Source organism: Apaloderma vittatum, unplaced genomic scaffold (assembly GCF_000703405.1).
Source record: "Apaloderma vittatum isolate BGI_N311 unplaced genomic scaffold, ASM70340v1 scaffold2222, whole genome shotgun sequence".
In the NCBI taxonomy this organism is placed as follows: domain Eukaryota; kingdom Metazoa; phylum Chordata; class Aves; order Trogoniformes; family Trogonidae; genus Apaloderma; species Apaloderma vittatum.
Window position 1 is genome coordinate 3,214 of NW_009702852.1, and position 58,429 is coordinate 61,642.

The 58,429-nt window shown below is 45.2% G+C and overlaps 1 protein-coding gene across 1 annotated transcript; it reads right to left on the bottom strand.

The window, feature by feature from the left end:
* Positions 1-16,046: 16,046 nt before the first annotated feature.
* Positions 16,047-32,701, bottom strand: PELI1 (pellino E3 ubiquitin protein ligase 1). The gene is made up of 7 exons (XM_009864367.1): positions 32,561-32,701; positions 23,121-23,265; positions 22,214-22,343; positions 20,541-20,642; positions 18,340-18,537; positions 18,041-18,229; positions 16,047-17,024 (listed from the first exon to the last, which is right to left on the bottom strand). Exons 2-7 carry the CDS (start codon positions 23,189-23,191, stop codon positions 16,458-16,460), a joined length of 1,257 nt encoding a protein of 418 aa, XP_009862669.1. The 5' UTR covers positions 23,192-23,265; positions 32,561-32,701; the 3' UTR covers positions 16,047-16,457.
* Positions 32,702-58,429: the final 25,728 nt, after the last annotated feature.

Sequence of the window (58,429 nt, forward strand, 5' to 3'; positions counted from 1 at the left end):
GCTGCCAGCTGGCTGGGGCTGTCCCCACGGCTCCTGCAAACACTCCCAAGTGAGACTGGAAAATCTGGGTTTGCCCAAATCGTGTCCGTTGTTTGTTTTCAGTAGTCTGACCTTCTGGAAAGGGACCTGGGAGTATCTACAAAACCACTTTCCACTGGCAAAGAGACAGATGAGAGGGGATGGGAAGGGAGGGGAAAGGCAAGAAGAAAGGTGATCCCCAGCGGAGAAGCAGCTGTGTGTGCTTATTAACCACAGCTGCTGGTTGGGAAGGGAAAGCCCCTCCCACAGCCTCGGTGGTAAACCAAGTTCCCCCTTGCCTGCCCCCTGAGTCAGCCTGAGGCTGAAGGTGAGGGCTGCGATGTGGATTCTGGTTTTTATGCCTCTCTCGGATGACTCACGGGCTGATAACTCACCACTGCAATATGTCCAGTCCTGGTGCACAAAGAGCCGAGAGCCGGAGCCACCTCTGGCTGGGCAGGACTGAGCTCAGTGCTCTGCTTGTGAGGTTCACAACTCCAATCCTGAAGCATCTTCACCCAAGTCAGGGAGACATCCTGCCAGGTTAATCTCAGACGATCTCCCAGACCGGTTTTAAAAAGTAATTTTGCATCACTTGCTTAGCATGAAATGACCTTTAAGTAGAGCTAGACTTGCCCCTCAGTTGACATTTGCCCAGGAAGTACTGATCTGGCTGAAAACCTCAGGTCTGTGTTTTTCTTTCACGGAAGAGGTGCATTCAAATCCACAATATGTAATTGTGGCAGAGACACAGGGGAAAGCCATACCCTCAAAGTGACCTTTTAGCTGTGCGTCCTCCCATGGCCTTTAATATTTTTCAATTGCAGTCAGGAAAGTCTTGTTATCTGCTCACACAGGGAAAATAATAAATTGTTTGATTTTCTACCTTAATTGTTTGATTTTCTACCTTATGCTTCATTGACGTTATCCCCAGGTTAAATGTTGTCACTGTTGTTCTGCTGTATTTTGTATTGACAGCAAAGCCCTCTGTTCCCCTTGGGAACTGTAAACTAATGCTACATAATGTTTTTTGGACCAGAAGGAAAGGGTGACAGACACGCAGTTACCTCTTGCTGCTTGCTTTTCCTGACTGTCGTCCTTTGGCTAAATGCCGCGGTGGCAGTAACACCACCGGTCCAGCCTGAGGTATCCCTTTCCCCCCGAACTGTAGGATGCTCAGGGGGTGCCTTCTAGTGCCTTTCAGAAGAAGGGCTGGTGCAAACCACAACAAACGTCCCCAGGGCCCGCGGCGTGGCTGGTGCCGTGGATTCCTGTGTTCACAGCCCCAGCGTGCTGAGGGCTGTCTGCCGAGAAGAGCGGCCGTCGCTCTACCAGCAGAGTTTGGTGAGGAAACTGTGAGTCAGTCAACCATAGCTCACTTGCTGTGTTGCCTGTCTACCTCTTCGAGTACAACACACAAGTGTGTATTCATGGTAAGTCACCTGGCTGTAGCATTTTGCATATCTCTGCTTCCCACTGATTGCCAAGGGCCACGTCGGCTTCGCAGGAGAGTGTGACTCAGCACTGCCCGTGTGATATAAAATGACAAACATCCTTATTCCTGTGCACGTGGGACACAGTCCTACAGAGAGGCTCTTAGGTAAACAAGTCCAGTAGTTTCAGCCAGGAACATTTTTCTCCTGCTACTTTTTCAGACACGTAAGTAAAACCCAACGGAAATACGACAGGTTTTTTTCCACACTCACTCTGGTTCACGAGACTTCTGTGGAGTCTTCCTGGAAAAGAAACAGGGGAAACCATGGGGTTTGTGACACAGAAAATAAACAGTAAAAAGAACAAAGCAGCTTGACATTTTCCCAGATACAAGAGAATGCAAGAGACAATAAAAAGTAAGGAAATGCGTATTACTGTTGGGTGGCAGAACCAGTAGCCAACTGTTGTAAAAGCTACCACTAGCAATGCCTGGGCTCCTTTCTTGGGATGCTGTGGTGTTGTAGAAAGCCCTTGCTTGCAGGGCCCCGGTACCACCAGCTTTCAGAAACTTTCACGCAGAGCTTTTGCTCAGCTTGTACTACAAGCAAAAAAACCGAACAAGGTATTGTGTTCCATGAGGAATATGAGGGGAAATAATGATTGAGTGTAGTTAGCGGGGCAGGTCCCCCAGGAACCCTGAGTGTAGTGAGTAATCTTGTCTCTAAAAGAGCAGCGTGAAACATGATAGGAAAAGTCCTCCTTGGAGAAAGCAAGGGATATAAAAGAAGTGTGTAAAATAACGAACACTGCAGAGAAAGCAGATGGAGAGTTTCTTCTCTTCTTGTTTGCAGGGATCTGAAGGGATATTAAGACTGAATTTTTCATGCCAATAGTGGGGGAAACATTCCTATGCCTTGGGTAAGTGGAGCGTGGTGCTCATTGTCACAAGAAACCCTTCAAGACGGGAGCTTAGAAAGATGCAGAATGGGGTAGCAGTTTTATAGGGCAACACTGGCAGCCTTCAGAACTAAGCATATGACAATTTTGAAGGTTACTTTTAGCACGGGAACCAAATGCTGTCAGAGCTTGGAATCAGACTCAGGCAGAGAAAAGGGACGACTGGCCCACCTCTGTGCTCGCAGGCTGCCACCCGGTGTGCTGCCCCCCGGGGCAGGAGGGGTGCCTGGTCTGACCCTGGAGGACAAGACCCACATTTTCCTTCCGAGATGAGAATGAGCTGGGCACTGCTGCACGTCAGTGCACGCAGAGAGGCCCTCAGGAAGGGAAAGTGGCTGTCTCAGAGTGGTGGGGTCAGCGGCTCTGCCTATGGCAGCTTCTTTATAGGCTCCATCAAGACACCGTCACAACATAAGGGCAGCCTATAAAACAGGGATGTCAACTCTCTCCCGCTGCTCCTCAGCGATACAGCATTTACTCATCCACGTCTGCAATGGCAGCGTGCTGCACATGTGTCTACAGTTAACCCAGTTTCTTCTCGGCACTGTCAGTCTCCAGGAAAGAGGCTGCGTAAAATTAAAAGCTCTTGCTTCTGTAATCTGGAGTGAGCACATTTTATCAGATAGCAGCTTATTCTGATGAAGTAGAGGACATTAATACCTGAGTCATCAGGGGCTCTGGTTTTTTAATGTCAGCTTTCCAGGCTAGCTTTGTTACGAGCAGCGTTCCCTTTGAATTCGGCCACTGCCACCCCGACATTACAAAAGGAGGGATTCTAGTGGGATGCTTTTAGGGAAGTGTAATGGGAAACGGTCTGGTCTGAGCAGCAGCTCCAGTATCGTCAACCATGGACTCAAACAGGGCCTCACGTTTAAATTAAATGGTGACACAGGAGGTTCTTCTGTTTGGCAACAAGGAATCACTGTGTACAGACCAGGTGTGTCTGATGCATATGGAACTCACCGACAGCGTTTACTTAAATCATCCACGGGGATTAAGATACCTTATCAAATCCTCCAGCTTTGCTGGGTCTGTGTAAGACTCCTCCTTTTGCAGCCTGTAGACTTTTTCTCTAATTCTGCTGCTCTTTGAGATACTTCTCAAGAAGTTTCTCTCTCTCTTTCTCACTTCTTTTTTCTGTCTACATCACATACTGGGTGTTTTCACCAGTATGACCTGCACCTTTGTACAACTGACAAATATTTATCTCTCTTTTATTGGCCTCTCTCTCTCTCTCTGTCCACTTTCACCGTTTAGGCCTGAGTGCCTCTCAGCTCGAGCTGACCATCTCTTCAGCAGTGTTTGATGTTAGACCTCCTGACCACTGCGACACAACACAGCCAAAATGCAATTATTTTCCTTCCCAGATCTCACTGTTTCCAACCATCCGGGAACCCCAGAAGCAGCAAAACATCTTGACTTTAATGTATGGGGCACCGTCTGGCAGAGGGATGCACACACGCCTGCAAGGAGGGAGGCAACACACAGCCCAAATGTTTTACAAACTACATCTCCGAAGCACATCCTTTTGCGTGAGAGGAAGCGTTTGATCCTTAAAGAACTCCAGGAACGTGTGCCTGCCTGAGCTGCCACCCCGTAGCCATGCAGTAACTGTCTTTTTACAAAATGAGCCGGGTATCAGGAGCTCCTGTCCTTTATTCCCACCTTTTCCTGTGCTAACTTGTTTATCTGGAACAATGCTTTCTGATCTCTAAGCCTGTCTTTACTCAGGCAAACCAAAAGCTCTTGTTTCTGAGATTACATTACCAAATGTGCCATTTCAAAGCGTGACATGGAGCGATAAAAAGCAAAAAAGCGCAGAAAAAGCAGACCAAGCTGGTGATGTCTGAGGAAGGTACAGAGCCAGCCGGGCTGGGATCTTAGGGGCTTTCAGAGATACGAAGTTGATTCTAGTTTTACCACAGGGTTCGGTACAGATTTTATTTTAAAGATCAGAGATAAAGGCCCTAAAATACAGATGGGTTTAGACTTTGCTCTCCTCTAGGTTGCAAAGTCAATCAGCTGAGGGTTGTAACCCTCGCAGGAGACCCAACCAAGTAGTGCAGAAGCAGCCAAGCTACGTCGTTGCCATCTTAGGTATCGCGCACACATCACCGAGAAGGAAACCACACGCCTTTTTACCCTTTAAAACTCTACAGCTGAGAGGCTGCAGGAGTGCCTGGGTGCCTAGATTAAACTCAGGAAGCAGCACACCGTGCCCTCAGAGCAGCTCCCTCAGCCAGCAGCTTTCTGAGCAGCGCCGCAGTCCCTGCCTGCCCATCCCGGACCCGGACTGGAAATCCCAGGGACTAGAGCAGGTGGGGACCCCGAGGATGATTCTTTCCCTCTAAGGGCATGATTCTGTCAGGACAGGTAACAGCTGTTATTAGGAGAGTGATCTGAGTGGAAAACATCAACACGCCTTTAAGCACCGTTTGTCTTCGCTTGTCTCAACTTTGCTTCTCCCTTAAAAGTTCCTAACAGCTACACCGTGACTACGATGATCTGATTTAGGTCAGATTAATTTCCAGCAACCGCTTGGTGTTACAGCAGATGGCAGCCTTACCCCAGAGTTCCAGAAATGAACAGTAGCCGAATTTCAGACAATACCTGCCTTTTCTTGTCTCCTGTGTCTGCTCACCACCAGCAGAAGCCTCGGTAGGAACTGAGCAGTGGCACAGAGGCAGCTAGAGACAGAAAGGAGACTGAAATCAGCTCCTTGCACTTTGGGGCTTGGCTCCTCACCAGAGTTCTCACCAGCTGTTGCATCACCTCTTTATTCATCTAGAGTGGTGTTTCTCTTCCAAATTATACCAGAGTTCAGGATCAAGGTAATTAAAAATCCACGCTAATTCATTTCTTTACCTTGACATGACAGAAACCACACCATACTTTGTGGGTAGGATGTCAAAATCAAAGTGGCAGTTTTCAGCGCTTGACTTAATAAGATATTTGTGCTGTGTTAAAAAGCACCTCTGTTCAGAGACTTACAACAGCTGGCTGAATAAACTGTGCTCTGGGCGAGGCCTCGAATTACTTCATCTGCTGGTGACTCTTCAAAAGAGCCTCAGATACGCTCTGTGGATTCACCCAGCCCTGAAAACGAGGAGAAAAAAAAAGCGATCGGCACTCTTCTGCCGTGCCCCTTTTTATTCCCTGCTCATAGAGCCAGAAAAACAACGCTGACTGGGACAGGGTTTGTTTTTTGAGATGACCAGAGGGGCACCAAGCTCATTCTAACACTCCCTGGATCCTGCGGAAGCATTTCCTATTACCGCAAGGCAGCTCCTGGCTACGTCCTGTGATATCATGGTACCCGACTGGCATTAATCAGTCCTAGCGATCTGTTTCACAAGCATGAGAAAGGTGCAAAGGCAGCTTCCTCTGGAACACCGCTCCCCATTAAAGCAAAAAACGCAGATTTACTTCCCGTGCAGGCCCTGCCTTCAGTTTCTACTTTTCCTCCTGCTTCTGTTCTCACAAAATACGGTGATGGCATCCAGATGCTTATTAACACCCAGAGACAGGAAATACAGGCCAGATGAGGAAGAGAACAGCTTAAACAATAGTTAAGAGAGAAGAGAGGAATTCAGAGTCAGCAGGGCAAGTAAATTTTACTCTGGAGCCTTTGTGAAACGAATCAGATGGTTGTCAGCGAGCGACTATAGACTCTGGGGTAAAGGAGAAGTCCCACAGGACCAGAGAACCTATTATCGATATCCAGGGGGACATCCAAGGGCAGCATTAATTAATATTAAAAAGCCACGTGATCCTAAAGCAATTGCTACCGGCTTACAAAACCAAGCCGTGCCTTACCGACCCCGTCTCTCTCTCTGATAAGGCAGCCGGCCTGGCAGCTAGGAAAGGGAAATCACAGACGTGCTGCATCTTCACTCCCATCCCGCTGGCTCAGGCGGCCACCAAAGGAAACAGTCTAGACAACGTTACTGAGGTGAGGAGGAAACGCGAGTCGTTGACGCTCAAGGTGTCACATTCATCACATCCTCCACTCCGTGTGTCCCTGACAGCCACCGCCATGGGAACATCGGCTCCCAAAACCTGGCCCCAGAGGCAGGAGGCAGTATTTCAGTGCATATACGTGGGGTGGGAGCGTTCATTTCACGCAGGAAGTCAGCATCAGCAAGGAAATGACCCCAATTCCCTGTGGTATATTCAAGGTCTTGGTATTCATGAAAGTCTCCTCCTTACAAGACCAACACACCACCCACTCCCCGTCCAGTTTTTAACGAAAGAAACCCTTAAAACACTCTTCCATCAACCTACCCAGCCCGCAGGCTGCTGCTTACATCTGTCCCTCAGAGAAGCCTTTTCATCCCTTTGAAAGCTGCCCTCTTCTCCCCCAGCTCTGCTGAGAAATCTGGCTAACTAGAAATCCCGAGGCCATTACTCCACCGTTCTCCCATCTTCCTGGCATTCGTTCGTTATTAATAGCTCATCATTAAATGTTAATGAATTGAATAGCAGAGGTTTAAGGCTTGGTAGGCACCTTTCTTCCCTTTTTTAATTCGGGCCCATTCAGGGTTATGCAGCGGAAGCTGTCGATGAGTAACAAAGTTGTAACATCCTTTATTTCCAAACTCTGCAGAAGTGCTTGAAATACAAAAGCTGTTGCTTTGAGTTGTTTGGGGTTTTTTAAGAATGCAAACAAAAAAACTAAGTCTTTGGTGTCTATTTGCTCTTCAGTTCACTGAGTTCTTCTCAGTTTACTCAAGTTTACGTTATTAGAGGGCCTTTGATGAGTTGTGGCTTTGTTCGTTCACGAGGTGCTTTCACAGGTAAGATGGGAGAGGCTTGGCTGGGTAAGACAGCTGGTCTGCGTCGGGCTGATCCCCGGGCAGGACCTGTCCCCAGCCGAGCAGTGCACTGGGGGTGCTCCAGAAGCACAGAAGCCTGTGGTAGAGGGAGCCTCCCTACCAGGTTTTTCAGGGTGGAACTTGCTGTGCCCCCATCCCAGGGGTGGCCCAGTCCCACCTTGCCACCCTGCCGGCAGCACGGATATTTGCTCGCGGAGGGTTGTTTTGGTGTGGATCATCCCCCTGCCCCGGCGGTTAAAACCTGACAGGAGAAGGGGGTAGAAGATCCAAATTGCTCAGCGTTCGGGGCTCAGGCACCCAAAATTCAAACGCTTCTCAACAGGCAGAGCTGTACCGAGACAAAGCAGCAGGAACGCCGGCAGTCTGACAAACACAACTGAGGAGGAACGATCAAAAGGGCTGCCTCAGCGTAGAGAAGAAATGGCTGAGAAGGGACATTCTCACACCCTTCAACTATGTAAAAGGCTGCTAGAAGGAGGAGAAAAAACTATTGCCTCCACGTCCTCTGTAATGTGCTAAAGCTTTCCTTCTGGGGGGCTTTAGGTTCAAGAGGAGGAGCAATTTTTCACTAGGAGGATGGCACAGGCGACCTGGAAAGGTTCTGGAGACTCCTTCACTGCAGATTTTGAGAGGGTGAGATGCTCACAAGCAGTACTTGGGTGGAACCAACTGCCACGGGGCGTGACAACACAGGAGAGGATTTTCCAGAGATCTGTGATGACATTAAGAACAACACATTTTTCAATCAGCTGATGCAAAGAAGCTTGCTGCATCTAAAACTTGTGAAAAAACTGACGCAATCTGGGAACTCTTTTTTTTTTTTTTTCCCCCCCTTCTCCTTTGAAGCAGTAGGGAAATTCCAAAGAAACTAAGATCTGGTACTCAACTCTTATTTTAGACTAGCTCATCCGACATCCATACTCAGCAAAACAAAAAGCTGATCCGAGCTCACATAAATAAAGGACGATAACCCCACATGGGGTTTGGGGGGGAAAGAAAAACTCCTGCCTGGCAAACGCGCTTTCCTCCTTTGAGGTAACACGTCTGGCAGACAAAGGGCATTCCTAATGGAGTTTTGTAAGACGTTTGACTCACTACGGAGTGACATGATGATTAGAGATTAGCAGTCTCCTCTGTCAGAGAAGCCCACAGGGAACAGCTTTGCTGGCAGCTCACCAGTGGCGGCTCTGCCACGGATGGGACAGAGTCACGCCGGAAGCACCCGGACCTGACACGGCTTCACGCTGCCACTCAGGTTCGAGGAGCACACGTAAGGTGATTGCTGACAGTAAGAGATGCGCACGAGATGTGAGGATCAGCCAGGGGACAAGCTGGACTCAGGGAAGTCATTTAGAAACTGCTGCCACACTGAATATGCTGGATGCGTTGCTATTTTTTTTGAGTACCAAGAGGAAAGGTGGGTTAAATACCTCCACACGGTGGACTCTTCTTTTCCTCCGCTCTGTCCTGGGAAACCAACTTCTGAAACCCAACCTTCATCCTTCTGTAGCGCCAACTAGCCCCTAAATTACAGTCTGAAAGACTGTTTGGGGCCAGCAGAGCCTCTTGCATGATAGCATTCGACGTATTTTTCGCTGCAGAAACAAACACCGCCTGGCTTTGTTAACCATTAGCCTAGAAAGATAAAAATATAACGAAATGCAGACACGCATGGTCTATAAATATACGTATTCTTTCATGAGGAACACTAATTCCAGGCCACCGCAGCATAAACCCCACTCAGTTGCATGAACACTGTGCGTTTGGCAATATTGTTTCAGGGACAGAGCAGGCTGGGGAGTTTTCTCCTTTAGGGCCGGCACGATCTCTAGTGAAGCCCCCCTTTCGCAAAGGCACTCGCCCCAGCTCCGCTGACGGCTCTCGCCTTGGCAGGCAGTGGCCAGGAGCTGCCAAGGAGGACAACGTGAGCACTGATTCATCGACGCCCAAAGGCGCTTCCACACACACCTTCTGCTCCTCCTGCTCGAGAACAGGTGGAGTGAGATTTCCAAGCGATAAAGAGTGACGCTGGCAGAAATGCTGAGTAATACTGAAAACACCCGGGGCCGTGGCGGAGCCGAGAGCTGGCTCCGGCATTGCTTGCCCTGCCTCTCAGCAAAGCTGCTCTGAATCCACGTTTAATGCTCGTAAGCCAAAAAGCGTTAAATATCCACGCTCCGTGCTGTCACGCAGCATTTAAAAGATCATCTTCCAACGGACTTTGCTCCCTTTCAGGAGCGAAGCAAAGTTACTAAATGACCCGCGGCCCTGGCAGCTTTGCCCTGCAGAGCCCAGGACTGGCTTTGCCCAGCCGGCTGCTGCGACCACGGGGGCAGCAGATGGGAGAGGTGCCTGCACCCCGGTGACACACCTTGGATAAGGTTTATCCTCCAGCAACGGTGGAGGGTGTCACCGCAGGTTCATCCCGTGGTGGGACCCACGGACACGACCCCAGCCACAGGGCAAGCTGGGCAGGGAGAGCCCAACATCTCAGCCCACGGCCGTTTGGAGCCTTTCAGCCCCTTTAAAGTCACGTTTTAGGTGACTGTCCAGACAAAACAAAGACAGGCCCACCTGCACCTCTAGTCCCATGGAAGCTATTGAAAATGTCAGCGACTGTGCCAACTGAGAGAAAAAAAATTCAAAAATAAAGAGGCCAGTTAAAAAGCCAGGTTGTGTCCCTGTTGCTCAGGGCTAACAGAGCAGATGATGGCATCACTGGAAGCTATGTTTGCTTTTAATTTTCCTTGTTCCACTGAATAACTAATTCTCCTCCCACATGACAGGGGAAAAAAAAAAAAAAAAGGCGTTTTTGTAAAGGATGAGTTGACTCAATTCCTTTCCTACAGCGCATGACAGCAAGCTGCAGTTTTTAGCTTTGCATCCAGGCAAGTTTAGAATATTGCTGCATGCGTTTGGTTTGTTTCAAGTCTTCTGGGATCAGCTAAAAATATTATTTTGGAGAGAAGAGGATATGGAAGCACTAAAGGCTTAGTGTTCATTCAGCTTCTAAAGTGCAGCCGGCCAAAGGCAACAGCAGTGGTAGGTCCCGTTGCTAAGGTGGTTGTATGAAAATTTATTTTACAAGTGTCAGAGGGCTGGGATGTGCTGGGGATCTCGGCACGATCCAGAGGAAGAAGTGGATCCCCTTAGGCCAGAGATGAAATGCTGGGGCTTACCACAAGCCTGATCGTTCACGTGGCTGTTTCCCAGGAGCCAGGGAAAGCCATCGCTCTTCCCTTATCCTTGACAAGCTCACATTTCCTAGGAGAGACTGAAGAGAAACCTCACCTGGGCTGATGGCCACGAAAAACCCAAAACACCTTTTGCGGGGCCTGAGTTCAGCCAACAAGGTTCAAGTCACATATTTCAATACAAACACTTAAAAAATAATCATAACCACAGCGAACGTGACAGAAACTGTCAGATAAAACAACTGCAGAGAAAAGAGAATCTGATTTAGGTTTGTTTTTCTGGAGGTTGAATCAGAAACAAATACAAGGACGAAGCTATAAATAAACAGACAGGATGATCTTGGGAGTTATTTGTAAAGAATACGCACAGGGAAGCTTCCCCTCCTGCCCCTTGAGCGATTTAACTGTGCACTCATTTGTCTACGCTGTTGGAAAACGTGAATTATCGTTTCCTACCGACCATCTCCACGCCGTCCACGTACTCACAGGGAATCCTTGGGAGTCTGTCTTGTGCTGCGCTGGGAAGTCTCTTAACGAGACCTTTCCACTAGGGAGAGTCCCAACAGACGATCCTCGTGTGAGTTACAACTCTACTCACACCGTACCTCTGCAAGGCAGCAGATCTCGCTACGGAGCTGTTATGACGTACATGGGGTAAGAGGAAAGAAACCAGATTTGTAATTTCCTCCTGCCTCAAAGTACTCGGTGACACTGGATCAGCAAAAGCTTTCCAAATAAGAACATCCCGGTATCGCGGCATTGCCGCATTACAAAGGAGTCGCCTCTGCCAGCGGGAAAGTGCTTTTCTAGTTGATCTGCACGGTCACTTGCACTCACGCAGGGGTTGTGAGATGGCTCAGTCCCCTGCGGGGGCCCTCAACAGGGATGGCAAAACGAGAGTATTTCCTGGTGCCTTCACTGCTGCCACAAACACACCCTCGCCAGCAGAGCCAGGCAAACATCACGGGCCAGGAAACAGGGCAACGCTGGTCCTCATCCCCTCCTGCCCGCGCTGCAAGAGGGGCAGTAGGACACGGATGGAGAGCTGGGCGCGCCAACAGCAAATTCGAGAGTGGCAGGGAGTGGGCAGGTTGCTCCTGACTGCCAGAGCTGGCACTTTGCCTCTGGTTACTCACTCCTCTTCCCCCGAGCCCAGCCCCAGCCGATGCCTACCCGGATCCCACACAAGCTGGTGCCGGGCGAGGCGAACAGCGCCTGCTTCTGCGAGTCACCTGCTTGCCGCGGCTCTGGAGAGCACTGCACCGGCCAGGGCCGCAGGGAGGAGGACGGGCAGCAGCTCGCAGGGAGATCAAGGCAGGAACACAAGGATTCAGGCACTGGGGCTTACGGCTAACGCTGTTCCCTAACGCTGCGCTGACGCAGAGCCTCAGGTCAGTCTGAAGCCACCGTCCTGCAGGCTTTGCATTCCCCCAGGCTGAGTTTGGGACACCGCTCTCACAGCGACAGCTGAGGCTGAGGGAATAAAAGCACTTCTTCCTCTGCTCTTTCAATCTGCCACTCTTCTGCTTTCAGGAGGAGACAGGACCAGACCAACCACCGGCAGAGCTGAGGCAGCGGCTGATTCTTGTGCAACAGCCACGCATTGGGGGTTCTCCCCTTCAGATTCGGTCACTGGGTGCGTTACCATGGGATACCACATCCAAACAGCAGTTGGACACAGCGCTCTTCTCGGCAAGAAAACAGGGTCCCCAGCTCTTGCTGCACCTGGGAAGGGGCAGGCTTGCTGCCACCCCTGCAGAGGCCACGCTTGCACAAGCCGCAGGAGCCATCACAGCTCCCGCAGAGATGCTTTGCCGGTCCTTTTTCACAGGATGCGCAACAGCGCGTGTACAAGCGACCTCCTACCCAAAGAGCCTTCGAAGCTGCGCTTCCAGGACAATGACCACAGCCCTTCCATTAAAGCAGAGCACTACGATTAAAAAAATCCAGATGAGCTTTGCCAATGCTTTCACAGAAAAGGAAGCGAGGACTGCACAAGCCAAGACCAGGACTAGGAAAGCTGCTGAATTCAACAGCAACCAGGCCTAATCAAGGCTGAAAGACAGGGCGCAGAGAGGCAGCTCTAGCCAGCATGACAGATTTATACCGCAAAACTGGAAATGTATTTTTAGAATCAGGCTGGAAAGTGTCTCTTCAGAAGGAGCTCAAGCATGCCACAGCAAGGTCATTATGGGATTTGCACGGCACCTTCAAGTACACGAGGACTGCTGGGGTGACTTCATCGCGTCATTAAACCTTTCCGGATACCAGCCTCATTCTTGCAGGTCTAACAAGCCTGGCGCAGATGGGATTATAAAACCTCATCCCCAGCCTGCACCGTGCGTCTCCGGGTCACGCCTCACGCTCGTGGTATTGCCTGAACCCAACAGCTGAGTCAGCAAAGGGAAGAGAACGCCCTGTCGGTGCTGGGCTACCCCCTGCTCTGCCAGGGAAAGCCCCCAGCAGGCTCCCTGTCAACACACTCCTGTCCGAGTCAACACACTGAGCTGCCCCACTTCTGCTTTGGGGGTGAACAAACGAAAACAAACCCAAACCAGCGTCATTAGCCCCCTGCTGGGCCAAGCTGCTGCCTTTCACTAGTGTTAAATCCATGCCACTTCCTACAGCTGAAAAGCTCGTTCAGTCACCTGCACCCCCCATCACACAAGGAACCGCACAGAAGAGAGCCGCCACGCACAAACCAGCTGCAGACAGCTGGCTGCTCAGTTCCAGATCCACTTCTGCAGATCTGGGCAAAACGTGGCAGCTGGAAGAGAGCCCACACTCACCTCATTTCCACACGCGCTCCCTTATCAGTTCCACGTACCTGCAGCGATTCCTCAGGGAACAGTCCTGTCCCGTCTCCTGGGTGCACCATCGAGGCCTCTTCTCATTCCAACAAACCTTCCAAAGCAGGTTAAGGCCACAGATCTCATTTGGGGCTCGTTTGGGCAGGTACAAGGGGCTGATTTAGGCTGGACACAAGCAGAGCTGTGATCATCTCAAAGCCAGCACAGTGCAACCTTCTCCCAGCTCCCAAATTTGCTGAGAAGCAAAGGCCTAAAAGTTCAGAGTGCTTCAGCCAGCTGGCTGAATCAAAAGGATCACTTTACCTTTAATGTGACCTTCACTTCACAGAGTACAAAACCTTCTATTTAATTGTTTATTACAGAACAGAAGCACGGTGTGGGCAGAACTCAAACAGGGAACCACAGTTAAAGGTACTGCTTTCAGTTATCTTGCATGTTGTATGGGAATATTTCCTCAAAGTACACGACCGACGCCATCCTGCTTTTGACAGTGGGATTTCTGTGTCTCAGGCATTTGAATGCCCACATTCTGCCCTTTTAAAAATGGGATTAACAAGCTCAGCTTGGGTCAAGAAAAGTCTGCCTGGGGCAGACTCCGACGGATTACCTTAGCATAACACTATCAGAGAAACAGCCAGTTCTGCTCAGACTGCGCATTTTTCTGTGCCGTTTCTGGTTTTTGGCAGGGGGATTGGAGGGGTGGCAGGGGGAGAGAACCGTAATGAAAGTGTAACATATCATCTTGATGGGACAGAGGCTTGAAGGTGGTTGTGAGTTGTGTACGTGCACAACTACTGGCTCCACACCAGCATCCAGTTGTGCCTGCAGCACTGGGCAAGTGCGGTGCGTTGTAGCTGTTTGCTACCGTCCAGTTCTCAGGCTGTTCATCTCTACATCACTCGTACTACTCGGCACCATTCGTCACGTCCTTTTCTGATTTTTCATATCCCCGTAGGCAGCAAGATCAGGGCCAGAGAAGACACGTCAATCCGATTTTGTGGAAGATGGAATCAAGAGCTCTTGACACTTTCAAAGAGTGCAGCCATTTAGTTACAAGTTCTTGCTCACGTTTCTTTCCTCGTGACTTCCTTGGGGCAGAGATCACTTAACCGTGTCTTTTGAACCACAACCTCGCCTTTGTTAACGTAGGGTTAAATATAAAACACACTGAGAGGTCACACCTGAAAGGAGCCATTCAAATCCCCGACTGGGATAACCTGCAGCCTTTTTCCAGTTTCGCCCCTTTTGTGATCTTGTGGACAATCCACAAGTGCAGAGCAGACACCTTACGTGACAGCAGAAAGGCCACTTCAAGCCGCCTCTCCCAGCTCTTGAAAACAAAGCAACAGACAATCCCAGAATTTCCATTTTTGAAAAGTGTTTACTTACGTAGTTTGAATAAATTAATTTGCAAATAAAAATTAAACTACAGTATACTATAGCCTGAATAAAATGATTAGAACAACTACAATACAGGGATTTCTTGCTGCATAAAGTTTCATTACTTAATGCATATAATCTGGAAAATGTCAAAATCAGTTATATTCTACGGAAAGGGAGTAACAGCAGTTACTTGTACATGACAGCTAACTGAACCTATAATACAGGTTTCCTGACACATGCATTTCCTGAGTGAACCAAACAATATATATCATTTCTTTTTCAAAATGGAGAAACAATGGACAAAGTAAATAATTCAGGACATCTAAGCAACATAGGTCTCTCTTTAAACAAAAAAAATTATAGAACAGCTTCAAAAGGAAAAACTAAAGCTATGCTATGAAGTACAGAAGTCTGTTACTGTCCATTATACAGTACATATTAAAAAAAAAAAAAAAAAAAAGGTGTGAAGCTGGCCGAAAAAGCTCAACTCAATCCTAAAGAAGGTCGGGTTGGGTATTTGCCATGAAGCAGTGGGTTAGCAGCAAAGCTGGACGTAGTGCACTGGCCTCTTCTGGTGGATACGAAGGGAAAGGAACAGAGCCGGGAGAGCGGAGAGACGAAGCACAAACCAGCGCCGGCGCAGCCCGAGCACAGCTCACACCAGCACCCCGCACCCAGGCTACGAGCCCCCAGCCAGTCCCCGCTCACGCTCTCCCCTGCCAGGCCGCCACTGTGACAAGTGGCACGAGGTCGCCGGGGCGCAGGCACACACCCCTCGGGCACCGGCCTTCGGCTCTGCTCCGCGTGGGGCCAGCAGGAAGGCAGGAGGTCCGACCCACGAGCCCGGCCCAAGGTGGGACCGTGGCCGACTCAGATTGCCCCCACTGCCCTCCAGCGTACGTCCACACATCCACCTCTCCCCGCTCCAAACAGCGAGGGACAAAACGAGCCTCGTCTTCCAGGTTTGTTCATGTTAGAAACCCTCACAAGTATCACTAATGCTAAATAAAGAGACGTGTTAGCGTGAAGGGAGAAAAAAAATCCTTAATCTAGACTAAGTTGCATATTCAAAGAGTCTGGTAAATGCTCTCCTCATAACCAGATCTTAAGTACAGTCCTACCAAAAAGACGTTTTAAGAAGTCCTCCGTTAGCTACCTTTCGACACGGTTAAAGCACCCCTTTATGCCATCGTGATTTGCATCAGCTTTGCTTAAAAAGCATTTTAACTACTCTAAGAACTCAGTATTTTAGATTAAAAAAGATTTTTCTACCATTTCCATCTCAGGTCCTTCTCCACCCAGAGCTACTCTACACATCCAATTGCTGGATGTAACACACTATGACCACGCTACTCTCTAAACATTCTACGTATTTTCAATAATAAAGATAAATAGAAAAGAGTTAATATACATGTTATATTTTACATTGTTTGCATCCAAGCTGTAAACTAATGTTCTTTGAACTATTTACCCTCCATATACAAAAGGAATGAAAGAGCTTTCAAACACTGTGGGCATGTGATTCAAAACTATTAAAGGGAAGGCATCGAAGTTCACTCTACATTTCCTTCACCTCTTCAGAAGTAGTTATTAACTAAAAAAAATTAAAAAAAAAAAAGCAGGAGTTTCCCCCCCGCCGCCCCCCCTCAGTTTCTTCCACTGTCAAACTTTTCTCAATAGAGAGGGATTTGGCTGTTGTAACAAAAACCCCAAAATTCTTCATCTTAATGCAAACCAGCAAAGCCCGGAGAATAAGAAAAACAGTTGGTTTAAAAACGAGGATCGCTTAGCTTATCAGTTTACGGCAGTCCTCGGCAAGGCGCGGGCTAGTCGAGAGGCCCCTGGAAAATGAGTCTGATGTAACCTTGCTCACCAGCCAGCTGATGCGCACAGAACGGACAGGCTGCGTGAAAAGTGTGAGTCCCGTGAGGCAGAGGGATTTGGGACCAATACGCCGTTGTCTTTTCCGAGCACACGTGTCCGCAGGGGCTGAACGCGTGAGTCGGGGGGCCCGCGTCCACGTAAAACCCCGCCTCGCAGCCCAGCCACAGAGGCACGTAGGGGCCGACGGAGCGGCACATGGGGCACTCGCGATCCTTGCCGTCCCTCTCCTCCTTGTTTCCCCAGTTGTGATAGCCATGGACGTGGCCGCAGTTCAGATACACCCACGGCTGCTTTTCGTCTACAACATCTTTTCTCTTCATGCTGGGGAAGGCCAAGGTGTTAAAGCCCACGGGACACTGGGGCCTCGCTGCGTTTATTTCCTGTCTCAGTGCCTCCAGGTGCTTGACGGTAGGAGTGCGCGAAAGCCCTTCTGCCGTGCGCCACAGCAGCGTTGCTCCACACAGGTCGATCAGAGAGCCGTCCTGGAGTTGGTTCGTTTCGTTCTCAACCTTGGGACGGGCAAAGAGAAAGAGGCGTCACCTAATGTACCCGAAGAGCTACATCATGCACTTGCATAATATAAATCTGCCCGAAGACTGAAACAAAAAGTTGCGAGCAGCTCCTGACTGTCCCACGCAGGATATCCCCAGAAAGCCCAGCGTCGGTTTCCCTCTCCCCTCTTTAAAAAAAAACACCACACAACAAAACAGGAATCCAAAAAACCCAACTCAAAATTTTCTTATGAAGAGACGAATGCACACATTAAACAAAAAAAGGCATGAACAGCTCCTCTCCAACCTTCACAACTTCCCTCAACTCCACCCCTACGCAGTCGCAGTCAGGCCACTTGCAATGCACGGAGGAGAAATGGCACAAGCCAAGCCTTGTTCACCCTCCTCAGCATTTGAGAATGTTCTCTTCAACCACACCTTGACACAGGGCTTTCCTCTCCTCCAGAACAAGTCAGCTGTCGGCACTCCCGCCTAAATGCATCGCATCCTAAGTGTTCGTGCAGCAATTCGTTTTTGCCAAGAGATCCCAAGTCATACCAACAGCCAACCATCCCCTGGAAATGTCACCAATGCTTTGCAGACAAGAGGGAAACTCAGAACGCCAAGGTGGAAATGGGTATGTAGGTGTGCAGGCATATGTCAATAAACCTACCATTATTCTTTAGTATTCTACAAAAAAGGAAAAGTGGGGAAGCCTTAAAAGCATAAACTCAGGAGGGAGAGCCAGGAAAATACAGTTTGAAGAAGGGCACAGCAGACTGGCAACTCGATTTAGGAAAGTACTCTAAATCTGCAATTAAACATCAGTTTGAAGATGAACCGTCAGTTCTTCAGGTGGAGCAAGACACCTTCACATATGAAAGAAGACACATAAGAAGCGAGTGTAACTAATTACAGAGATGACATCTACCCTGAACGAGGCAGTTTCCAGACTCTGCTTATGCCCAAGCTTTACCCCTTACGGTTGTACCCCTTTTAAACAGCTTGCATAAAACACTGGGCGCTTCTCTTACCATTTTTCCCCTCTGCTGAGCTGATCTGGTTTCCCGGAGGCTGAAAACATTCCCACACACAGATATCTCTCTCCACACCCCTGGCTTGGAATCTTCTGTAAATCCATTACGAGGATGCATAACGAGAACTCCGTTTGTGGTCAGGCCATCCATTTGCCCATCTGAGGTCTTCCACTTCGCAGCTTTCTCCTGAGAGAAATTACATCCGTGAAAACTTTACATTTGGCTCAAGCGGAGCTATGAATTAGTTTAAAGAATAAGCCTGCACTGCTTGAAGGAAAAAAAGAGAGTTGTCTTACCCCAAGAAAGATGTTTTTTGAGGAGTCAAATCCCGCAGCGTATATTCTTGCTGTAAAAGGAGGGTTACGTTCACAAATGATTCTGCAGGCAAACCTTGATATAGTGCTCTGCACAGACTGCGTATCGGAATTACTCTGACTTCCAGGAACTGTATCTGTCACGACAAAGTCTATGGGACTCTCCGTCGACCGACCAATCTGGAAAAAGGTTTAAAAAAAACCCCAAACATTACAAAAACCTGTTTAGAAGTTTGCTTTTGGGTCTAGGAATAATCAAACTCAAAACATTCAACAGTGAGCAAGAAAAAAGAATCATTGCCCTCCACTAATCTAAATTTAGGTTTCTAAAGCCTAATCTGAATTGACGAGTTATTCCACCTCCATGTGACCAAAGTTGTGACAAAGGCTGAGTAAAGCTAACCGAAGAAGGGGAAATAAAATGATGTAATTAAGTCAATTCTGAGATGATTTCCCATTGAAGGCCTTCTCATCAGAAGGGTTACAGTCAGGTCAGCCGGCCCAGCTGCAGCAGAGCCAGACCAGCCAGGAAACAGCAGCCAGATGGAAGAAGTGACATTCAGTCACTTTGTACGCCCAGAGCATTCTGAATGCTACCAGATTAGGTGAAGATGTAGATGTAGAAAAATCACATTACGTGAGCTGGCTCTCCAGCTCTGGTGCGGCACTGCGAAAGAGCAAATCTCTCAGGAAAGACAAGCTACGAGGTGTTTGTGGCGGGGAGGGGTGACACCAGCACGCAAGGAACACAGCAAGAATGCACCATCTGACTACCATCAGATTTTTCTACTGACTGGGCCTTCTCCTCTGGCTGCATGGAAGAATGAGTGCCCCAGAACTGTGCATGGAAGAATGAGTGCCCCTTAACCGTGCATGGAAGAATGAGTGCCCCAGAACTGCACCGGGTTTGACAGAATTGCATGGGTTTCACCTTTGCCTCACAAGGCAGGAAGAAAAAGCTGTATCCCCTTCCCAAACATCCACAGAGCCGGGCTCAAAGCCGACTCACACACTACTACCTTTCACTCCTTCCGGAGCTTTCAGCTGCTCATATTAAGACTGATTAGCTGCCGGGCAGGAGACCCAAAAGCCTGTGGTGCCTTTTGGTGGAGGCTGCAGAGCTTTCACGAGACTGAAACTGCTTTGTCAGGATGTGTTTTTCTCCTGCTTCTCAGGCAGGGTAACCCATGGGTACACAGGGACTGCCACCGGCGATTTCAGAGCAGCACACAGGCCACAGCACGCCTGAACAGAGAACACCTACACAAACAGCAGCTTAGGCTGCAGTTCGCTCGTTACAGCCCTTTTGCTCTGTTGTAGGTATGTGCAGTTGCACAGCAGCTTCCTCCACCACTTACTAACACCTCTCACCTCCTCAGATCCTCCGGTGGCGTCACGGGTAAATGCTGTGACAGCAAAACTCCTCGCCATGAATTAGTGACAACAAAAAAAAACCCCAAACCACATGCAGGATCAGTCTGAGAATCAGAAGGTACAAAGCACACGAAGGAGCCTTTCCCCCCTCCCCAAACAAAACCTTTCCTTTTTAGAAAAACAGGAAACAATTCTAAGATATCTGTGCACACCACAGCTGCAAACGTGTTTGTGGTTCCTCGTCACCAGACAGGAACTGCAGCAAAGCTGCTCTGAACTGCCGGCACATCCGAATCGGGCCCTCTCTCTCCCCATTTCCCAGTGCTTTGGGCTTATTTCTGGCTTTGCTTAAAGGAGTTGGGGGTATTTTTCACATTAGTTGTGTCAAAAGCTTTCCTGTATTTTCACACTGCATTTCTTCTACCCAGTCTCCAGCTGGCTGATCCCAAATCCCTTCATAAATGCCAAAAGCAAAGTTCCAAGTGCTCGAAGAGAACTGTGCCCCTTATTCTTCATTTTGCAAGCAGGGACTAGGAGACGGGCTACGTGACTCGCAGACCGGCAATTAAAAGCAAAACCATAATTCTGTGCTTTAGTCACAGAAAAAACAACTTTCACCTCTGACCAAGTCTACAAGAGCCGTACAAATATACAGCCTCGTTCATGTGATGGCCTTGGGAATGGGCAGAAGTAAACACCTCCCAATAGTAAAGTGCAGCAGGTGACACGGGCAAACTTTGCGGGAAAAGGCGTGTTTGAAAACCAGCAAAAGTGCGAATACATTTACATATCATATTTGCTTCACGTACCTGGAACATATCTGTGTTGCTGTCATGTGTGTATTCAACTACTACTGTCTGGGCCCGAGACAAAGTGTAAGATATGCTGTGTTGGTCCTTATTACTTATTGCCTATGGAAAAAAAATGCCAAATATTATTGAACCAGCAAACACAGCAGCAAAGCAGACAATATCTATATAACCAGGCTCTTGTTCTGCTCAATTAATGCCTCACAGCAGATGGTTGTTAGTGACACGCCTCTAGTTCAACTCCACAAAAACCAGTCCTGGCCATTAGAAAAAGCTGCAGGATTGATTCAGCAACAGACCAAGCTGGTCTCTTCGCCGCAAGCTGCAAGCAAATAGACCTCACCAAGACCTGTTATTAGTCATGCTTCATGTTAAAGCAACACTGGCCTTAACACAAAAGCACAAAACAACTCAGTGCAAACTTTAACACCTTCACGGCCTTTTCAGCCTGAACTTCCAAAACAGCAAAGCCAGGACAAAAACTTAATGACTTCATTCTGAAAAGGGGACCGGAGTTCATGCTAAAATCAGTGATGATTAGTAAGATACACAGACAAAGAACTGTAAGAAGTACTGGTGGTAAACAGGGTAAAATGGAGAAACGCAGCAGAGGCTGCAGAAGTTGTAGCAAAGTAAAGAAGGTCTCAGCTTGTCAGTCTAGATTTTCATTCTGCACCTCCATACCCAGAAGTGAACACACATTCTTCTAAAAGTGCTTCTAAATAGCATTTACTTGAAGACCATAAAAAAATCAGCAAAAACGTTCTTTTCACAGCTATCCTATAGATGGAATGCTATTACAAGAACTTTGGGCAGCAAAACGATTTTTTTATTTCAGAATACTTTATGCCATCTCCTGAATTTAGGAATCAATATTGTTAAAGCATCAAGGTTATTTAGGGAGTCAAACAACACTATTGTATTTAAGGGCTTGATCTTGACACTGGAGACCTCTGAACAACCACCAAGCATTCCCAGATTCCCTTGGTTTTAGTAAAAACGCTCCATTTGTTGTTGAACATAACTGCACATCCACTTGAATCGCCTCAACACAGAAGTATTTCATGGTAATCCCTTAGCTATAATATATTAGTTTTGACACGAAATATAATTTAACTTCAGGAGCTAAATCCTTCCCTTTATTCCTTCTTGCTGGGAACTCTGAAACTGCTTACAAGCCCTGTAAAACACACCCTGCAAAACCCACTTGTACTCAGCCCTGGGAAATTCTTACTCATCGGATGGAGTAGCGAGTGCACGCAGAGCTTTGGCAAAGGATCATTTAAAGTCACCTTCACGTGAAGCAAAGTTAGCCTTGAGCATGCCTGAGTGCAAAAACAGGAAGCCCATAACAGATGTGTGTAGCGAGGTTGGAAGGAAAACAACGTAGAAAGTGTTTTACTTGACTAGCCTGTGCCCCGAACATTCGCATTTCAAAAACAAACATTTTTCTTTCTCAACTCAGCAAGGACTGGGCACCAGATTTGTTTTGCTGAACAGTTTCTTGCTAACCCTGACAGGTACCAAACAACCTTGGATAAACATGTACCATTCTTTTCACAGCCAGAACTTCAGGCTTTTTACATCATTTCGCCTCAGTGTAACAACACTGACTTCACCGAACTCTTCAGACAGCAACAGGAGAACAGTTAAGACCAGCCAAACCCACTTACCTTTGCTGCTTGAGGGGTACAGGCAATATGCACAGTGCTAGGCTTCACCCCGTTTGCCTTGGGCCTTTTAAATAAAGCAAATCTACTTTTTCTTCTTCCTCTATCTCCATTTGGGAGAGACCCATTGTACCTATCAAAAAGTACAGAAAAAGAACAAAGTCCATCTTCCTTCCTTTGCTTCTCCTGAGGCAGACCTACAAGAACCTTCACTCTAAGCACAAAGTCTTCTTAAGTAGCATGGTATTAATAATTAGAGATTTTCAATTTGAGAAATTGATAAACACGATATTGAAATGGACCCACAGCACTACAGCATACACACACGGAGCTTCTCGGGCATGGAATGTTCCCCAGATTAATCTCAAAGCTACTACTGATGAGCAAAAACACCTCAGATCCCAAATATGAAAACAAGTAAGGTTCTACAGGCATCTGTAGCTTTATCTCTGAATGATGTGTCCACACTGCAGATGAAAGATTCTAAATACACATCAATCCTGGTGGAGAGCTAGTATTCTAGAGAATTTTGAGACTTCAATTTAATCCATCAAAAACCCCTCAGACTCACAATTTGAACATATCAACATAAACAGGCCAGCCAGCAAACTTGCTTTATTAAAATCTTCTCTTTGCACTTGGATATTACAGTCAGCTACTACGTTCTTATAAAAGGAGTTTTATTTTACTTAGAACGCTAGGGAACCTCTCCTTCCACATCACCATATTAGTCACCCGTCTCGGCCCAACCTGGAACCAACTATTCAGTTGCACGCTCCCTACATAAACTCCAAAGCAGGGAGTTCAAGTAGTAGGTTGTGGCACCATCCAAGAGCAACCTGCATTTCATCTAAGCGCACCCTGAAATTCCACCTTTATTCTCACTTCCTACCCCGACACAAGCACTTACCCTAATACAATCAATTCACCATATTTCACTGGTGCTTTTGATGGATGATTTTCTTGATCAGGAGAAAACATGAGCTTAGCTAATGACTTCTTCTCAAATTTCAGGTCTCTGATCAGGAGTTGTGGCACGCTTTTTTCATTATTTCCTGTAACAACAGAGAAAAAATTAAGTGTAAGAGAAAATACTCAAATCCATCAGTTACACAGACCCGAACACATATCTGAGACAGTAGGTACAATATTGTGTGTTTTCCATTTTTTTGGTTTTGCCTGAAATAATTTAAAAAACATACACGTAAACCAACATCAGTTAAGGCTGAATTGCCTGGAAGAACTACCGGATCACAAAACCTGTAAGTGCATTTAGAAAATTCCAGTTTGGCCTTGCTAAAACATTCACAGTTGTTTTCCTTCATGCTAGTTTTTGGTATAAACAGTAAGTAGCTTCATTTATCGTGTTTGGTTTGATTATCAAGAGCAAGATAGGGATTAAATTTAAAAAGAAACAAAGCAAGACCAGTCCATTAGCTTGAGAAGTAGCAGTTTTCACAGAAAGTATCCGACTCGGGGCCTTCCAGGCAATCCCTGGATTTGCAGACGGAGGGAAGCCGTACGACAATGTGACACGGAGTCTACTCCCCAGGTTTGGGCTGGGTGACGGGATCTCTCCTGCTCAGCTGGAGGGGGCAGTGACACGAACAGCTGGCTGAAGCAGATTTCCCGAGGGAACGCCACATAACCCTTAACGAGAACAGTCTCCTGACGTGCAATTTTTCATCGTAGACAAACAGTTCACACTAGCATTTCTTACAGCTTCTCCTTAGTAGCATTTCCAGACACCTCTGACCTACGTGACCCAACTCTGACCTTCCTGCAGAGGAAGCCGATGCCACTGAGCGCTTACCTCAAAGACGTGAGCTTGTCTGAGGCTTTCTTTAACAGACAGAAGAACACTCCCTTGGCTCTTCCAGGTGAAGTTTTCATACCAACTCAAAAAGCTATTAAGCATTTTAGCACTGATGGTTAACATTCTGCCTTCTGTGCAAATACACATTTCAGCCCACAGGACATTTCTTGGAGCCCGTCATCAACTTTGATGACAACTACAAGGCTGCATGGCCATTTTCTTCCACCTTCTACCTCTCTAAGGTACGGACTGGCAGAAAAGACACCGTGACACAGATTTTAGCCACCTAACAACAAGGATGTGGCAGTGCTTGACGCCCATTTCCATTCAGAGAGGCTGACGCAAAGACCCCTTTTTTACTGACCAGACCTCTACCCTCTCCTGGTGCTCTTTGCTCCTTCACAGAGAAGCCTGGCCTTGGTCATCTCAACCCATTTTTTTATTCAGCATAGAAATGCTGATCCCCACCTGCAATCGGCTCACAGGGCTCTCTCAGGATTTTCACACACTGTCCCACAAAGCTGGGAGGGCTTCCCACAGACCCACACCGAGACATCCTACCGCCCTGCAGGCTGTACGCACAACACAGCCAGGAGGCTACATCAAAACCTTTTTTTGTTTGTTCTCCTTTAATTTCTCATTGTTTTCCAGATCCCTTCTCCTTTGCTCTCAAGTCTGCGGATTTCACAGTGCTTGCAGTAAGTTACCTCAAGACCGTCTCTGTGGTCAGCACGCTGTAACGTTATCCCAACGTATCCCGACCCACTGCTGGATGGGGGAGCACGCCCCAACAAATCTGACCTGCACAGCACTACTCCAAAGTGTCTGCGTCCACCTCCACAGCAGTTACACCAAGAGGTTTTTGTTGCACAGGATGCAGTGTGTATTTTCACTAGGAGCTACCCTGGTTCAAGCCCTGGGGTATCCATCGTTTAGCTGGTGCAGAAAGTGCCTCATCCTGATCCGGCAGTCCCCGTCTGTCACGCAGAGACGGCAGCACAGGAGAGAGCAAAGCAGCAGTTTGCTTCAAAGCGTTTCTAGATTGCTGAGCCTGACGGAGCAGGAACTTAACTGGGATGATGAGGGCACTTACTGCTGTATGTGGGGCCCAAGGTTTTTCCCTTAAAATTCCACACTGAAGAATTTAAAGCAAACTTACAGGACAAAGTGACTTTAAATTCCTATCGTGCAAGCAGTCACAACACATCGAAGCGGATTTGCCCCGTATGACAAAGGGAGCCGCACAACATCAACCGGGTTCACGTTTTTCCTGTTTGCTGAGGCCATCTGGGGTCTTCCCTGCCTCCCGGCGCACCCCAACCCCGCTCCGGAGCACCACACCAGTGACTCTCTGAGAACACCACAGGGGTCGTTTATTGACATTAACGCTGAATTAGCTGGCTCTTACAGTTGAATAGCGCTGGGTTCTCTAGCCACACACCCTTTCGAAGGAATTTGTACTTAAGAAGTGAGTACAGAAGTGAGTATGAGAAGTATTTATCTGCATATAAAAATAAGGAGATGTATATATTTTCTATAAAGTATTTTTACTATCAACTGTATTTCTTGTTTTGCTTTATTTTAAAATCTTGTTGCACTATAGCTGCTTACATACTGCCTCCTAAAAAGAAGTCATGTTTTGATCTTCTCCCCAAATGATTAACCTACTCTTTACTTGAATACTGATCTCCTCAGCAGCCTTCTCCCCTGCACTTCAGTCCTCATCTGGGCCGTTGCATTTCACCTGCAATGATTCACATTTCATTGCTAGAATACACAATGAATTGACACTCACCAACTCAGAAGAAATACTGCTACGAAATCTACAGCACCACACACTAGGAAACAGCATATTATAAACACCTCTAGAGAAGGTGGGAAAGGAAGCATTACAAATAACTTTAATTTTTGTCGTTAGCACAAGGAAAGTTTTGGTACAACTTCTCCTCTGTTCCCCCAAGAAAACAATTCCATGGAAAGCTAAAAAACACGTCTTCCAGCCACAGAGTCAGCTTTCCACACTCATTAAAAAGTAATTACACATGAATAGTTAAAGGAGACTCTATAGAGCATCCTGACCAGGGAGGGTCAGGAACTCCCTCTTAGGAGATAACTGAGCTGAAACCACAAAAGGAACGAACAGTTCCAAGTGACAGACTTCAGCAATGCAAGAAGTTAACTAGAAAAATCTTAGGATAAGGAAAAGTGTCCGACATCTAACACCTGGCTCCCCCTTAATACGTTTTTCGTTTCACATTTTAAAGAAATCCAGACAAGTTTATTTTGGGACCAGCACATATGATGGAAACTCACTTCTTATTGGACTTAAAGAAGGTTCAAGAGTTTGAAATCTAGACTTATCACTAGTAAACCAGCCTGGTCATTTCTTTTTAAAAAACATGACTTGAATGTTGATTTTTATGTTTTTTTTTTTTAAAAAATACATCTCAAACTTTGTGAGCTGCACACATCACTTCAACATCTACTAAGACCATCCAGTTAACTTCAACTCAAGCACATACGAAATTCGGGACCCCTAAAAAAAGTAATCAGTGCAACATACACACTTCTCATCCCGTATAATCTGCCTGACGCACTGTACCCAAAAGGAAGACTCATTTCCTTCCCAGAAATAGCAAAGACAAATTATATTCTTCCAGTGAGGTCCTGAAGACTAGTCCAAGTGAAATTCACGTCTGCAAATAAAGTGAGTGTGGTCCCATTGGAGAGGAGTCTCAGAGGCCACGGGATAACATCTCCAGGCTTACGGATCATTTAAGGCTGGATAAAACATTTAAGAATCTAGACAAGGGAACATTCTGGAATTGAGAGGAAGGATCCACTAATGTAGGCAATGGGCCTTCTCTTGTAGTATCACTTGACCAGGTTTTATTCCTAGAATACTACAGGAGCCTTCCTGAAAGTGTGAGGAAGGGCTAACGAAATATGTTAAAAAACCAAGTTGGCCCTGAAGTGCTGGTGTACAGCTAAGAAACTGACTCCTCGAACAAAAGACACACAAGTCAGGTTATTTGCTGCTTTTGCAGCAGCATCTCTGGACACCAGCAGAGCAGGCTTCATGGGAACAGGCTCTGTTCGAGGGACTCTTCCAAACTCCTCCATGGACTCTCAGTGCTGATGAGCAGTAAGGTGTCAATGACACGATTCCCTCACCACACAGCATTATTCCAAAATCATCAAACTGGCAGCAGCAAGTTTTTCATGTCAAGGTCTCTGCTTCTGCTGCAGAGAAAAGACCAAAGCCTGAAAAATCCCTACTGGTGCCGAATCCTGTATGATAGGATGGAAAAGATTTTGTGAGTAAAGCAACTAGCACGCAGAAAAAAAGTGTTTCGGGAAGGCATTACTTGGGTAAGAGGTGAGCACAGCTGTTTGCAGTTAGCAAAAAACCACAGTGGGTACTAATTAGCATCTTTCAGTCTCAAAAAAAGGTAACTGGAACAGGAGGAACTCATGAACAAGTAAAACCTTTTTATTCTTAACACTGGTTCCTCTGAAGGCAGGAGAAGACTCAGTGAAGGCAACTTGGACAATACTGTCACGTGCAACCGTTTGGAGAGACTGGAAAGAGATGACACCTAAAGTGAAAAGGGTATTGAAAATTCGTGTTAGGAACGGAATCCAGTTCCTTACAAGCCTTCCTGCTCTTCACTGGAGCCACAGAAGCCACAGGCTGCTCTGGCAGAACCAAGCAAGCCACACGTTTCTGATCAGGCTCAAGCAGGAGGAGAAGCCACATCGTTGTACTCTCTCCTGCCACATTCCAACACCCATGTCCCAATCCAGAGGCAGACGGTTCTCTGGGAAGACCTCGCAAACCACGCTTCAGGGCCGATGGAAGAGCTGGAGTCTGTCCCCTTGTCACTGAACATGCCATTTTGCCTGGTGGGCACAGAGATACAGACGTTCTGGTGGCACCGTCAGCCTGAGCTGACCAGCCATCCTCCGTCACCCAGCTGCCTGTTTCCCACCTGGAGACGGGCACGCAGCCAGCCTGGGCAGCTGGCTACAGAAAATCTTCAGATCCTGTCTGCACCAAGGTACAGCACCTCCTAAGTTTAGCGGAGCACGCCCAGCTTGTGCAAGGACAGCAACAACAGCAGCATCTCAACGGTTAAAACGGGGGTGGGAGGAGGGGAGAACATAAATTCAATGAGCCCAAGCAGAGATTCATTAACCACTAGGCTGTGAGCTAAAAATACTAGAATAAAAGTCTCTTTGTAATAAATTACCATCATTTTCTAAACACAGAGCCAGCATTATAGGCTGCTAGCAACGGTAGCTAGTGCCAGGCTAGCCCTTTGCTAAAATACTGCATAAGAAAACACTTCTGCAGTATAAAATGAAGTCCTCCGTCAATGAGTATATTAAAATAAAAATAAGCTGATTCAGATACAAAAGCTGGATTTTTTTTCCCATTTTTATAATATTATCTTCTTTATGTTCTACATCTACTTATTCTAAGGCTTGGAGATATTTTTTTTTTTTTGCTTTTAGAAATAAAGTACAAGACAGCTTGTCTGCTACCAGTTTTATTTTTACACAATTTGCTCTTTGTAGTTCTCCATTTACTATCCTTGCAATTCTCATACCCAGCTCTTGCCTCAATGATACGGTGTTAAATCAGGGGGATATGAACAAAACACAATTCAGTCTCTCTGACTGACATGCAGTGACAGGACACGAGGCAACAAAACAAGCTGCAACAATGAAAATCCTAATTAGCTATTAGGGACAAAACAAATAAACAAAAAAAAGACCAAACCAACCTGCAGTTGAGAGGAGGTTGTGTTATCTCCATCCTTGGACATAACTCAAAATTCAGGGGCACGTGGCCCTAAACAACCTGGTCTCAGGCAGTCCAGTGGGGGGACTAGACCAGACAACCTCTCAACCTAAATTATTCCATTTTAGGAAGCCCGACACAATTTTATCAAGCAACTGAAACACGCCCCTTTTGATCAGTTAGACATAAGCTCTGAATTACCATTACCAGTGAAAGAAAATTCTACCCTTAACCTCCCAAGATCTACACGTCAGTGTTTACAGCTTTATTTGGACTTAACATTCCACTCTGCTCCTCAAACGAAGAATTCCCGTTGAACAGTGCAGTCGGCTGACAAAACACAAGCAGGACCCAAGTCTGCCGACATCCATTTACACGTTTAAGCACCACAGTTTCCACCAGGCAACCTCGTGACTGCAAGATGAGAAACCAAACTCCTCTACAGGCACGCACAGAGGCTAAATGCTGTATATTCTCTTCTGTGGTCACATCTCAGGCCTTCAAAGGAAAAAGCTGACTTCCAGATTGAAAAGCCCAGAATATCAAAGTTAAAGTCACTGTGAGATGCAAAGGACCTGTGCAGAACACTAGGCTCCCAAGATGAAGATATTTGCAAGCGTGGAACGAGGAAGGGGGCAGCAAGTAATGAGAGAGAAGTAAAAAACCACGAAGGAAGTCCCAGCAGACTGACTTCTGGTCTGATTAAAAGTCCCCATCAAGTCCGGGCTGCCGGGTTTCACAAGCACCACCAGGGACATTGCTGCTGGTCTCCACCAGTGCAAGCAACAAGGAAGTCGCTCCCTGCAGGCTCAGACAGATTGAGAAATCACTTTCTTCTGCATGATGGTTAAATCACCACTGGAAAGTCAGTTTTCCCTTAACTCTATTTCCCAGCAACCTTTTTGGAAGTTTTTATGAAAACAGTTTTATTGACACAATCACCTGGGTAAAAGAGCATGCAGAACAGGACGTGTTTATCAACCAGTTTTCACCCTTCTCCTGATTTCTAGTTAAGAACAAGCTCACGTTTCCTTCACACACACACCTGGAACTATGAGTTAAGCAGGTTTTATATTCCACTTTTTGACATCAGCCAGATTCTGGCCACAGCTCACATTCTCTGCTGCAGATGCCCAGCAGAAGTTACAGTGATGCGGCTGTTACGTATTCAAATTGCACTGTCATTTCAGATCAGTCTCCTTACTTCACCCTTCTAAGGAAGGATAATTAATTTTCTCCATTCTAGAAAAGGGAATTTTTATGCTTAAAATTACCCCCCACACAAAAAAACCTACTGCCTGGGTAGTGTGGAAAATCAGTCCAACCTTTTGCTTTTTGCACGGCTCATTCTTTCCACAGTCTGTATTGTTTGTCTCTTCTTTTATACCCTCTGAATAAGCTTAGTCATCCACTACACACACACACACACACACACACACGGGTGTATCGTCTGTGGAAAGCACTGAAAATAAGACAACACGGCCAAGCTCTGATATGAGCAAGCAGTCTTTTCTGCACAGGACACCAAGCACTAAACAATGCAAACGACTCTCCGGGGCTGTGCCTTGGGAACATCTGTAAAATCTCAGTAGAGGGGTTTTTCATTCTCAAAAACCGAATGAAAGCATCGCACACATATGAAAAAAACCCACCAGAAAACCTTGCCTGTAGACACTTTCAAAGGAGCATTAACTTGATACACAAGAGAACACCTACTGCTTTGCACCAAGGCCATGGTCAACTTTTTCCAGGCTAAGAATCACTAGTTTTAGTTGGATTAGTATCCAGTGTCGTGCTTTAAGTTCTGCTTCAGTCTCAGAAGCAAGTCTGAGCAGTTCTCCGCAATTTTAGGGAAGTCGGGAAGAGTGCTGTGAGGACAAGCATCCTTATTCGGCAAATAAGATGTTTTAGAACAAGACTTCTACTACAGGCACCTGCCTGAAAATCTGTTCTTCATGACAGAACTCAAAAAGAGCATTCCTGTTCAGAAGATAAAAAAGCCATCTAAGCACAGGGGCCTGATTTCACTCAGACCTCTGCTACCTTCAGTCCTGTTTTTCAGAACTACTGTTGATGGGATGAGAACGTGGCCGGCCGTATCAAACCGGCAAGATTTATGTAACCACTAACGATCCATTCCAACAGATGGACAAAGATCAATTCTGAAAATACTCCCCTGGGAAAAAAAAAAAAAAAAAATCCAGCATTTTTTCAGTTACAAAAAATAACAGCTGATCCTCCCCTGAGGAAACCACGATAGCCTCCTACAGGTTATAAATGATGTAATTCAGACTGCGTGTGGGAAGCTGAAAACATTTGTCTTTTAGCACAAGGTATCTATTTTAAAGCTGTCATTGCAATATTATCTATAACTTTAATTAGCTGAGAAAGCTCTTCACCAGTCAAACCACTACATTTACATGCAAGTCTACACCCCCTTACCACCCCTGTCTTCCACGTCAGCTTTTGGATATAGCCGTCCCGGTGCACACAACCTCGCACGAGGCAGAGCTCCTCCGCCGACCGCCCCTGCGGCACGAGGGCCAAACGCTACAGGTTGTACTTGCTTCCTCAGCTGAGCTACCTGTGAAAGTTACTCACATGAGCTACTCGAGATGATTAATTTGCAGCTTTCTGCAGTTTTTTGGCCGTACTTGCACCTCGGCTGTTTCTGCAAATTCCACAGGCTTTGTTAAAAAGGGACAGCTCCGATTTCATACTCAAGTTATCAAACAAGATTATTTATAAGACCTGAAATGTATGAAACCGTACAGCAATACAACAGAGCTGTGCTGGTAGAACAGCATTAGGTGTTCATTAGCCGTAGCATTACTTATTGTATCAAAAGGGAGCACAAAAGTACAAGCAGGAAAGAAAAAAAAACAACTTCGTGTACATTGTGGCAAAAGTCCAGATACAGAGAACTCTGCAGTAAGGATCCTTTAAAATTATCCTGTTTCCTGCCATCAGACAAATTACACCGCATTACCTTAAAAATAAGCAGCCTCAGCTTTCACTGCAAGTTGGTGACAGGAGCACGATTTTGATATACAGATTAAGAGTTCATACCAAAACAGAAGCCTCTTATTTTTAAAGGGGTCGCTGGGCAAACAGCTGGAGCTCAGGGAGATCTCCTGTCCGATGCACCTGAACTGGAACACACAGCCGAGGGCCCTGTGCTTGCAGAAAATCACAACGACTTCTTGTTCGACCGATCTGAACGTTACCATTTTGCTCTTTATGAGCCTCTGACTTCCTAATGAGGAAGTTCACATACTAAAGTACCAGCTAAATAGGTGTTTGTATTACACTAAAGCCTTTTCCAGATCATCTTGCAAAAATGCAAGCTACAACTGCTTTTAAGTCCTGCTTTTTTGGTTTAGACAACAAATATCCAATTGCTCTATGAGAAATTCTCTTTGTTATGATTTTGTTAGGTAGTGGTAACATCTCAAGGCATCTTGCTCTGCACCCTAAAATGAGAAGCGACTGACACATTGTACAAAGAAGCATTTACGATACGATGAACTTTGACTGTCTCTTCCTGTTTGAGGCGGAAGGGCAGCCTGCAGACACGCTGCCTGTTCTCAGGTTTCCTTTCGACCACATCACTGAACTCTCTTTCAACTTCTCACTGGAAAACACTGCATCTGAGGAGGTTTTTACAACAGAGACTGAAACAATACAACACTAGAAGGGAAAAAGCGGCGGCATGCAGAGCACTTACCAGTATCTTTTTGTCCTTTCAGTATTCCTACACTGTAGAGGAGAAAAAAAAATCCCACCCCTTCAATCTTGTTTAAACCCAGCTGAAATCCACCAACTCCTTTAAAGCCCTAGCAACTGCCAGACTGAGTGCCTCTGCTCTGCTGCTTTCACTTCAGCTGTGGGTAGTGCCTCCTGACTCAAGTGGGGCTGGCTCTGCCTTGCGTAAGCCAGGGAAACACCGCTGTGCCACACACCATTGGCTGCAGTCAGAGCCTGCATCCCGCTCCCTGCTCCATAAATTCATCTATCTCTGGCCCCAAAAAGGAAAAAAGGAAGCAGAGGGTGTGCTGAGAAGGATCCTGCAGCCCAGTTCCCCTGCAGCTCTATGGATGAGGTTCTCTGAGAAACGCTGATGTATTTCCTTCTCTGTTTCTCTTACATAACTGTACCCATGCGTGCTGTACCTTCTTTCTTTTTCTTCTCTGTAATCATCACTTATTAGCCCAACCAGCTTTCCTCACCTCTCACACAAAAAGCAATTTCTCCAATACAGTGGCAATTAAACTCCTCGGGCATTGCTATCCTCATTTTCACTAACACCACAGAATTGGACACACCACACACCTGCAGATGCCACCGGCGAGTACCGGACTCCCACTGCCAGTGATGCTGTGACAGCTCATTTCTGTAGGATGCATGTTTAGAAAGGCAAATCCACATGTGCCAGACCAGGTGCTGAGCTCATTTCTTATCCCACTAACATCAAAATCACTGCATCACACCAGGGGGAGGCATAATTTAAATGTCTGAGCCATAAGATGGTGATCAAGTTATCACAGATTCCAAGTTGACACCTCTTCAAATTGATCACGCAAATGCTCCGAAGCTGCTGCAAGCAGGATACAACACCTCAGCTTAACCTTTACACCCAGTTTTACACCACAGGTGTAGCAGGGCAAGGTGTGCATTTTCATCTCGGCTCAAGCGATGTAACTGCAGGATGACATCTGACATCTCCAAGTTCTACTGGGGACTATTGCTCATGTTCCTGCTGTTCCTTCCTTGGCTTGCCACCTCGATTTCACAAGCACAACTTACTGAACTGTTTCCCCCAATCTGACCACTTTTTAAAAATCAGTTTACCTGCTCAGTTGTTTTTCAGCTGGATCCATTTCCCAGTCGAGTTCCCGGCACGGCTGTGTGGCTGCACCAGTAGAACCAACAGCAGGAAGGGCAGGCGCATCGCTTGGTGACACTCCAAGCTGAGCACTGTCAAACGAGCTTTTTGTTCGTTATGCCCTAACACGGCCCAAGCTGCAACTCCACATAAGTCAGCTTCACTGCTGAGAACACGGTGAACGCAGACCTGTTCTCTCTTCTCAGCCCGTACTCCGCAGCCGACCTTCTCCTAAGTAATACCGTAAGGCGTCCTGTCACAGCATCTGCTCACCTCCCTGGAAAACCAGACCTCAGAACACCTTGCCATAGGATGTTCTGGATAATAAGCCTATAGAAAGGCTCAAAGACACTTTTTTTTTCTCTCCACCTCCTGTCATAGACTACTAAGCACAATGATACCACTTTGCTCCACAGAAGTGACTGAGCCACAGCTGCTGAACACGGAGAAGTGCTTGGAGAAACATCGATGTAAAGGTGTTCCCTTGTTCCCCTACTCTTCTGGCCACCAAAACCACCCCAGGCTACGGAACACTGATACGAGATGTTATGGTCATTATCACAGCTATCAGATTAAGAAGCCAGTAAACAACTATTTCAACCCAAATAATTTATCTGTTTGGGTTTTTTTTTTTTTCTGTAAACCCACTACACCTGTGCAAGTGAGAGTACAGGAACCTTCTGAATCAATCTCATCAGTAAAGCCAGACACTCATCAAGTCACAGCTTAAGTTAAAATTGAGTCCTCCTCCCAGCCAAAAATCAATGGCCTCACACTACTGGCACATGAATCTAGCTTTTCCACTGGTAACTTGCAGAACCTTAAAATGGCCCTTTTTCCTGGCATGGAAAAGTTGTTCAACTCCATCTGCCCCCATTATCCCAAAGTATTTTATACTTCACCCTGGCCTATACAAGGTTCACAGCTTTAGTACTGTTTTAATCAGGGCAAACGGTTTGGTTTTGTTGTGTGGGTCTTTTTCTTTTTTTTTTTTTTAACAAGACAAACACAAACCCACACATCAGGACTGTATCAGTATCACTCAACGCACAGATACAGCACAAGAGTACAAAAGGTGCTCTGTATTCAGGTATTTAACTGTACTGATACGTCACATGGGTACGAGCACTCCTGGGCTGCATTACTCTTCTCACACAAGCTGTAACACTTGAGCTGTACCATTTCAAAAGCGTTCACTCTGAAAAGCAGAACTTAAAGACTAATTTGCTTTTAGGCCTCCTTTATTTTCTCATTTTACAGGTGCCACGGTTCAGAGTCAAGGTTAATAAGGCTTGTGGTTTACTTTTTGCTGCAGCTCCATAAGAAGCCCCAGCGTGAGGAGTGGCAGGCGGCTGTGCCTTCTGCTGCCCAACCCAGCCTCCCACAGAGCAAAGCTTATCTCTACACCCCACCTGCATTCACCTGAGTGACCCACGGTATTCTGGAGCCACCAGGGAAATAAACCCCACAATGCCCTTCCATAGGTAACCATGCTCCATCTTAAAGCAGGTTTTTTAGGGTTTATGTTGCCCCTGGCCACAGTGCGACACGGCTGTCTCTGAACCTCACCCGACAGTTGGAACCACTTAGTTCCTCTGCCCGTGTTTACTAAAAGCCATGCTCTGCTCATCCGTTCTTGTGTCAACACTGTCCCTCACTTTCACTAAGAGGAGGGTTTAATGATTTCCACTCCACACAAGAACCGTGCTCTGCCTGGAGGACTGGACGCAAATGCCTCCAGCACGCTGTCGCTAGGCAAGCTACCCGGTATCTCCTGGAGCAGAGATGCTGCCGACTATGCCACACGAAAACAACGAAATCTGTAGCACTGCTAATTTCATGAAGTGATGCTTAACTGCAGGGGAGGTTCTTCCCTTGAAGTTGTTAGCGAAATAAAGGGCTGTATCGTCATGTTCTTCTATCTGACTCACGAGCAGATGCTGTACAGTTTGATATAATTACGTGATTTCACATGACATTCAAAACGAGCTTTGAAGAGGAATGCATTTCTAGCTGCATCAGTTAAAAATCAGCCTTGCAGATACCGGCAAAGAGCAACGCTATGTCCTCCAGCATGCAGACAGCCAAGAAGCCCAGATGCCACATCTTCATCCTGGCGTTAACCTGATCAGTGTATTACTGTTAAATTTCAAGACAGACATGTCAAACATTTCTGTTGATAATTTTATTGAACAAAACAGGCAGAGAGTGGAATAAAAAACCCACGCTGGGTAAGTGCCTGAAATTGTCGCACACAGGGTAGTGAGGAACAGCGACTGAAGGGAATACTGAGAAGAGAGCAAAACCATGGAAGACTAGAACCTGCAGTGGTCCCAAGGGGAAGTACGTTTGTACACTCAAATACTGAAGGCTGACCATGCACTACACACCACGTTAACTCCTGGTTCCCACGAAGTCAGAGGCTGGACTCTGACCAAAGCCATCAACACCCAAAAAGCACAAATATTTCCCGCACTGCAGCACTAACACCGTTTGGGGCTTCCCAGGCATCTAAGCACAGGTGCACCAGGGAAGCAGACTGCCTCGGCAGCCCCTTTCGTCTTGCACCGTGTTATGTCAAATGTCATCTCTGTCCACGGAGTTCCCAAGTTACCCAGTTCATAAAGTCGTCCTACAGTGTTTTAAGAAGACTGGGGGTGGGGGGCAGAGGGAAGCAGCCTGAAGCCAAGAACATGCTAATTAGAGTATACAATAGAAACGTTAAATAATCTGCAGGAAGAGGAGGAGGGAAGGAAATGACCTAATCTACTGCACTACTGTGTGGTGCCCTGTGGCAAGAAGTACGAAAATTCTTGTAAGGGCCAAGCAAACAAAGGTCCATTGTTGCAGCGGCAGCTCTCGGAGAAGAACGCTTTCTGACATCTCACCGAAGTTTCTGTAGCACGAAGGGTAGATGGCGTTGTATGAACTCTTCCACACTGATCACTGCTGGAAGGGGTGGGAGGGACTAATTAAGATTTGTAGGGCAGATGAGTAGAAGATCTGAGTAGAATCTCAGGTTCTTTAGGCACAGCAAACTCTCTTTCAAAGGATTTGCCAGTTCTAAAGTGTCAGTCATCCCACAACCATGGTGATCCTCAGGCAACCGTGGAGCAATTCGTGCTGAAGCTGCAGTAGCCTAGTTACAGAGACAACCAACCACCAGGCTGCAAAGAGGCACTTCCCTGACACGAGTCATACTGTGCCTTCGGACAAACCTAATGAGCATTTCTCGCAAAGTCCTATTCTACCCTTAGGTCTTTGTGTGCCTGCTCCTCAGGTACACCAGGGAAGCCCTTCTACTCAAAGACAGCATGTTACCATCCATGCCTGTCCCGCAGACTGAAAAAAAAACCCCAACAAACAACAATTTACCCTTTGCCTTCAACCTGATTTCTGCTTTACTCAGCACACAGAGCTTCTAGCACTGAACCAACTCAGGTTTTTTCAGCTTCCTAGGGCAGAGATCCCATCAAGAGAAGGGCACGTGAGATTTCAGATCCTCGGACTGAGACCATATCTCAGCTAACTTTACTGCAAGCTGAAGGAATCTCAGGCAGGAATAAAGAAATACCTGCAGGATGGCAGGACTACTGACTCTAACAGCTTATGTACTTCCAAGTGACCGAGTCAACTGACTTCCTCATACGGGACTTCAGAGAATTACAGGATGATTCTGGAGGTCATTTAGTCCAACCTCCTGCTCAAAGCAGGAGTTGACTTCCCAGATATCAAGCTATTAATGCAAGAGACTGGGAGCTTTGACATGTCCTCTCAAGACATGGATTCCCCGAGGAAATAGGAAAGGCACGCAGAGTGTTGGAGAGCTGCACATGACCAGCAGTCCTGCAGACCAGTCTGGAGCTTTGTGTTTACTCACGGCTTTCCTATCTCTATTTGATTAAATATTTGCTTAAAATAAAACAACTGGCAAAAACGACTGCAGAGAGCTTGCTGCAGCCACACCAAAGATTGTTTGGGCTGATTAAAAACTTGAAAGGGTGAAACCCACAGCATACTCTGTGTGTTTGCAACATCTTCACAAGAGAAACGTGTCCCAATAAGCAGTTCAGCAACTGACACTACAGAACTCTCTTCACAACAACTGTTGCCCAAGTAAAGCATGCAGGGAATTGAGCTGCTCTTAAGATGATCCTTCACCTGGCTTCTCAAGAACGGCCTCAAGCATCTGACGTGCTGGGTTCCTAAAAATTCAAGACTGAAAGGATGATGGATAAGGCATCATTCTGAAGAAAACACATTAGTTTCCCAAAAGGTCCAACTGATGTAAGCTGTCTGTCAAGTCAGAAACACAGGGATTGTGGCTGCACCCAGCTTCTTTTCAAGACACCAGATCCCAGTTTCCCAGGTACCTGGAAACATTTATTGTGAAAGACTTTTTTTTAAGTTCTCCAGGAATATTTCTGGATCTTGAGAACTCTGCAAGTCAAATACTGTACCTGCAAGTTCAATTAACCTAGGCTACGCACAAGCACTTCCTCGAAGAACTTTTCAGCTGGAGTTCAGTGAGTTCAGTGTTCTCTGAACAGCAGAACTCAGATTCATGGAGCTTCAGGTATTATGGTTTCCCCTCAATAAAGAAAGGGAGGCCCAATCTGAATTAATTTCCAAGATGTAGTTTTCCTGCTTGCAAAACTTTTAAGGTACCTTCTAGCAGAACTAGCTGAACCTGCACTACCTGAAAGTCTTCATTCCCACAAAGCTAGTTCATTTGACCATGGACTGCTTCAGAGAAAGTTAAGACAGCCACCAGAAGTATTACCACACCTCTGCCTCGCTCCCAGTGCTGAAAAACATTTCACACTGATCAGTTAAAAAAAAAAAGGTTAGAAAAAGAAATTCAGCTACAACTGGCTGGCTCCTCACACTCACACTCTACAAAAAGAGGGACACTTAAACTATTCAGTAGAGTTTCTACTCAACTCCCAGATCAAACAAACGGGTATCTTAAAATAAGGCAAGCACCTTGTCACTCAGGTCACGAAGCACAAAAGCCAAGTTTACCAAGCAGACTTTCCCTCTGCTTTATCCTAAATTCCTCACCACGCTATCATTACACTCTTGACACTCACAATTTTGGCCGTAGCTCATCTGAAATTCCAGTTTAAAAACCTTGATAACCTCCATGGTGATTTCCTTACCTCTGCATGTGAATGTCTCAAGTCTGTAGTTCATACCTGAGTGGGTTTTAAGTCACTGCTACTAAACGTACCACCTCACCGCGTTCCTCCTCCTAACTTCAAACTTGGGACAGTCTTTATGCAAAGTACAAAACCTGGCCCTTACTAAACATATCACCTCCAGCATTTACATACCAAAGCGTACGACCTACACAGCTCTGGAGAGAAGTCGGAGGTCTGCCTACTCTCTACAAGCCAAGTGCCAGGCTCTTATAGTGGCTTGCCAGGATATACCACAGTCCTATACACAAATGGCTGGTTTGGCACCTCAGTTTCCTGTATTTTTGACATTCAAGCACGTCTTTTTAGGAATATTTTAAACAGTGTTGTACGAGTTCAGGTATAGAACAATGGTTACTTTAAGCAGCAGCTCAAAAGAACAAGAATTTATTACTTTGCAGATGCAACAGGTTTCTAATAGAGGTATACTGAAATATCTCCAGATACATTAAAAGCTGTCTCTTAATGAGTAAGGTGAACTAGCTTTCATACTAATATAGCTTGTATTTACACATAACACAAAACTAACTTTCTGCACGCTTAAGTTTCCACGTTAATTTCTTCCTACAGCCAGAAATTCAAACACGACAACTTTCAAACATCTCTTCCACCTCCCTGTCAGATCACCTACCTGTTTCCAGTTTGTTACTGCTCAGAGAATAAAAAAAAAATTATGTGCTATGAGATGACACCTTTTTCTTTCCTTTATAATCCTGTGGGCAATGCATGACTTAGCATATCTAGCAAGGAGCAAGACTTCACTTTCTACACTCCTAATCCAATTTGGTTAAGAGGTTTGCTGCTTATAAAACTAAATAGGCACTTGCAATTTTCCTTTGCACCTACGCAGGCACTACCACTTAAGAACAAAAAGGTTATTCCCAAGGAGTAGTAAGAATTCGGTGCTAGGGATGACATTCCTAAATTTTTCTCCTTGGTTGAGACAGGAATCCTGGCAGGTACTCCTGGCTCTTGTAACATAGGACACGTGGCACTATTGTGCTGGAGATAGAACACAGCCCAGGACAGAATAACATAAACCATGGAGAAGGAGCTGTACTACTTCTATCGGGACCCATGGGGACTTCAGTCTAAACGTATGATCCAGGTTTAATTAAGAGCTAAGGAAATCATTACATTTAGCACCTGACTCAGAGTTGGAAGTTTTCAAGCTGTCCCTAGTTTCAAGTTTTCAATTTGCTGTGTGTACAGAAAAACATCGCCTTCAAATAAGGTATCCAGCTGAATATGGCGACTTTAAGTCAGAATAGTCTTCAGGTACAACCAGAAGTCTGATGGAAAAATACCTTCAATTGTGTGGGAGATACATCTCTGAAATACACCAAAAGGCATTTCTGTACCAAGATAGTGGCATGTTTGTTCTTTAAAATGCTCTCCAGAATCTGAATTACTTTTTGTCCTTTCAGAACATGTCACCAAGGGGATGGGTGAATCAAAAACAGAAAAAAATCAAAGATCTAGATTATGAAGACAAAAGTGAATCCAAATTGGTACAATACAGGGATAGTGCCGGTCACTGTGGCAGAACTCTTTTCCAACAATAGTCAAAGCGCACACCCACTTCTAGGCAACATTAAAAACGTTCAGCTTGCAGCTTCCTGCACTGCCCTTGCATTTTCAGTGATGTTAAACCACATCACTAACCCTAAGGAAATCACATTAGCAAGACAGTAATCTGACTCTTAGTAATTCCATTAGCGAGGAAAGGGATCATGAAGAAAAATAAAAGCTTTAAAGATTTCTTCCTTGATCCACCAAACTCAACAGAATTCTGTGTGAATAAAAATCTTCAAGATTTGGCCTAAAATTTGGTAAGATTCCTAAAACTGAGGTTTGGGGACACAAGTTTAGGGTATTTCTCACCATCCATTGCAAGTGTGCCTATTTCCCACATAGCATTCTCAAGCAAAATAACTCGGTAATTTCTTCCGAAAAAACACACGCTGTATCCTGGCTAGAATTCTGGTTCTCCCCAGATGTAAGCTCATATTTCAAAGTTACCTGAATAAGCCTCAAAACCGAGTGTAGTTGAGCAGTTACAGACTGGGCTAGATTTGAATTAGCACACGCTACATTTCTCTCCCATTTTGGGTATTTCTCTGGCAAGCAATGATAAATGTGAAAGGAGCTTGACCTTGCAGACTCACTTCTAGCTATGACCCAGGCTTTGCACTTTGTACCGGCCTGCATCGAGAGGCAGCCTTTAAGCAGTAAAGAATTACTCATTTTCTCAAAGAAGTGTTTCCATTCAGGAAATGGGAAACACCACTGGGCAGATACCCCAAAAAGCAGACAGCCACAGCAGTCACAGTTCTGACAGCACCAGGGCCAGGTAATTTTTAAACGGTACCGGACAATTCAGAACACAGTAGTACTTTACAGAGCTCTGAAATCAATTTCACAGGATTTACAGCATGCAGGTATTTATTAACCAAAGTGCCTGGCTAATATAATACAGACTTCTTCCTTTCTGAATCTTGAGAAAGAGGCTGAGAGAAGCCTCCTCTTTAACCCACGGCGTGCACACCGATGAGGCACACGCTAAGAATTTACTACCCATACTCAGAAGAGAAGTCTGACCACACTGAAGCTCCTGGACCAAAGCAAACTCAAAGTTTAAAAAAAAACCACCACAAAACCCCACAACAGTTAAGGAAGCCCATTCAAATAATTAACTATACAACAGACATTCTGAATAAACTGAAGAACTACCAATATGACAAAGTCAGCACAGCGAATTCAGCACAGTGAACAGTCAGGATGAGTTTATAAAGTGTGGGGTGAGTCAGACAAAGGCTACGAGTTCATCAGGCTGATCAGCTGAGCCAACTCATGGGCAAGTTGCCACCCCTGGCAGCATGGATTGCCTCGATGCAGCTCAGTGACAGACATTTTATTCAGAATTCCAAGAATAAATTTTCAAGCATGCCCAGTCTCACTTCAGCAACTTCAACATCAGATGCAGAAGTAATATATTTTCTCTAAACATAAAGGAAAGACTTCATCTGGCTTCGCAGCCGCTGTTAAACTCTTGAAAACTCTGAAGTCATTCTGCACTTTTAGCATTTCACTGATGGAAGTGTGTGAATTACACATCCCCAAAATAAACTCTGTACTATCCAAATAAATACAGCACTGTCACAAGCTTGCCCTCCTCTAGCCTCTGTTTTATAATACTTACTCCTTGTCTGTAAGCACGACTGCTAGGACAAAGATGTGAGGTCAGCAGCACCAAACAAGTTTGAAATGCTATCAGCACTACAGGGCATCACCAAACCAACATAATGAGGAGCGTATCAGCTCCAATAATTAGTTTCTGAGGTGAAGCATTTTTATTTTGGTAATCGCTTCCAAGCTGACTGAGGCTTTTTTCTTTGTCAGAAGAGAGGCATTTCATTTCAACTGCAGGGAAAAAAAAAAAAAAGAAACCCCCACAAAAACAAAACCAGGCAAATACAAAAACCTTCTCTTCTAAAAAAAAGTCTTTAAAACCAATCTGTGACCTAAGCTTCTTATTTTGAAAGTATAGCTTAATGATATGATAGGAAAGAACTTGTATCAGTAGCATTAGATATACAGCTTTATAAATTGTATCACACTTAAAATCTAACCAAGTTATCGTTCCTATCTCCTATTAGAAACAAGCAACTTGAAAGAAACAGTAATTAGCTAAAATGCAGGAGCACAACTGTTGACACAAAGCTTCAGCGCTGAAACTCGCCCGACAAGCGCCGCGAAGGAGAGCCCAGCTCCTGTGGAGCAAATCCCCACTCCTGGGAATAACGGCGTGTTCTGGTTTTGTGATGGAGAACTAGTTTTTTACTGCTGCTCGTATTAAAACTAAGAGTGCTCCTATTTGCTGGACTGGGATTTGCAAAAGTCCAACTGCAGGAGTAACTGTGTGAGTTTTACTTGTCCCAGGTCCCTCCTTCAAGAACGGGACTGGGCCTGCCATTAAGGGGTGTAAGTTTAGGAATTACTGGGATTCTTTTTACCTTTGTACGTGTCTCTTCAGATCACTCCCCCTCACTCATCCAGATGAAAAGGTTTTAATACAATCACAATAAATGTGATTTCTGTCCCAACATGCTCATGTTACCTACCAATTTTTTATTAGGAGATTTATCTATCTGTGTTTCCCAAAGTTACAGCATGGTGTTTATTTCTTAAATTTTGATATAGAAGTCTACTCAAAACATAAGAACTGTTTAAAAAGAAAGGCTGCAATCTCCACCCCCAAAGCAATACCACTACAGTCACATACACTGAAGTAGCAAGGCTTATCTTTACCTGCAAAAATAAAGATCCAGAACACAGAACTTAAGTGAAGATTGCAGACAACCTAAAACAAAGGGGCATTAAAATATCACAATCCAATCTCCCAGGGAAGTCTGAAATCAGAGATCATAAGAAAAGCTTTCATGTCAGTCAGAAACAATTCGGAATCTCTTTCTGACCAGAAATGCATTAAGTAATCTAAAACAGTTCCAGTATACAGAAGGTTCTATTCTTCAACATAACTTCAGCCTTTTGAATAACTCTTTGCAAACTCAACATCTTTGGAGCATGTTTTTACTGTGCCACAAATGAAGGATCTCTAATTAAATTCAAAAACTAAGCAAAAAAATACTTTGAGCCTATAAATTTAGCACAGATTAGAACACTGCAACAAGATCCTTTTCCTTAAGTGTCTTTTTAAAACATGCCAAAACCATTAGTTAGAAGGATAATCTAAATAAAGTCATTGTTTAAAAAAAATAAAACTGCATCATACTATGGCCTGGAACAGCTAAGGGACCGGTCAGGGAGGAAGGATTATTTCCTGGCACAGTAATGGAGCAACAAACTCTCCCTCTATTATTATATTGAGCCTTCACTACGTTTCACAAAAATAAAACTGAGGTTTGTAGCTCATCTGTTTCACAGATGACCAACTGTACTGAGCAGCAGGACTTTGTTCTAGGTGAACTGTGCGAAAACAAGGAGTAAAAGCACACTTAGCACGGAAAAGAAACCGAAGTCCCAATTCTGTTTTTGGTTGACCTACCAGATCACCTCATCAAACCTGATACCTGAGCCCAATTATACAGGTGCAAGTAAGGATTCAACAGCATGGAAGGCAACTGAATTAACCAGGGTAGGCAAGATCGCGATCATCCCAGCTAAGCAAGACTGTACTAGAGCAGATCTGGGCCGAACACGTAATTTAATTTACCACTCTGATTTTGGATAAGCCCCAGACCTTCAGAGTAATTACAGTGCCGCCAGAGACAACGCTCAGCGTCAGTTACAGTATTTAAGTTGTGCACTGTTTGAAGAAATTAAGCACTCAAATGCCAAGTACCTTCCAGCCTCTCAAGTCACCATCTTCAACCGTGTTCCACAACTCTTAGTAAGGTTCTTGCAAATATTTTGGCTTATACACAAGTACTTCAATCTGAAAAGTCCTCTCCGACCCACCGTATTCCATTAGTCAGAAACATCCTCCTAACAGATGAGACTCTTGAGTTGATAAAACTAAGCTCTAACAGCTACACTGTCATTAAAGTTCTAGACCATACTGTACTCTCTGTTGAGCTTCACACCTTGGAAGGCACTGGCAGAGTTGAGTAATTCTGAACTAAGAATTCACTCATGGCAAACGACAGAAAATTGAGAGGCACAGTGGAATACACAGCTGATCAGAAACTAAAATACACAGCATGAATTCAAGGCAGCAAACTCACATTAAATAATGAAGCAGCATTTTCTAGACTTAGTGTTTCAGGTTTTTAACCACCAACACTGACTGCTTATAACCAGTTTTAGGACTTTGGCAGTTGAAACAAAAATAGCAGCCACTGAAGTACTGACATTTTGATCATGAAAAGCGTTATTATGATTAGCATCTCGTGCCTATTTGCTCCAATCCCCTTAAGATGTAAAATGAAACCGTAAACATTTTCAAAGTTACGTGCCAAGAGTCTTCTCACTATTGATCACACCCATTGTACTTGAGATTATACTCTCAATTTCACTGGCATTAACTTGGTATGAAAATTGGTCCAGGCAAGGAAAAGCTGATGTTGTCACAACACCACATCAGTACTTTGGTGCAGGCAACAGCGAGAGGAGACAACAGCCGGAGAGCTGAGGAAAAAGAACAAGCCACAGACACGTTCACAGACAAAGCTACAGAAAGCAATACAAGAATTTTAAGGCTACCACATCAGAAGGGCACGACAAAATGTAAGACAGAGCTCCCTGAACCTCTTAAAAATCTCCCATGCTTAAATTGGTTTCAAGTTAGTGAGAAAAGTGAGCTCGTGTAAGAACTCTCGTCAGCAGGTCAGGACCAAGGAAGGGTGCAGGGCTGCACAAGGCAGATCCGGGGAAGGGGGACCTTGTGTGTGCCCAGGCCAGGGAGGTGAGAGTAAGAAGGCATCACTCCCAGCAGGCTGTAAATATTATGTCAGCTCAGAGCCCCTGGGAACAACCTTCGATAGAAATTCAACATTAGAGCGTGAGAAAGTACAGTTTGGTACAGCTTAGGAGGCATCTCTAACAGAATCATCCGCAGCTTTATAAGAGCTGAGGGTGGTTGCTGTAGAGATGCTGTCCAATCTTAAAGCGTTCTCTTTTCAGTCACTTCAGAAAAAGACAAGGTTTAAAGAACAAATACCATTATGGACAGTAACAGTGAGACAATACAAATAATAGTTTTTGCACTGTTCCACACTTGTACTTCCAGCAACTGATCTCAATCAAAATTTTAAAGAGGTAAATATAAGACCTATTTTAAGGGAATTCTAGAAGTAATTACCAAATTTTCCCTTCAAACTTTTCACCTAGAGAAGAAGTTCAGGTGCAAGTAGGAAAGTTTGTTCTCTTAGAGCGACTGTGTAGATGTAAACTCACCGTGTCCAAGAACCACGAGATTGTAACCGCACTTCCACTTGGATTTACGATACATAATCAAAAGCCACACGTGCTGAGGGAAAATGACCTGTTGATGATGGTGGCTGTCAACAATGGGTTCAGATCAGTTAGCTGTTAGTGCAGACTGGACATTTTTCAACACTGCGAGAGAAAGTCAGAGCAAGACCACATGGTTAAGCCCCATTCACATTAGCGCCAAACAGCATCAGCAACTGAGAACGGTCAGCGGGGAGAGGCAGAGGTGGGAAGGCTCCCTGTTGCTCACACCCCTGCAAAGAATGGTATCACAGAGGTTTATCAATGTTGGCTCAGCATCTACAGGAATAAACACATTCTGAGAAAAGCACAAATAACATGTCTTTTGAACCCAGCACACACTCTCGTGTCCAGTCAGTACTCCTAGTGCAGAGGTACTCAAACACTCAGTTGTTCAAAATTATTCAAGGAATTCAGTTACCAGTCAGTTGGTTTCAGCATGCTCAAGATTTACTGAAATTTAAGAACATGTTCTGGAATTACACTGGATAAGTCTAAGTTTTACATTTACAGGAGACTGACAGTTGCCGGTTAAGCCTTAGACAAGTATTGTCAGCAGACACCCTGGCCGTGTGCCACTCAGAACCATGAAAAATAAAGGGATAAAAGAGCTGGTTTCAATTTCAAACTACTTAAAATAAGGGGAGCCGGAGCAGGTAATCTCCAGTGTTCCCTTCCAAAATAAATTCTTCTGTTCATTGACAAACTTGGCCACTAGCGCGGCGGCAGGAGCTTTGCATGCAAAGGCAGAAGGCACTGCATCACAGCAGTATGATTTATCACCTCCTCTCACGACCTGCGGGAATGCCTGCGCTCAGTTGTTACCGCTGGCACACAGCAGGAGCGCGTCCTGTGGTTGAGCGATTTTAAGGCCGCGGGAAGTACCACTGCCCAAAAAAGCAGCGGCCCAGCCTGCTGCCGTGCATTTAGGCAAGACAGGACCTCTGCACCACCACAGTGTTCGCGGATTCACACCCAACCTGTTCCTCAACTGGATTTACTGGGTTCCAGGTATGCAGCTCAACACAGGACAGAAGCAGGGAGCTGGGACCACTTTTCATATCGTGGATTTTGTGTTCATTTCCAGAAAAAGAGCAAAATTATGCATAGACAGGGAGATGACAGGAAACAAGAGTTTGCTCCTGAGGAGTCGTGCTAGACGTGAAAAACAAGGGAACATACTACTCCTATGCTTAACTTTGGAGCTAATTCTCTTTTCTTTATGCTCACTCTTCTATTCAACTTATTTTGTTCCTTTAGGTAACAAAAGCTACATTCATCAGCAAAAGACAGCTTAATAAAGCAATAATCTTATTAGCATGCATATTGAGTTAATACTAAGCTTATATGGAGAACATTTGAAAACTAAGCTTGGGAAAAAAAAAAACCAACACAGTTAACAGCAATAAACTAAAAATCTCCAATGCTGTCTTGGTTACAAAAGCACACTTGCAACAACCCTTTATTTTGTCTTTATCAAGTTACATCACTTCCTGTATGTTTCTCCACAGGACAATTCTTCTACCATAGTTTTTGCCGTGCTTGGGGGGTTCTAAGACTCGGGACAATTTGAGAGACAAGACAAAGACAAGCTCCATGAAGTCTTCTCAGTTCTGCAGCATAACGTAGCATCACTTCTTACGAGGGAACGATGCCAATTTAAGTTACCAAAACACTTCTGGGAGGCAAAAATGATGCACAGTTTGTCTGCTAACATTAATGCAAGTTGTTTCCATAACCAGCTGCTACAATAAAACTTGGGGTATATTAACATTATTATGTCTTAGAGTCCAGCTGCAAAAACTCTTCTACTGACAATTCTTCCAAATTGGTCATCTGGCTCATGCTGGGAAAACATCTTCTAGCGCTGCTTGGCAAAGGTGAACTGCAGAAAATGAACAGGCCCCAACAGACTCCAGCACGTCTGTTAAGCTGGAAGAAGAAGACAGAGGAGGACAGAAAATACAGTCACTGCAGACTGCGAGATCGGATCTGAAGATTGTCAAAGCTTACGTGATGCTTCCAAAGACTAATTACCATCCTTGAGACAGAATAAGTTTTGAACTGTAACTATGGCTGAAGACTGGACAACTGAAGCCAGACTTCAAACCACACTCAATTCTTCTGCATATCAGTTAGTGCCATGGCTAAGCCTACAACGAAGACTCACTAGGAATTCCCACTTACCTTAGTTACAGAACAACTATTAATGAGGGGTGCAGAACACTCTGAAGAGCCAAGCAAATTCAGTCTAACAAAACCAGCAAAAGGCAAAGTTGCAAGGCAAAAACCAGAACAGACTGTCATCTAATAAAAGGAGGCCCAGCAGAAGGAGTGACAGAGGAGGTGGTAGAAAAAAGGCTCTACCAAGTGCCATGCTCTCCCGCATCAGCACAATGGAAGGGAATCCTGCTCCACGCCGAGGGCTACGAGCCACCTGGCCAGAAGCCATGTTTATGCACAGCTACTTGGCCCCAAGGGTTGAAAATAAAAGATGAACAGCCAAAATATGGGGCCAGCAGACACAGCTGTCAGGCAGGGATCAGCAAACCTGACGACTGTAGCACGATGAATGCTCCAGCCCATGTCGGTTGGCTCTTCTGCACTACACCCTATTCTTTCCCTCCGTTACTTCCTTCCTCTCTTTGTCTACATACCCTAACTCCTACTCGTGCTCTGTTTCTCTCCCTTATCTCTTCCCTTTTTTGTCTCTTCAGAGTCCAAGGTCTTATGGGTAGACTTCCATTCATCCAGCACATGGGCACCACAAAATGAAAGTTCACGATTTTTGTAGGTTTAGCTGATTGCAACAGTCCTCTCCCATGTGAGGTTTTTATAAAATTCCAGTTTCTTGAAAGACAGTTGCTGGACTCTGTTTATAACACTATCCTTAGGCACAGCATACCAGTCAGTATTAAAGACAGGATTTCACAAATAATACAGAGTGATGATTTAGCTTCTATAAATGGAGAGTTTGGCCAGTGCAGAGACGTCTGATCTACAGCTCTCACTCACATAAACAGTCCTCAGTCACACAAATAAAGACTGTCAAGATCCTTCCTCAAAGTGCTGCTGTGAAAAGAAATTAAAACGACAGCAGATTGGATGGAACAGCTCTACAACAAATCAAAAATGCTGTAAAATCTAAAATTAAAGTAAGTCTGGTTTTGATGCTTTCAGTACACATAGTACATTAAATTTGGCAAAAGCCCAATGGAACATGAAGTACTTGTGGACAATGTCTGCCAAGAACTAGAAACATAGCACTTAAGTCTTTAAAGCACAGAGAGTCTCAGATCATTTCTACTTCATGCATCTGAAAAAAAATTAAATCAAGGTGAACTTTCTGAGGGAACATTTGTATTAAATCTAATTAGTGTGCTTTGTGCAATACTGAACTGAGCATATGCCAACTGGCAGAGAATCAGCATTTGTCATTTTCTAATCCGTTCCACTTGTGACAAAGGTTACAAACAGATGTTATAGCTCCCCAGATTCCAAATTATTGTGCTTTTCTCCTTAGCATCAGTTTTGCATCTCAAATAAGCTGCATACCTGGTCACAGTGACACTTCCAAACATGTGACACAGCGGAAGCAAAAGAAAGAAACAGGAAACACGAACTCACAACGCGCTATCCATTTGGGTTTTTTCATCCACCTTCACATTTGTTGGAACCTGACTAGTTTACACGCCTCAAAGCAGAGCAAGATTTGATTAGTAACTGAATACTAATCTGCAGTTCTGTAGCAGCCTCCAAACATTAGCAAATTAAGCAAACACACCTGTGAGTTCCCTACCTTTATTAAAACAAGGACACGCGAAGAAAAGCGAGAGAGTCTAACTTCAGAGACATCACCCACCACCCCAGCACACAGGTTCCTACCCCCAGCAACTCCCATACCCTGAGCTCCTAGCTGGGCAGGAGAGCGGAGCGCAATTCTAGCCCCGTTAGGTTTTCTGCTATTATGGTGGAAGGGCTTACATACCCTTCTCCACATCTCTCGGGCATTCAGGAGGGAACGTACTCCTCCTGCCTTCAAGGCCAGCAGGTGCTGGCACAGAAGGTTCACAGCCCCAGCCCTGCCTTGGGAAATGAGAGCAACAGAAAGCAAGTGATGCTGCACTTTAAACCTGTCCCAAGCGAGGCAACAAACTCATCACACCATCTCACGCTACACGTAAGCTAAGCACTACCTACACCTTTAAAACTGCTCTTCCTTGATGACCGAGGTTTTGAAATATGTAACAAAAGTCAGACAAATTTTGGCTGTTAATCCTCCTCATTAATAGCTATAAAATAATAGCAGCATCCCTACAACACCTGCTCCTGTGGACTGAGAGTCTGTTATCTTCCAGTCAAGAGCTACACGGTTTAGTGACACAATAAATAAGCTCTTCACTTCTCCCTCTGTCTGGTCCCTCTCAGCTTTCAGGTAAAGGTTAACTCTTCCCTTATCTTTTGCATCAAGTTCCTCTCTGCTCCTATTCTGCTACCCACGTAAACATGCTCCTCCCCAAAGTTACAGCAAGTGAAAGACTGAAGGAAAAATGCTTTCCCTATAGAGGCAGGAGTTTCCCTTGCTAAGTACGCATAGCTCAGAACAGTGAAATAGGAATAGTTATTTAAATGAGGAAGAAAATTAAATGTGTGTATAGATTGGCATAGAAACTCAAAAGCAGTTGCTATCTCTAAGTCACAAGTGGCTTACAAGCCTCCCCATGTTACGACAGCACCTGGCCTTTCTCAGCCAGCAGCGAGATGTAAGGACCTACTGTGTTCACACCTGCTGCTCACAAAGTCTCCGATAAAGCCAATACACCGGCCACAGTACTGACTGTAAAAATAGACACGTGCAAGGGGGAAAAAAAAAAAAAAGAAGATAAAAATACGAGCTACTCATGCATTTATCTGTCTGCAAGATCAAACTGAGTTCCTCAACTTCAGCAGGTGGGTGACCATCTCAGATTCATGCATCACTTCTTTAAAAAAATAAAAATAAAAAACCCCACCCATCTGCTACCCTCACCATGGCAACAACTGCAGCCCCCTGCAGCAAACTTGTGTAGTTTACAGAAACCTTAACCAATGGGCAAGAGTTCATGCTGCACCAAAAGGGAAAGCACTGCTGGAATGGTATTTCACATCCACCACAGACGGCACCAGACGAATGCTAAAACAACTGATGTGGGCTATCAGAAGCACAGTAATTACCTTACTAAAAAAAAAAAAAAAAGAAATCAAAGAACAAAGATCCAGTATGATGGATCCACCTACCACAGGAATCAAGAGGCGATGACTTGGCCATGAGACTCACCCAAGTACAAAGGGGTGACTGATTGTCTTCAGACTAATATACATTACAATATAATTTGTCTGAAATCTGGCCTGCTAATGCCAGGGTATGAAGCGTACAACTAAATATATGTATAGTTAAGCACACAATGATTTAACTCTAGGAGGTGCATGGAGAGCAGACTGGAGCACGAAGCAGTCCTTATATAAAATTGTCAGCGTCACCATCAGAAATTTTCCTAAACATTATCACATGAGAAAAAGACAAGTGAAATGCTCTAAGAGCCTACTTCTGCAGCTTCTGGTTCTCTGCATTGCCCATCTGGAAAAAAAAACCAAAACAGGGGGAAAAAAGTTTAGCTCTCTTCCCTGTTAAAAAAGAGTTTTTACTGTCTGCCCCCATACATTTCAGGGAATTTAGGCTGGATCTCTCCCTGCTCTTTGCTGAAGGTCAAACAAATATCCCCTTAACGCACACAAACAGCAGGTGTTGAAGTCAGATGTTCCCACGATGACTTGTTTTATAGTTCGACTATCATCTCCTCTCCAACTATTCAACTTCTAAACATCATTACTGTTTTAAAAAATATTTTAACATTACAACACCCATTTAAACAAAGCCTATAGCCAATGTTGGGACAAGCTGAAAACATCTTCTGGGTAAAAACAGTCTTTACACGGAGCTTTAATTCATTCTTTTAAGGCAGAAAAAGAGGACAAAAGACTCACTTGAACATTCCAAATCACCTAGCAAGGAACATACCAAAGTGCAGAGCAAGAACATTCCTCCTCCTTTCCAGCCTCATCTGTGTTGGCCATTCATGCTCCTCGGGCTAACACTGGGCCACCCACCACTCAAGGACCGAAGACATCCTATCAGAACACAGCCAGTTTAAGGAAAAATCCCCTAGAAAGCTGTGTGTGGACAGCCGACGCGCTTGTGCCGCTTGTGGGCATCAAAGTGCTTTTTGCGGAGTTCCGAAAGCAGCATTCTGAAGTCCAAAATCGCATTACCATCACAGTTTGATCATGAAGATGGAAACTGGCTGACTGAACAGTCTGTAACTCTGCTTTCCCATACATGAACGGTCAACAACCGTCGTTTCCTACACATGAGGAACTCTCCCAGTTTCTGTCAGAATATTCTGACATCCTTAGCAGCACAGAATCATGTCTTAGGTTCGAAGGGACCTTAGAGATCATACCTTCACCTAACCTCATACCAAATAAATAGTTCAGCTACATGTATGACAAAAGAACTGTTGCTTACTTTCCCAGTCAAACCTTGCGTTAAACCAAGGCTAAGGCAATATTTATTCTTGTAAAAATATTGTACTGAACTACAACTGCTTCAGATAAGTGGAAAGAATATCAAGGTAGCACCAGATAAAAATCTCTATAGATATTAGCACTTAAGAGGAACCTTGAGATTTCTTAGCAGGAATCCCTCAGGGATCACTTTTATAATTTAACACGAATAACTTGTCTTAGGACAAAGAAAATACAGATGAAGTACTCAAGTACTATTCTAAAATCAAATCTTAGCTATTTAATACTGCTGAAAAAGCAGAAAGAATTTAGGGCAGGGAAAGCAGGCACTTTGGGGCAGATCTGTAACCATCAGAGGCATGAGCTTAACACAAGAAAAGGAACCACAAACACACGAAATCCTAAGCCGAATTTAACTAGTTTAATGTTATCTTATAGCATCCCAGAGGACTTGAAGTTTAAGGAGGAAATACGTGCAGGCTACACAGGCACACTAGTTCCCACATCTGAAGCCCACGGATCCATGGAGGTGCTTCACGTGCTGCCCCAGCCGCTGCTGACCGCTCCTTGGGCAAAGGTGATCAGCTGGATGGAAACATTTCAAGCTAGATCTAACCCAGAGATGCCAGTCTGGCTGCCCTGACCCAAAGAACAACTTAAGACACTCGTGTTGTTGAGCCAAGGTCAAGGGGTTACCATCCTAGAGGACAAGCTGGCAGAAGACAGGGAGGAACTAACTCAACAGCTGCTACTTTCCGGTTGTTCCCTACTCGATTCAGAGGAACCATCAGACAGTTCATGCAGGAGCACTGAAGAGGCAAGGAGGAGATGCTCAAATCAGGTCACTAAGTTTGCTCTCACTGTACCTCCAGAAGCTGTTGCAGGCTTTGAGCTCCACCAACGCCAATGGCAAATCCTAACAGTCATCCTAACAGAAAACAAACCAGTCCCTTCAAATTTGATCTCTCTCTGCCTCACCTTGCTCATCAACTAAGAAAAACGGGTACCCTGGCTCGGGGAAGAGGACTAAGTGTCATGAAGCCAAAGGCGTTATACAGCTGCAGAGATATTGCATACTTGAAATACAAGCAGTTAAGTACATCCAGGCAGATGAATCAATGGGTGACGGAAGCAAAAAACCACTGAGGGTGTTCTCTTACAAACAATTTTGACTAGGCAGGGTTTTGCATTTTGTTTATTGGTTTTCTGGTTTGAGGGGATCTGCTTTTTGCTTGTTGGTTTGCTGTGTGGTTTGTGGGGGTTTTTTTCCCATCTCCTCTTTAAGTCCTAGCTCCAATAAACTACCCCCCAAAGAATCTTACTAAGCCAACTTGCTCCAATCCCATACCTTGCAAGCACCTACAAAATATTTTTTGATCTATCCCACTCACTCAAAACCTCAGTCAATCCACTAAACAGAATTCTCTAGTAGCTACTCATCTTATCAACTATCCTAATTAAAAAAATATATATACTCCATAGACCACTTCTGGTTTAAGTGTAATTAATTTCAGCTTTTTCTTACCTTCCTTGCTGTTCATTTCTGTGCTACACTATAGACTCGTCTACAACACGGAGCCACAGCCACTACAGCAAATGCTACAGATCCACAAATGGAAATGCAGCGTTTAGCAACAAAAGCTTTTCTGCCAAACGCACCATGCTTATCTGCCTGAATATCGAATACGTAAACTAGCAGGCTGACAAAAGCACATTATCAGCAAAAACTTGCCTGCTTTGATTAACTTTTGTCATCTAGACAGAGCAATTGCTCCCCCAACACATACATGCCCACCCTAATGTACCCAGACCAGCACCTCTCCAGCTCAAACACCTCTGTACTATTAATAAACTTCTCCCAAATGGAATGCTTTTCTCCCTTCTAAAAACACATTTGTGCAATTAAACTGCTGCAAACAGGACCGGCACAGAAAAACATCTGGTTGACATAGCTGTACAGCCATCAAGATAGAGCAAGAGTGTTCTGAGCCAGAATTACACATATCCAGAGTCTTCTACAACGTACTCCACTGGTGAACAAGGGAAGCAGTGCAACATCAGCGTGAACTGAACAATCCCCTTCCCAACAGGAATATAATTACGGGACCAGAGTAAGAGGTTTTAACTGCTCCTACTCTGACAACTGCCATATGGCTTCAATTAGAAGAATAAAATTATAGGACGTTCCCGATCCTGAAACCACAGCCAGAAACGCACTGTTCAGTGTGCTCTGCTCTCAAGTGCACGAGATCTGAGCCCCAAACTCTGCATTTATGTAAGTGTGAACCACGGGTGGCACTCAAGTCACTAGGACTGAATTCAGCAGCATGGATTAAGAAACAAGGTCAGCAGATTAACTTTTATTACCTATTTATGAAGTGAACTGTGCTCCTGCATGGCAGGGACCGGAGGGTACTGTCAATCTTTAACCAAATGCTTCAACCCAGGCGCTGCGCTCGGTCTGAATCAAACAAGCTGCTGACTAGTTCATGCTTAAAAGCCCACGTGCCAAGACCTCGGAGCATTTATATCTAGTCTGGCAGCCAGGAGACACTGCTGGAGCAAGACTGGTGGTGAAGACCACCTACCTCCAGCACAGTGTGCCAGCAGAGGGGAACAGACTTCTCCTGTAGTTTCCAGTCCATATGCGTTCACGAGCACAGGGATATGCCAGAACGGCCATTCTGAGCAGCTGGCAACATCTGGCACTCCACATGACACAGGTCAGCCAAAGAAGTCCATGGCACAGGGCTCATCTAGACGGCCCGTAAGACACGCACTCACCTGTACAAAGCACCTGTTCCTACCTGAAGCAAGATCTCCTTTTCAAATCAATATAAACACAGGGTAGTTGAAAAAGCACATATTCATAACGCAAGGCTGCAATTTTACTGTAAATTATTATCAATAGGTTTTAGTGCTTTTAGGAGAAAATAGTAACAGGGTAGAACTTGTTTGGGTTTTTGGATTTTTGGTGGTTTAGTTTGGTTTTTTTTTTAAGGATGATTTCATGCTTGCCAAAAATCTTGCCTTTTTTAACCCAGGAGGCAGGTTTTTCAACAGATCAATCCAAACGTTTTAAACAAGAAACACAATCACTTGTGGCCATTAATTGCCACATCCACAGCAAAATGCCAAGGGTTTTAAAAATACCATGCTACCCAACTGCAGAAGCCCACACCCAGCCGCTCAGTGGAGGGCCTGGAGCAGCGCAGGGAGAGGGAAATCCACCCCACGAGCTGCCCATTGCCTCCTCAGAGACACGGAGCCACTTCAGCCCTGCCCCGCCAACATGACTGGCACCTCATGCGATCAGAACTAAATTGCTATTTTTACCTTCTTCCCCATCAATCTTTCTCTCCAGGCAGACCAACTGGGCCCAGTTAGGGATGCAATATTAACTTCAGTAGAATTGGGGGACTGCAGTGGGAGTAGGAGATTTACCGATGCATCCTGTTAACCAGTAGATTGAAAGGAAACAGAAACTAGATCAGATGGAAACACATGTACTTTTTTCCACCGAAACTCTCTCAGAAGCGTTTAGTGGTGCTCGACCTACTTCCTACACCATCTCTTTGCTGTCACTTCCTTTGACAGTTTGTCAGCACGCTTGTGAATCTGGAGATTAAGGAACAAATGTCTGCGAAGCAAGAGAGCTGGACTTTTTCCTCTTGATGCCACCCACAGCCAAGCGTCTTACAATCCAACCAGCCAGGCACACAGTGACCAGCTAGCAACAAGTACCTCCAATTACTGGCATCCTGCAGGAATTCCTCATCAACTGTAATTCTGCCTACGTGGACGCACTTAAAGGTGACTTTGATTTCTCATGAAACACCCTCATTCTTCCTTTTTTAGCTCCGGGCATGGATTAGCATCTACAAACAGCTCTGGGTTGGCTTTTCTGCTTTCCAGTATCCCAGAGTTCCTGCCTGAGAAGACATTTTATATCAAAATATTCTTGTAATTAGTTCCTTCCAAATGAGTAAGAGTTTTAAATACCACTGGCTCCAAGCTGATGCTCTGTTTTGCACCCACAAATACACAGTCGCTAGCTATAAATCCTCGAGTGAAACGATCCTGTTTTCCATGCCCAGTTTCTTAATAGAAACCAGTATTGACACCAAAACAGTTGTAGCAGACAGACTTCATAGTGATACCTAAGTTCTGCTTTAACTGAAATACTAGCAGTTACTTAAAATTTTAATTACCAAGACAAACACTAGCACGGTGACCTGCTGCATTGAGAAATTCATTTCGGTGTTTAGTAACAACGGAAACATTCATGAGACACACTTTCACAAGACCATGCTCAGCATAACGTAGGTGCTCCCAAAAGTTTAATTCATTTGATGTGGGAGACATTTAAGCTTAAGGCAGGTGCCTCTATACAACTAAAACACATTTGTAAAGCTTCCTGTCTGGGCATTCATAGGATTTCAGAGTTAGGACACTTATCTGACGTGGCACTGTGTCTAATTTACCAACTACCAGCGCTCCATTTTCTACAAAGTGGGCTTTTTCTTGGGGCGGAGGGCGAAGGAGGATGGGGGAGAGGAGACAGATAAGTGTCTCATGCAGATGTCTGAACTTTGTCGCTACGTTACTCACTCCAAAACCGTCGGCCTAAAACGTGACAACGCCACACAGACCGCACAGCGACACATGCAAATGAAAATCTGGGCAGCCTATTCGGCTGCAGCTTTCATCTCCACTAACCTACTGGCGCCCTTTCAGCATAAAAAGCGACAGAAGATGTATCATCAACAGGTCATCTGGCCTCTTCTTTGTGGAGAGGAAAAAAAATAAAAAATAAAAAAAAAAACCAGAAGCCACTGAACAGAAACCGGAAACGGCCTTTTTTTCCCCAGCTCTCCCCCCGCCCCCCACGCACATTCAAAATGGAAAAAATAAATCCATCGTCCTCTGGATGCAGAGCCACCTCTGCCGAGCTGAAATGCTTTGTATTTTTACTTGGTAAGTCGTGCCTCTTCAAGGCAGGGGAGTCCCCGCAAAAACCGATGGGTGGCCTTTAAAAGGTAAGGCCAGAAATTAAAGCCAGACTGCTTTTCGCTTGCAGGTATTCTAGAAGCTGCATTTGCAGAGGTTTAGTAGCTGCGGTTCTTGAGGGGGTAATTAAAAAGAAAGGGGAGAGAAAAAAAACCCAACCAACAAACAACAAGCATCCAGTCTAAAAACATAATAATTTCCTTAAAATATCTCCTCTAAGAGGGAAAAATTATTCAGCTGAAAACACAACTGCTCCTCCTCTCCCTTGCCTTTTAAAAATCTCCATGGCTCTTACAGGCAGAAACGCACCTCCGCTATCAGCTCTTCCTGAAACCCCATTATTTAAGGACGTGGAGAAAAAAAAAATATACAAAAAAGTGCAAAACCAAACCCGATAACAACTCGAGGAAAGTTGCGCTGGATGGCAGGCTGCTCACAAAAGAGCCACGGCTGAGGAGGACAAGGCAGAGAAACCCAGCAATTTCCCCCTGATACGCTTAAAATTAAAAAGACACAACTTACCTACCAGCTACCTGGATTCTTCCCGAGTAAAACAACATCAGATTTAGAAGAGTTAGTGATTATTTTAAAAAAAAAAAAAAGGCAAGCTTTCCCAGCGAGATTTTGCAGGTTAACAGCAGCAGCAGAAAATCCCTCTTTGTTTTGTTTTCACCCGCTCCCATCCACAGGGGGCTGCGATAAATGGAGCCTGGACTTCAAGGAGGGGACTCTTTCACCGAAAAAAATAAATATAACACCACTGCTGCCAAAAAAACCCCAACACCCTCCGAATTCTACAAAGCGTGGGAGTCCAAATACTGACGGACTTTTAATTTATTTTATTTTTTTCCCAAAGTGATGGGCTTTTTCTTCTCCCCGAGGGCAGGCGCTCCATGACAAAGAGCTTCCCCAGCACATCCAGCGCTCGGGCAACTCCGGGTGGGTGGGAGAGGGGGAAAAA

Bases quoted from the DNA above. Each gene is read 5' to 3' on its own strand.
- PELI1 (XM_009864367.1), bottom strand. From the start codon at position 23,191: ATGTTTTCTCCTGATCAAGAAAATCATCCATCAAAAGCACCAGTGAAA. The intron at 18,538-20,540 runs GTACGTGAAGCA...ACCTTTTTCCAG, and splicing joins GCAACACAGATATGTTCCAG to ATTGGTCGGTCGACGGAGAG. The intron at 17,025-18,040 runs GTAAGAGAAGCG...GCCCGTCCCAAG, and splicing joins CTCAGCAGAGGGGAAAAATG to GTTGAGAACGAAACGAACCA.